The sequence below is a fragment of the Mesocricetus auratus genome, unplaced genomic scaffold (genome assembly GCF_017639785.1).
Source record: "Mesocricetus auratus isolate SY011 unplaced genomic scaffold, BCM_Maur_2.0 Super-Scaffold_100007, whole genome shotgun sequence".
In the NCBI taxonomy this organism is placed as follows: domain Eukaryota; kingdom Metazoa; phylum Chordata; class Mammalia; order Rodentia; family Cricetidae; genus Mesocricetus; species Mesocricetus auratus.
In genome coordinates this window covers 2,723,160-2,795,248 of record NW_024429191.1, presented here as the reverse complement: position 1 = coordinate 2,795,248, position 72,089 = coordinate 2,723,160, and the positions used below count along the sequence as shown (strand labels likewise).

General features: G+C 42.0%; 2 long non-coding RNA genes across 2 annotated transcripts; both read left to right on the top strand.

Moving 5' to 3' along the window:
- Positions 1 to 14,009: 14,009 nt before the first annotated feature.
- On the top strand, positions 14,010 to 25,855 carry LOC121141100. Its single transcript, XR_005878011.1, has 3 exons — positions 14,010 to 14,112; positions 15,555 to 15,641; positions 25,334 to 25,855. It is a non-coding gene; the product is annotated as an uncharacterized LOC121141100 (long non-coding RNA).
- Positions 25,856 to 51,436: 25,581 nt separating this feature from the next.
- On the top strand, positions 51,437 to 58,564 carry LOC110343644. The gene is made up of 4 exons (XR_002385944.2): positions 51,437 to 51,684; positions 54,048 to 54,132; positions 57,721 to 57,856; positions 58,004 to 58,564. It is a non-coding gene; the product is annotated as an uncharacterized LOC110343644 (long non-coding RNA).
- Positions 58,565 to 72,089: the final 13,525 nt, after the last annotated feature.

Below are 72,089 nucleotides of genomic sequence, written 5' to 3'. Positions count from 1 at the left end.
CAGGAAGCGATGGGTACGGGAAGAGTGGCATAGCATGAGCTCCAGTAGAACAAGTGTTTTTTCAGCCAGCCTCTTTGTCTATCTCATCACGGACTCTTTTAACCAATTAGCTTCTTGGAGTTACAAACTTGTGTGAACAACTTGTGGTGCCGACATGTGAGATGTGCCTTACAGCAGGGATCTAATAAATATCAATAAGTCTTGAGGGTCTAGTTAAAATGAAGGATAGTTGATCCATGATCCACAAACTGTATAATCCAAGGATCTCTTAGAATAAGAACTTAATGGAGTATTTGCAAAAGGTGGAAAGTTTACCTTGCTTTCTTGCCCATCCTACCATGAATCTCTAGCCATTCCTCCATCATCTGCCAGGCTGTGTAATGGGACTCAAATGTGGGTAATGGATTTTCTTCAAAGGCAGTGGTGAAGTGACCCTTTCAGGGAAGGAGAATATATTATCCATTTCACTGGGTCCAGCTCATGTATCACTTACTGAAATTATGGCCCATGGATCAGCATCACATGCATTTGAAACAGGCTCAGAATCTCAGCTCCACCCAGACTGCAGTAAAAGCCAGCATAGTAGCAAGGCTCAGGTGGGCACATTCATTCTGAGGTGGAAGAAGTGGCGCTCAGAGTTCCAGGTGGACCCCACTCCTTCCATTATTAGCGCCTTGTACACGTGTTGTTTTTGTAGTTAGCGGTTACAGTTTTCTTGATTTTTTATCTTGCTCATCTCTGTGGCAGGTTGCAGGTAGTTTGGAAATGAGAAAGGAGTCATTGGGTCAGTGTTAAGGAATGGATATGAATGGAAGGATGGGATTGAGTTTCTTGTGGTGATTGATATGTGTGAGCTTAAAGGCTTCTACTTGGCAATCAGGATACAAAGGAGCTTTGCAGACACAAAGGGCAGGAACTCCAGCATCTCTCTATTCTCAGCATAAACACCACAAAGACCCTGGAACATCTGCCTGAACTGCTCCACATTGTAACAAATGTGGAGGATGGGGAGAGACTCCCACCATGCCAAATTTCAAACACAGTTTATTTGTTGAGTTTGCCCAAGGAAAGAACACACAATGAATGATGTTACCACAGACCTGGGGAGGGAATGTTGAGCATGAGAGGTTTGGGGTACACTGCATCTCTGAACACCTATTGAGACTGACGTGGTCATGCATACCTGTAATCTCAGCACTTGGGCAGGGGCTGAGGCAGGTGGATTTCCCTGAGTACTGGGCATTCACAAGACTGGCCCTATCAACAATTAGTTATGGAGGGAGGAGGGCCTATTAAGGCCCCAGTCCTCCATGCTGAACTATTAACTACTGATGAGATTTGGGGGTCTGGGAGTCATCATGTTCAGTTGTGTAGCCTCTGCTGAGCCCAGCAAGCTCCAATGGATAGTTCTAAGGCCATGGTTGCACCCATGGCCCCGACTAAACCCAGTGGGTGACAAAATGGCAAGGTCATGAATGTGAAAGAGGGCTATGCAGGGAAGATGGAAGGTTGGTGTGTGTGAGAATATCAAAGAACATGTAAGTAACAGAAAAATCAAGAAAAATAAAAGCTGTTCAGTTATAAGGTAATGAATTTTTAAAGACCACTATCCCAAGCCCCCAAGGTTGGGATGGGAGGGTAAGAAATGTGAAAGAGTAATCAGAACTGGAAGTTTCCTACATAACTCTTTCCTTCATGCACCAATGTGTCTGTATAGCCAGGACTAGATTACAAGTGTTGGGATTATACATGTAAATTCCTCTTGACTGTAGGGTTTAAGAAAAGAGTAGCTTCTCATTCCAAAAGGAATAAAGCTGTCTTGTGTCTTTGGAGGAAAATGCAATGCAGACGCCTCTCAGGATTCCTTAGCGTCTCTTTGCTTTTACGAGACTTCGATTGGTCGTCCTGTCTTGTTTGCCCTGTCCTTCAAGAGATTCATGTAATCTGTGGACTTTCTGCAACCCTCACATCCTGCAGTCCACGTCAATGGGCCTGATGAATTAAACTGGCCCAGTGGCTTTTCTTTATTCTGTTTTCCCCTTTCCCTCTGCTTCTGTTTTCTCATCAGCCTTTGCCTTTGTCTGAGTAATCATTCTCATCCTTTGTGGCCCACTGCCTGTGAGCTTCTTCCTCCCTTGTGCATAGCTGTGGTTACCTGGGCTCTGCACTCAGGCCCTGTGGATTCCCTTTCAGTTCAGTCCCTTCCTCAACGTGTGACATCAGGTAAGTCTTGTAAAAATTAAATAAATTAATGCTTTTAACCTCTCTACACCTAGGTTTTATCCTCTAAATCAGTGGAGGTAAGGATTTTATGGGATAGTGAATTTGCAAAGAATTTAGCAGGGTTAGGGAGGGAATGCTGGTAAAACAGAGTCTGTTCCACTTCTTCAGTCTGAGTCCCAGTCTCTGGGGCCAGTGTCCACAGGGGTGCTTTCTGGTATAGCTCCCCCTCTTCCCAAGCACCTAAGGGTAGGAGTTTTAGCCTATCCAACTCAGAAGGTATGCAGATGTGTCCACACCAAATAATTAGTTTGTAATGTCTTAGTGTGTAGAAATGCTATTGGGGAACATCCTTTTATCTGTACCTTGATTGTTCCCCAATTCCTTCCTTAATCTGTCTCTCTCTCTCTCTCTCTCTCTCTCTCTCTCTCTCTCTCTCTCTCTCTCTCTCTCTCTCTCTCTCTTCTCAAAGCTCAGCCCGACTCCAAATGCTCTATGTTGCTAAGGGTGACCTTGAACCCCTAATCTGTCTGTCTCTACTTCTTAAAAACTGATACTAGGGACATGTGCCACCATGACCAGCTTTATCCTCTCAAAGATATTTTGCTTTCTCTTTCCTTTTTTGTGTTATTGACTCATGTAGCCCAGGCTAGTCTGAAATTCACTCAGTAGTCGGATGGTTTAGAATTGCTGAGCCTCCTAACTTCACCTCCACTGTTTTGAACACTGGGCTTATGCAGTGCTAGTACTTCTGGTACTTAGCCAGTTGAGCCAATTCCAGACTTATACTTACTGCCCACCACCAGGATACAATGAATAAGCAACTATAGGGTATTATGTACCCATGTGTGTGCATGTGTGTGTGCCTGTGACTCCTAACTCCAGACTTTGGGCTGATTCCTGCCCTCCACCAAAAACATTTATGAATACTAGCAAAGATTGTGTTCAGTGAGGTAGAGATTATACAAATGCTTTACATGTGTGTCCCATTCAAATTCCATACTTCCTGTGGGGGGTAGTTATTAATTCTGTTTTAACTTTTTCCTTTGAAAATTTATGCATGTATACAACATATCTTTGTCCAAATCCATCCCCTCACTTCTTCCAAGTCTCCCATAAATCACCTATCACATCTCCCTCTAACTTTCATACCTTCTTTTTATTATTTAGCTATGTCTGTCCTCTCTTAGTCAAAAGAATGCTGCCCATGAGTGTGGGTATGGGGTAATCCATTGGAGAATAGGAACCTACCAATGGCCCACCCCTAAAGTGAATCTCCCTCCCCCATCAGCCATCAGTTGCCAAAAGCTCCTCAGCTAGGGGTATGGCTACTGGAGATTATCCCACCTCCACGTGGAACTTATACTTGGTTTGATCTTGTGCTGGTCACCACAGCATCTGTGAGTTCATGCGTGCAAACTAATCATGTTCTCTTCAGAGAGGCTTCTGATTGCAGTGGCTAGTAGTTAATGCAGAGAAGTATACTTTTATTTCAAAAACATAAATAGAAGCATAGAGACTTTTCCAAATGTCATGTAGCTAATGAGTGTTTAGTTGGTGTTCAACCAAGCACTCCACCAGATCTCAAGTACATAACTGTCATGCCAGCCTCCCAGCCTCTTCTAACAGGTTCTGTCCTTCTGAGAATGTCATATTTATAACTCATCTTCCAAGTTCACTGGCATTATCCAATTGAAGTGTTTTAGTTTGAACACTATCTTGCTATTTCTATCTATTGTGTTTTTCTCTGTCAGTAATCTGTTAATGGATATCAGGTCATTTCTATATTCTTACTCTTCAGAACAATGCTAGAATGAGTATGATGTGCACCTTTCGCTTCAAGATCTTGATTTCCGTGTTTCCAGATGTGTACCCAGAAGGGGAATGGCTGGATCACAGGGCAGGTTTATTTTAAACTTCTTGAGAAAACTTGACATTGTTTTTTGCAGCAGCTGCATGATTAATATTCCGAGAAGCATCCACTTTCCATTCTCACAGCCCCACCATCACTTGTTCCCCTTTGTTTTGATAATAGCCTCCCTAACAGATGTGAGGATATGATCCAAATACTATACGATTTCATGAACCATCTAATACACTCAAATGCATAGGAGCAGAGAACGGAAGAGTGGGTCCCAGGGGCCAGAGGGAGAAATGGGTGCTTGCTAGTCAATGAGTCTAAAGCTTCAGTTGTGCAGAGAGCACCATGGCTGACAGTCGGCTATGCAATACTCACCTGTAGTTAAAATTACTGCACGTGAAAGAAAGAGCTGTTAAGAGGGCAGAGCTCAGGATGTATCCCTGTCCACAAAGGCAACATGGAAACATTTTAAATATGTGTGTGTGTGTGTGTTCCTGTGTGTATGCATGCATGCCTCTGTGTGTGTATGCATGTGTGCTCGTGCACATGTGCATGTCACAGATTGATGTTTGGTGCTCTCTGCAACCACTCTCCAGTGAATTTTTTGAGACAAAGTCTCTCAACTGGGAGTTCACTGGCTTTGGAACGCTGGCTGGTCATTGAGTTTCAGGGATCCTCCTATCTCTGTTCTCCCAGGGTTGGGGTTATAGATGTATACCAACATGCACAGTAATTAACTTGTATATTGAGGGTCTGAACACAGGCACTTATGCCTGTGAGATAAGTGCTTTGCTTGACTGAGCCATCTCTTCATCTCCCCAAGGAAACTTTTGTAAATAAGAGACATACCAGCACCTTGTTGTGGCAATTGCATCCTAAATGGACACCACCAAGCAAACCTTCAAATTGCACATATTAAACATCACCCATAGTTTTTGGCATGCCAATTACCCTTCAGTGAAGCGCTTTTAACACCTACCTTATCCTAATAATTGCCTTTTGTTCAATTCTCTTTATCCTGAGAAAGACAATAACTTTTCAGAAGGAAACCAGCTGCCTGTGCCAAGGAGAATGAGGCAGAGACCTGGGAGTAGAACACGATGTCTCACAACTGCCCTTTCCTCTTCATAGAGTCATCTACAACCAACTTCCAAATTAAGGAACCTTCTGTTGACTGCTACCATATTCTGGAATATTCCAATAGAGGACACTGAACGTTCTTTTTCTGTGATTCACCCCCTCTATACTCTGATAGGGCAGATCTCAGCTTTATAGACTCATCTTTGTCAGTTTGACTGACTTCTAGAACTTTCTTCATTGTATCACATCTCCACATTTACTGGAGCTCTACACAGATGTGGCCAGACTTCCGAGTCACCATTCAAGTGGTCAGCTACACTTCCTTCAAGCATACCATACTACACAGGGCAGTGCAAGCTCTGCCATAAATGGATCCAACTGTCCATTACAGTCACCTAAGGAGAATTTTATTTTTCCTCATTTGACAGTCTAAAGAAAGCCTAGGTCATGAGAAGACATTCCATGTTCTATTGTCACTGAGGAATCCAAGCCAATGGTAGCTCTGCTACCTTCCACATGGTATTCCAAAGTCCTAACTCAACAGTACAGCTCATCTGGATGAAGGGGAAGATGGAGAACTATGCATGTAGATATTAGGTATTGACCTGGAAAGGATGCACATCGCTCTAAACTGCTTATATTCCTCAGGTAAGAACTCATTCTCATGGCCACACTGTCCTGGTATAATAGAGGTTTGGAGATGGAATCTGTGTTCAGAAAGAAGAGGCAATGGGACTGATGGAAATCTCAGCCATCACACCAGGGGAACTGCCTCCTCCTCTTCCATAGCCTCCTCCATCCCCACTCCAGTATCCCTAGTAAATAGTAAGAACCAGGATCCCCTGTTTCCTAGCAGGACCAGCCATTCTTGATCAACTCTAGGAACCAAAGATAAGATTCTGGTTTGGGCCTACTGATGATGGAGAGACATCTCAAGGAATTCAGGGCTCTGATATACACTTTAGTTGTAATTACTAGGGGAGGTGATTGAGAAATTCAGTTTCCAAGCTTTCATGCTTTGTGTAAAACTTGTGAATTCCATGTTCTTACACCCCTGTATATCCTGGATTTTAAACATCAGAGTGTTTGTCAGCCCAGGTTTCTGTATTGACACCAATTTGTTGGGATTTGTGAGACCCCAGAAAAGGTAGTCATTGTTGTATTTGTTAGGGCATGCTGAGGACCTTAAGGTTGTGCTCAGACTGGAGCTGGGTTGGTAATGGATAATTATTGATGACAACTTATTTTTAGCAACAACATGAGCATCTATCAGACACTGGTGATGATAGAAATGACAGCTCCTGGGTATCTGTCCTATGTGTTACTCATCTCTAAAATCCAGCCCTTGACAGTGTGATATTGTAGGAAATACCATTCCTTCTTATATTTAAAAACTAAGTTTGTCTGAGGCCAGGGAGATGACTCAGTTAGGATTGATCTGAGTTCAATCTACAGAACCCATATAAAAATAAATCTGGGTATGAGGGTGTATGCTTGTAATTCTAATACTGGAAGAACAGGGGAAGGTGACTCATTTGGGGCTCACTGACCAGTCAGCCCAGCCTGCTTACCAACTCCACACCAGTGAGAGATTAGTCTCAAAATAAAAGTGGACAGCATCTGAGGAATGATGCAAAGAATGACACCTGAAATGCCTTTGCACACAAGTACACATGTATGTATATACACCCAAACATTCATGTACCTGCACATACATGAAGAGCACACATACATACAGAAAAAAAATGTTTTTCTTCATTAGCTTTGTGAGAACAGCATACACATTTGCATTTTATGTCCTGGATTCCCTCTCCTACCTCATGCTGGAAGCACAAAAAATCACTTCTACGTTGGGGGTGAGGGTGGGGGCAGGGGAAGCATATGGACCAGCTGAGAAACAGAGCCTACATCACCGGTAGCTATCTTGCAGCACCCTGGGTAGCGCATGTACTAACATTTGTCAGACCTCCAGTTCCTCCTGGACCTGGGCCTCTTTTTTTTAATTATGAGGGGCACACACTGGCATAGAACACCCTCATAGGCTACTTAGATCACTATGGCAGGTGCCTAAGCATAGAAATTCAGATAATGGCATGAAAGAGTACAGATTCTTGCTTAAAGTAGAGTGAAATGTCAATTAAAGAGCAAAGCTTAAAGAGAAGTAGAATTAGGAATGAGCCAAGGGAGAAAACTGAATCTGCTGCAGCCATACTGTTCATCATGACAGTCATCAGTTGTAGATCTCGTCCATCATGAGGAGCTGAACATTTGTGTATCTCTGTGTCAGGATTTCTTTGTTCCTTCTACTGCCCAATGTAATCATTTTAGGATGCCTTGCTGTGACAAGTGTCCTCCCCATAGGGCCAGTCCACTGATTGGAAAATTTAAAATAATCCTCTTCAAAGACCACTCAGATCTTCAAAGCAGACACAGGATGAGCAAAGGTCACTGGAGAATGTGTCATAGAAGCCTGTCTCTTACTTCCTTTGTTCTGTGGTGGAGGGAAAAGTAGAATTGAAAAGCTGCTCTTCAGTGTTGCCACAGATTTTTCTGTCTCATCCCAGGACTAAGGCATCTGATGCCCACAGCGTGGGGCACACCTTAGGGTCTCTAAACCCTGAAAAAATGCTCTCTGTGTTCTTTGAACTTGTCCCAGTTGAGTCATGAGATGTGTTCTGGTTACTGTACCATCCAGAAGCAAGGGTCCCAGTGCTGAGTGCCAGACCTAGAGCCCCATCATTTATGGAAAGCATCACATCAGGGTGCTCAGAATGGAAAGCACCTGCAGGCTCAGAGCTATCTCATGCTGTTGTGAAGCTCTGAGCAGACCCTGAACTAATTGCTTTACTGAGAGTAATTTATCTTAGGAGATCTCATGAGCCCTGCTGTATGGTTGAGCATCTTTGTATGTCTGGGCTCCCAGTAGCAGACGTTTGGGAAAATAGCCCTTTATTTTTGAGCAGAGGCTGTGGAGCCAGACTGCCTGATCTAAACTTTAGTTCTGTCTGTCTGACCTTAGACAAGCTGCCTAACCTCTCTGAGCCTCAGTTTTCATATCTGCCAAGCAGAGATGAAAGCAGTACTGACTACTTTTGGTCTAAGAAGATGAGATGATTATAATTTTGTGTATAGATTTTTTAAAATTTAAATTAGAAACAAGCTTGTTTTATATGTCAGTCCCAGTTCCCTCTCCCTTCCCTCCTCCCCTGTCCCACACCTGTTCCCTGTCACATTTCCCTTCTGCTCCCCAGGGAGGGTGAGGCCTTCCATAGGGGATCTTCAAAGTCTGTGATATCCTAGGCCCTCCCCTGTGTGTATAGGCTGAGAGAGTATCCCTCTATGTGGAATGGGCTCCCAAAGTCCATTTTTATACTAGGGATAAATACTGATCCACTGCCAGAGGCTACATAGATTTCCCGGGCCTCTTAACTGACACCAACATTCAGGGGGCCTGGGTCTGCTATCGGACTGGGGTCCCTTGTTCAGGTCAGCTGTTTCTGTGGGTTTCTCCAGCATGGTCTTGACCTTTTTTCTTATCACTCCTCCCTCTCTGCAATTGGATTCCAGGAGTTCAGTGTTTAACTGTGGTGTCTGTTTGTGCTTCCATCAGCCACTGGATGAAGGCTCTAGGATGGCATATAAAGTAGTCATCAATCTCATTATCAGGGAAGGGCATTTAAGGTAACCTCTCCACTATTGCTTAGATTGTTCGTTTGGGTGAACCTTGTAGATATCTGGGCACTTACCTAATGACAGATTTCTCTTTAAACCTATAATGATTATGGTATCTCTTTTCTTGCTCTCCTCTATTCTTCCATTGATTCAATCTTCCTGATCCCTCATGTCCTCCTCTCCCCCTCTTATTCTCCCCTTCACTTTTTCCTAATTCCATCTCCCCTTCCCCCACGCTTCCAATTTGCTCAGGAGATCTTGTCCATTTCCCCTTCTCTGGGGGACCATGTATGTATCTCTTAGGGTTCTCCTTGTTTCCTAGCTTCTCTGGTGGTGTGGATTATAGGCTGACAATCCTCTGCTCCATGTCAAAAATTCATATATGAGGGAGTGCATGCCATGTTTGTCTTTTTGTGACTGGGTAACCGAACTCAGGATGGTTTCTTCTAATTCCATCCATTGGCCTCCGATTTTCAAGATTCCATTGTTTTTTTTTCTGCTGAGTAGTACTCCATTGTGTAAATGTACTACATTTTATTCATCCATACTTCAGTTGAGAGGCATCTATGATGCTTCCAGGTTCTGGTTATTACATATAATGCTGCTATGTTAAGTTTCTGTCTGGTGGTAAGAATGGTGTGTTGAAGTCTCCCACTGTAAGTGTGTGGGGATTTAAATGTGATTCGAGTTTTAGTGATGTTTCTTTTATGAATGTGGATGCCTTTGTATTTGGGGCATAGATTTTCAGAATTGAAACTTCATCTTGGTGGATTTCTTCTGTGATGAGTATGAAATGTCCTCTTTCATTTCTTTTGATTGATTTTATTTTAAAATCTAATTGGTTAGATATTAGGATTGCTACCCCAGCTTGTTTCTTGGATCCGTTTGATTGGAAAATCTTCCCATCCCTTAACTCTGAGTTAATGTCTGTCTTTGAGGCTGAGGTGTGGTTTTTGTATGCAGCAGAAGGATGGATTCTGTCTTTGAATCCATTCTGTCAATCTGTGTCTTTTTATGGGAGTGTTAAGACCATTAATATTAAGGGATATTAATGACCATTGACTGCTCATTCTTGTTTGTTTTGGAATGGTTGATGGTGGTGGAATTATATGTGATTTCCACCTCTTTTTTCTTTTGGCTGTTGGTAAGGTGGGATTATCTATTGCCTATGTTTTTCTGGTTGTAGTTAACTTGCTTGGGTTGGAGTTTTTCCTCCAGAACTTTCTGTCAGGCTGGATTAGTGAATATGCATTTTTTAAAATCTGGTTTTGTCATAGAATATCTTGTTACCTCCATCTATGGTGATTGAAAGCTTTGCTGGGTATAGTAGTCTGGGCTGGCATCTGTGGTCTCAGTGTTGGTAGAATATCTATCCATGACCTTCTGGCTTTCAGAGTTTCCATGGAGAAGTCAGGTATGATTCTGATAGGTTTATCTTTGTATGTTACTTGTCCTTTTTCCTTAGCTGCTCTTAATATTCTTTCTTTATTCTGTATGTTTGGGGTCTTGATTATTATGTGGTGAGGGGAATTTTTTTGAGGTCCACTCTATTTGGTGTTCTGTAAGCTTCTTGTACCTTCATTGGCATGTCTTTCTTTAGGTTGGGGGAAGTTTTCTTCTATGATTTTGATGAATATGTTTTCTGCATCTTTGAGTTGGGTTTCTTCACCTTTTTCCAATACCTATTATTCTTAGGTTTGGCCTTTTCATGGTGTCCCATATTTCCTGGAAATTTCGTGTTAGATATTTGTTGGATTTAAGATTTTCTTTGGTCACTGAATTTATGACTCGTAGTGTATCTTCAAACCTGAGATTCTCTCTTCCATCTCTTGTGTTCTATTGGTTATGCTTGCATCTGTAGTTCCTGATCATTTATCCAGCTCTTCTAATTTCAGCATTCCCTCAGACTGTGTTTTATAAAATTCTCTCTACTTTAGCTTTCAAACCTTGCACTGTTTCAATTGTTTGTTGTAATTTTTGCTTTGTCTATTCCTCCATTTCTTGAATTTTTTGTTTTTTCTTCCTTTTCTTTAAAGGATTTTCTCAATTCCTCTTTTAGGGCCTCTATCATCTTCATCCTCTATCATCTTCATGAAATTATTTTATTTTGGTTTGGTTTCTTGAGACTGGGTTTCTCTGTGTAGCTTTGGAGCCTATCTTGGTACTTGCTCTGTAGCCCAGGCTGGCCAAAAACTCACAGAGATATGCCTGCCTCTGCCTCCCAAGTGCTGGGATTAAAGGTATGTGCCACTAATGCCTGGCTTCATAAAGTTGTTTTTAAGGTCATTCTCTTCTGCTTCATCTGTGTTGGAATAGTCAAGTCTTGCTGGTGTACAGGCCCTAGACTCTGGTGGCATCATATTGGCTTTTCTGTTATTGAATGTGCTCTTATATTATCACCTTTCCATCCCTCCTTCCAATGAATGCAGGTGGAGTCTCTTTCTCTCCTGGTGGGAACAGGTCCAAGGTTCTCTTCAGGTGGTTGCAAGCGGGTCCAATACTCCGATGGCCTCACGATGGGTGCAGGCGGGTCTAAGGCACCCCCTCTCCAGTGGGTGGAGGCAGGACTAGTACAACAATGTCAGAAGACTCTGGATGAATTGATCTACTTGGGGCTAGTCAAGCTGCCTGCAGTCCGCAGACCAGGAGATCTCAAAGACAGCAAGCAGAAGTCTGGCCTGAGACAGGGGCTCACACTCACCTTTCCCCTCTAGATTTTATTTTTTTGCATGTACACATGCACATGGGGGCCAGGGGTCAATGTTAGGTGTCAGTTTGCAGGAGCTGCCAACCTTGTTGTTTGCTTTTGAGACAAGGTCTGTTACTGGCCTGGGTGGAACTCACTGATTAAGAAATGATGACTGGTGGTGAGTCCTAGAGACCCACCCATCTGCACCTCCCAGTGCTGGGATTACAAGCATGTATCCCCATGCTTGTTTTGTCCCATGGTGCTCAGGACTGTGGTCAGATCCTTATTCTTGTACAGTGGGTGCTTTGCTGATTAGCACCCTGTCCCATTCTCTATATGTTAATCAGTATCTGGCTCACAGTGACATAGTCCTTAAATGTTGGCTATCCCCACCATCATCCCCGTGGAGCAACTACACCTTTGAATCACTGTTTTGAAACAACTTAAAGGAGGAAGATTTAATTTTTGCTCTTTGCTTTGCTTGCCATGGCAGTCTTCACTGCAGAGCTCTTTAGTTCATGATAGACGGGCAGCAGAGAGCAGTGCGAGGAAAGAGCCAGGGCAAGATGCAGGCACATTCTCACGGATTCCTTTCTTCCAACTAGACCCTATTTTCCACAGTGCCACTACCTCTCAATATTCTATTCAAAATCTGATCTTTCAGTAGCTTAAGTCATTGACGAGGCCATGTGTCAGACAAGCACAGGAGACTATTTAGTAGCCCACCCACAGTTTTGGGGGTTATGCACACCTCTCCCTACTCTGGTAAATATGCACTTGGCAGTCTAGCTCCTTGACCTGAATGTACTACACACACACACACACACACACACACACACACACACACACACACACACCCTTTACAAACCACACACCTAGCAACCCCTTTACCCTCAACTGCATTAGGTTACATATATTCCCATCTTGTCTTTGAGTAATAACATGCATTTTATTGCTTCTGTTAATGATTAAACTTTTCTCTATTCATGACAATGTCTATTCATGTATATTCACAACATATCTGGGTATGAAAAGTAGGAGGGTCAATCTAAACTGAATTGGTGTTGGGTGCTTGTGTATAAAGGCACAAATGTGTCCTCTAGTAACCTTTAGAGAGAATGAACACATGCAATCCTCAGAAATGTCCTTATAGAAACACTCACGGGTACATGTTGCTAATAAATGCTCTATGTTTCTCAGTCCAGCAGAGCTGCTGTGATGGGCCACAGCATAACTTATCTGAGTGGTTAGCTTTTCTCTAACCCAATCCAGGAGTCTGGAGATACCGATCAATCATCTTTACTGAGAAGTTCTGGAAAGTGTCTTGTGGTCAAGTTTCTAATTCATTCACATCTTGATATGGAATAGTTGTCTCCAGACATCAATCTCATGACATAATACGACTGGGAGATGTCCAGCAAGCATGCAAGAGAATCACAGAATCCGTCTTTGGGGGGCTCAAGCCCCTCACTCTTGATTCCTGCTCTCAGAATCCACTTGTACCTGGACAGGAACATTAGCAGAGATATTTGTGTTTCCCATGGTGAGGACTCAGATTTCCATAGGAATTTTTTCCACGACAGGTTTTCTATTGTCCAGTTGACTAGATACTTGCTGTGTAACTGTGAGATCTGAATTTGGGTCCCCAGAAGACATAAAAAGCCAGATCCGTTGGGGATGCACCTGTAATCCCAGCACTTCTTGGGTGAGATGGGAGGCAGACACAGGAGAATCCATGTAAGCTCAAGGACCAGATAGCTTTGTGCACAAAGTGGCAAAGGACAAGAGACCCAGTCTGAAAGACAGTGGAAGATGAGGACCAACACCTGCGCTTGCCCTCTGAACCCTCATGTACACTGAAATACACACTCACACATGGACATTCGTACTTACACACCAACTTACTCTACAAATATACCTAATATAAAGTATATTTTGTCTCTGGCTGGAGATATAGGTCAGTGGTAAAACACTTGTTAAAAATTATCTTCATCATTACAAAAAGAGAAATTAACGTTCTTGGTCTCATTGACTATTCCCTAATACTGTGGTTAGCTGGCATGGCTCTTTTCATGTGGCCACCAAGGAAGTAGACGACAGAGAGGTTAGACCATTTGTCAAAGGTCACACAGTTCATAAGCAGCACATAAGAGACCAACCCTGGGGTTTCCTTCCCTTAAAGCCATTGTGTTTTTCACAGGATCCTGCAGGGCCCAGGAAGTAAGAAGAGTTTTACAGAACTGAGTAACAGCCTTTCTTCTTAGAGACAGAGGTGTGGCAGTCAGGGCCTGGCTTTCAGTAGTGTGGCATTTTTGATGTCTCCTCATGACCCCATTTAAAGTCTTTCTCCTACAGCTCTCCACTCTCCCAGAGGCCAGGGGAGCAGTTCACAGGCACCATTATCCGGCGTGACACTTTCTTCAGTGTGCAGTCAGCATTCTTGGTCCCAGGAAATGACCTCATAAAGCACCTTCCCTCTCAAACCCACAGATAATAAACCCACTTTCTTCTTTTCTCACAGCTCTGCCTCCTCAGTGTGAGTTCAGCGCCACCTACCCTACTCAGAGCTTCCTGCTGTTTGCCATAGAAGGTGAGGAGGCCAAGAGAGAGTGAGGCAACGGTGGAGGACTGGAGCCCCAGTTTAGCTGTGTAACCTTGGAGAAGTCTCTTGGATTCTCTGGGCTTTCTTTGTAATTTGAGGATATTTTAAACCATTTGCATAAGTTTATTGAGGTCTATCAGGTTCCAGGCACCCTGCTGAACAGAGAAGCTACGGTGAATAGAGGTCCCAGCTTTGTCTGAAAAGCCTCTTTGCCCTGACAGAGAAGGGAGAAGGGGGAGATAATGACTACTGAGCAGGATAAAATGACACTAGAGCTAAGTTCTGCAGATAGGAGAAACCTTGTGTTATGGAATATGTAATGGGGAGAGTTCACAGGGGCTGGGCAAGTAATTAAGATCCCAGGGATGGATAAAAGTTAGTTGAGAGAGGCAGCTTTTCAGACAGAGAAAATGGCATGCTTAAAGGTCTTTCCTGGCAGAATTATTTGTGGAAGTGATGAAATGATGGAGTGTCTATGATGACTTTTGGAACAGTGCTTCCCAGGGCTGTAGTACTCTCTCTACTGACTCAGCATGAACATGGGTCTGCTTGATGTTAAGTTGTCAAGATGATAAATTCCAAGTCTGGTGGCTGTGTCCTATCTTTGGTATATGTAGGAGATTGTTTCCAAGACACACCCCTGACTCCCAGATCTGAAAATCTATGGATACTTATGTGTCTTATTTGGAGTGGTGTGGTATTTGCATGGAATGAGCACACATACTCCCATGTACTGTGAATTATACCTAGATGACTCACAACCCTGATATAATGCAAATGTTATGGAAGTATTGGGTATACAGCATTGTTTGGGAGTAATGACATGAATATCTGTCCATGTGTGTTGTGATATCCCAGCATAATGTGCATGCTCCCTACATGGTACCCATGATGGTGGTCATGACAGCAAGATGACTGACAAGGACACAGTGATGCTGGAGGTGTGACTGATGGCTTTTAGAGAGTTTCCCATGAGGCTGCATCCTGGGAGGAAGTCACTCTCTTCCCCACTTCATCTCCATCAGTCTTATGCAGCACTACAGAGGCCATTCTCACAGCACAATACCAAGAACCCATTCAGAAGGCTTCCTCTTTATCTTCATGTCACACACCTGTCCCCAGAAACCATTTGCTTATCGTAGTCCTTCTCTTTTTATTCAATGAGGGCTCATCCAACAAAGGCAGCCTCTGAGAAATGCCACCTGAACTTCCTATAGAAACATTGTTCTCTTTCCTCGGCCTGGGCTATCACAGCCTGTTGTGTGGGCTCACACAAATGAAGCCTAAATGGAAGAAGGTATACTTAGCAGAGAGATGTCTGTCTGGGTGCTGACTTTCTGTTGTCTTAACTGGGTCCCAGGAGCACTTGCGAAGCTTCTCATTCACTGACATGAGCAGGCCCTAAGAGACTCTGTCTTGGTTATTTTCAGTCTCCTCAAGAACACCAAAGCCCTATCAGCTTCCAACACTCTTCCCTTCAGCTCCGTGCAGAGAGAGACCTGCTCATCTTGAGAAAGGTGAGTACCACACACAATCCCTGTCCTGAAGTGTGGGACATGAAAAGAAGCAGAGGTAAAAGGTTTGGAGTAGGCATAGCCAGCCCTGGAGTCCATTTGGTGCTACCTTCCCATCCACTTTCTGTGACATAGAACCTTCCCTTCGCCTCTCTGGGACTCAGTTTCCTCATTTGGAAAATGTTGTAGTTCATGTTTCCTATGGAGAATCTCATTCATATCTCATGACAAGTCTGCAATGAGGTGGCACTTTACTCCCAGCTTATACATGAAATTACTAAACTACAGTCACATAGTCAAAGCCCAGAGTCACAGTCACAGTCCATAGTCACAGTCCATTACTTGTGAACCCAAGATCATGAAACTCCAACAATTCCTATCTCCACCCTTAACTCAGAAGTGGTGACTACTGTCAGTTATCAAAGTAGATACTGTAATGGTGGCTCAAGTTCTCATCTAGAATGAACCACACAAATCCTATTCATTTTTTGGCTCTGAGCCTATGCTAAAGTCAATAAAGAAAGAGCTCACAGAAAGATCCTGTTACTAAACAGCATATCTAAATAATTGGCTTTATTCTTCAATAGAGATGAGGGGAAAGCTAATTACTGCATCCAATAAACTCGGGGAAATACAATTTCTAACTCACTAAAGATGTGTCAATATGTCTCTGAGATAGGGAGGGCTACAGGGTCAGCATCCTCTTAAATGCCTCAGCCTCACATCTGATTGCCTATTACTGGTCATATGTCCCACTTCAACTCCACAAGAGGCTGGTGAACTCAGAAGAATGCATGGATTCCAGGCTTGGCCATAACCTGCCTTAGATCTGGGTCCTCACACTATTGGCACTATGTGCTCTCTGGGGGCTGATGGAGAAGTCGGGCTTTGATGTTCTTCAAGGCTTAAATGAAATGTCAGAATGTCAGGGTTGGTTGATCATAAAGGTAAATCAGTCAGAAAAGCATGGATTTCTAGTTGAGATTACCTTTTCTAGTTGAGATTATTGATTTAGCCTTATTTAAAAAAAATTGTCAGAATTTCCTCTCATCCCATCCCTCCACTGATTCCCCTCCCTCTTTCCATTTGTCCCTTTTGTTCCCTTAGACAGTTCCATTTTTACTTTTATGTCATATATACTATTATGATTTTATGTGTTTGTATAAGACCTAGGAGCAACAAATGAAAGAAAGCATGCAATATTTGCTAGAAATTGGCTTAATTATCTCAGTGCAATTCTCTTGAGTTGCTTCCATTTTCTTGCCAATGGTTTACCTTCATTCTTGTTTATGGGTGAAATTCCATTATGCAGGTATACACCAATTCTCCTTATCCAGTCCTCTGCTGTTGGATGCCTAGATTGTTCTATACTTAGAGTTCAGTTCTTCATAGAGTGAGTCACTACAGCATGTCTCCTCACCCTAGGTACACACCTTTCATTTTGTCTCTGAGAACTCTTGAGATGGCCAAAGCCAGAGTAGGAAACTAAGTTTGCAAATGGGCAGAGAGCTAAGAGTGTCTGCCAGAAACTAAGGTCAATGACCTTTGCTCATTTGTTTTATGAACTGGAAAAATTCTGTTTCCTTAACAATCCATCTATAAGACGGGGGTTCCACTCTGCCCAGCCCATGGCCCCCAGTAGTTGACCACACAGCTTAAAAAACCATGTTCCCCAGGGGCTGGTCACACAGCTTGCTAAGCCCATGGCTCTCAGGGGCTGACCACACAGCTTTCTAAGCACCATGGCTCTCAGGGACTGATCACACAGCTTACTAAGTCCATGGCCCCCACTGGATGCCCACACAGCTTGTCTGAGGATGCTGACCTCTTCTGAAAGAAACTACCCAAAGCTGGAAGTGCCCTGAAGGATGTGGAGAAATTATGAGATTAAAATGAGAGTTTAATTCTGTCTTTTCAAGTCTGTCCTTCTCTTTCTACATATTGAAATTCAAGAAATGGCTAAAGAAACTCCCTAGAGACCACTTTGGGAAGCTTGGTCTTCCAAGACCATGAAACATTCCAGCAGGATTCATCACCTGGAGACTGAAAGTGCCTTTTGACTCAATGTTTAGAATTCTTCCTCATTTCTGAGGAAGAATGATTCATATTAAAAGAAGGGGGAGAAAATGTCATTACAGATACTATCAGAACCTCCTTAGGATGATACATTTTTGCAAACTTTCCAGAGAGTTACTTGCAATATATTTCCCTAGATTAAGAAATGTTCTTTTACCTATTGATGCAGCAATTCCACTTCAGGAATTTATCACAAGGAAATAATCACAATGAAAACAAATTAGGCATATGTAGGGATGCTCAAGTAGGTATTATTTGTTATAATGAGATCCTGGCAATAATCTACACGTCCAATAGGAGAATAAAAAGGCAATTATGGTATATACATATGATAATATTATACAGCTATTTAAAATAATGCTTTGCATCCTTCTTATGAGGTAGGCAGTGCTTGCTGAGCTCTGCAACTTATGAGCTCTGTAAACGACACACATGCTGGTGAAGGAAGATAGCAACGACACTCAAGCCATAATGATGCAAGAAGGAATTACACTTGGCATTTATTATATCCTTTATACATTCCTCATCATTAAAGCTTTCTTCAATGTACATATATTGTTTTTATAATTTACAAAAGAGCAGATTGAAGCCATACCTAGTTGGAGGGTTTCTTTGCATCTGTAGATTGGCATAGCTGCCAGGCCTCAGCGGAACTTCTCTGTGGAGTGGACAGTGATTAGCTCAGTAACTCATCACTGATCAGAGTACAGAGAATAAGAATCTGTGTGCAGTGTTGAGCAGCTAAGAGGGCATGTATTACCCCCACCAGGAAGTATTGCAGAGGAGAAGGGTGGAAGGATTGTAAGAGGTTAAAGTCGTGGCAGGATCAATGTACTCATGAACTCACAGCAGCCGTAGCTGCCTGTGTAAGATCAAACCATTTGCTGAAACACCAGCACGTGCAGGGAAGGAACTCATGAGCCCCCACTCGTAACTTAGGAGCTGTTAACAGCTGATGGCTTCTGGGAGAGGGAGCCAGTTTTCTTTATGGGTGTGACTATTACTAGCATTTCAGAGAATACACCATATTCATGATTACACTGGTAGCACAAAACACTTTCAGCTTGAAAAAGACAAATTCTGTTTCTTTTGCTGAAGTGCTGGCCACGGAACATAGTAGGTAACTGCTCTTCTACTGAGCCACCCCTCAGCTCAGTTCTTCTTAATGATCATAAGTGACACAAAGTAGCACACCTTCAACCAAGGTGCCAGTTACATGAAGCAAGAGGACATTTTGTTCTAAAGGTGACACCGAGAGGGTTTAGCTATGGGGTGAGGGAACAGAGAGGGAGTGTGGAACATAGTTCTCCTTTAATTTGGCAAGTGCACCTGGCCTCAGGGACCCACACTGTGGCTCTGGTTCTGCATTCCCATGCAAGCAGGGGCAAATTCAGCAATGTGTTGGAGCTCTGGAGAGATGGCACAGCACCACACAGTGGTTCCCGACCTCCTGCCTCTCCAGTTTGAGGTGCTGCCCACGAAGCTGAATGGCAGTTGTTTTTATTTACTTCCCTCAACCGGGGTTCATCAAGTACGCATGGTTTGGGGCACTAGCCCGGATTCTCAAATGCTGTATCACATAAAACTTAGTGTTCCTTAAAACACTTGGCTTCTGAGGCCAAGATTGGGGAAATTTGACCTAATGGTTGTAGGAAAACAACCTTTTACTGTTTTTGCTTTTTTATATTAGTGTTAATGAATCGCTTCACTAAAACTGGTAATACAAAGTCAACATACAAAAGGTAGTAGAATTGGTAGATGCTGGGAGTAAATTGCCTGGAATAGAAGTTAAGAAAACAGGTGAAAAAGATGGCCAAAGGAAGGTCAGTTCTCAGCCCTTACCCACAGCAGGCAGCTTACAATTGACAGAAACTCTAGCTCCAGGGGATCAGACGCCCTTGTCTGGCCTCAGTGGACATTTGCATACAGACACATAGACATGCCATAAATATAAATAAAAATTAACAAAAATTAAAATAACTCAAGAAGCAATCTTATTTACAATGATTACAAAAATCCCCTGTAATTCAAGACAAATTTAATCAAAAATGTGAATAATCTTATTATTCTCTCTCTGTGAAGAGAGAGAGAATGAGCGAGCGAGCGAGAGAGAGAGAGAGAAAGAGAGAGAGAGAGAGAGAGAGAGAGAGAGAGAGAGAGAGAGAGAGAGAGAGAGAGAGAGAAAATGGCTCCACCTCACAGAGATCCACCTGACTTTGCCTCATGAATACTGGGATTAAAGACAAGTATCATATACATGGCCTAAAGTGAGCAATTTTATAATGAGCACTCTAAAATATAAATTTTAAAACTTAAATTGTAGAGGACATAGTATCCTATGCTCATGGATTGGAACCAACAATATTGTTTAAATGCCAATGTTACCTAAAGCAACCCGCACATTCAAGACAATCCCTGTCAAAAATTCCAAAAACATTTTCAAAGAACTAGGGGGAAAAAGGCCAAAATTTATGTGGAATCTCAGAATCTCTGGGTAGCCTAAATTATCTTGAGCAAAATGGAAAGCAAAACAAAACAAATCAATGCATCCCATGACCTGACTTGAAAGTGTTCTACAAAGCTGTAGTAATCAAAACAGCATGTTATTGACATCAGGACAAACACATGAAAATGGACAAAACAGAAAGCCCAGAAAGGAACTCACATATCTGCAACCAACAAATGTTCAGCAGGTGCTAAGAGTACACCTTGGAAAAGGAAGATCTTTTCAGCACACGATGTTAGGATAACCGGCTATCATATGTAAAGAACGCAGCAAGATTCTACCCCTCAATACTACAGGACTCAGTCAGCAGTATACATAGGCCATTGTCAGCCACTCTTGAGAAACTCCCTGGAGTCAGCTGGAAAACAGCAACAGCAGCAGCCACACAGCAGCAACTTCCTGCCAGGAGCTTCTGGAGGGGCATACAAATAACTTCATTCAGAAAACACTTAATAAAATGATGATGCTCTTTTAGACTTACTACAGACCAGGGATTTTACAAAACACTTTAATTATCCTATGGAGCCTTTGTAGATGTTCTGCAAATTAGGCATTACTGTTCCCATTTAAGACAGGAAGAAAAATTTAGTGTGCTCATGGAATATTGCTGGTGTCTGCTGCACCTGATCTACAAACTCGGGGTTTCTAAAACCAGAGTTTATTCTCTCAATAAACTGCACGGTGGATACTGTATGGTGGCCACAATGAGCTAGTTTTAGCTGTTAACTTGAGCTTCTGATCTTAACCAGTCCAACACCTGCACTGTGGATTCCATATGCTGATCACGATGACTAGTTTTAACTGTTCACTTGGCACAATCTCGAATCACTTAGGAAGTGACAGGTTGTCTAGACCAGGCTGACCTGTTAGCATGCCTGTGGGTTATTGTCTTGGTTATGTTCACTGATATGAGTGATCCAGCCTGCCATGGACAGGTCCATTCCTCAGGGAGTGGATCCTGAACTGTACCAGTGTGAAAAGGAGAAGGGCAGTAACAAGCATAAGTACATTGATTTCTCTCTTCTCTTGACTGTAGATGTGGCTGTCTCGAGTTCCTGTCACAAAAATGACTGTAATCTGTGATTGTGAACCAAATAAACCCTCCTTTCTCAGACTTGCTTTTTGTCAGGTTTTTTTTAAATCACAGCAAGAGAAATGAATTTTGAACAGTGATGGGTTGCTTCCACTGGGCATGTTTGCAGCTGGGCTGAGCTGGGGAACTTGAGAAAGCTGCCTTGAACTGAGTCTTGAAGGTAAAGCAGGCTATAGAGGCAAATGTCAAAATCACATATGATGCAACAAAGCAGACTGTGTTCAGGCAGCGGCCAGATATTGGAGAAGACTACAGCATGTTGAATGCTGTGTGGGTGTAGGAAACCCTCAGGGTGGCTCACAAAGGATCTTGTGTCCTCTCGTGTGGGATTCAGGTCTTGTGCGGTAGACAATGGGGAAAGAGGGTGGAAATCATTAGTTCTATGGTTTTGATGGATCCTAATATTTGAAAAGAAGACAGAAAACTATCATTGTTTATGGGTAATACAATTATCAAACCATGGATGGCTGTGAAAATCTCAGAAATATCAAGGAAGTCAGTAAAATGGTTATAAGAGAAAATAAATACACACAAAATCAATAGTCTCTTAATACATCAGCAATAAACAGAAGGTACAATGGGAAAAAATCCCTGTTTTCTCACAGAAGCAAAAATACTTTTAAAAAATCCTTAAGGAATAAAGTTAACTGAATGAAGAAAATGGCAAATCTTTTACTGAAGAACATTGTGAAATTCCCTGGTTTAATGTAGAAACATATGTTCTAAAATGGCCAGACACTCTATTATAAATACGTTTTCCCTTAATTAATTTACTGGTTTAATGCAATTACAATATAAATCTCAGTAGAGCATTTTGTGGGAAACTTGACAGAGCGATTTTTAAATGCCTTTGGACAAATAAATGAATGGAAAGAGCCAAGGGAAGAAAATGTAAAGAAGTTAACAAAGTGAGATTGTGATGTGTCCAATATTCATGAGTGCTAGAGGTGTAACCAATCTGAAAGTGTGACATGATGAAGCCAGTCAAGACTCCAGCATAAATGCTGGAGGGACTCATGAGGTCCCTCCAGATTCAAAGAGCTACTGGCAGTAGATGGCTGCTGCAGAAGGGAGAGTGTCAGTTTTCTTCAGGAATGTGACCCCTAATAGACTGTCCATGTGACAGTGTATAGCCCTTGCACATCTCGGTAGCACTAAGTGGGTTTAAAAGTAGTATATGAGTCTTTGTTACTTGGCCTGGGGGTAGAATAGGGGGAAGAGGGAATCATAGGATACAAGACAGATCAGGCACCAGAGTGACCTCGAGTGATCTAAAGGGATAACACCAATTGGCAAGCTAAGCAATAGTGGAGAGACCACCTCGAATGCCCATTCCTGATAATGAACTTGATGTCTATAACCATCCGGGAGCCTTCATCCTGTGACTGATGGAAGCAGAGGCAAACACACAATTAATCACTGAACTGAACCCAAGGAACCCAGTGACAGAGAGAGAGGAGTGATGAGCAAATTGGCAAAGAATGGGCTGGCAAAACCAGCAGAGACAGCTGATCTGAACAGGGGAGAGCTCTTGGACCCCAGAGCGACAGTGGGGAGGCCAGCATGGGACTGATCTGGACCCCCCCAAATATGAGTGTCAGCGAGAAGGCCTGGGCAACCTATGGGGCCCTGAGCTGTGGATCAGTGTCTATTCCTGGAATACAAACAGTCATCGTGTGCCTATAGCACAAAGAGGGATGCTCTCTCAGCCTGGACTCTTAGGGGAGTGCCTGGACCCTACCCAGAGTGAAATGACAGACTCTAGATATCCCCTATGTGGAAGGATTTGGCAATAGGGTGGCAGGGTGGGGGGAAGGGGGGGTGCGGGAGGAGGGGAGGGAGAGGGAACTGGGATTGACATGTAAAACAAGCTATTTAAAATTAAAATAAAAAATGATAAAAAGTAGTATATGAAGTTGAGAGGGAAATGTGGTAGGGACATATTAGAGTAGTTGGAGGGGAGAGAATGGCATGTGTGTATGAAAATCTCAAACAATGAGAGAGACCAATAAAGCAGAGTGTAGAAAGACTTGTAACATGTGAACACATGACACACACAGAGTAAGACAAGTGCACCGTGAAAGTGTGGAGCATGCTACATTTCAGATAATTGTGGAGCCTGGGAATTGCTCAATCCATAATGCGTTGGCAGCTGGTTAACTGGGGGGAAAACTGAGGAGCACCTACATTAGGGGATGCACCAAACAAATCCCCAGTGGTTTATAATTGGCTCTCCCCAATCCTGTGGGCTTGAGGCACCCCTGCTCCATCTAGCTTAGAACTCATGGCAGCGACTTATATTTCCCTTTCATCTTGACAAGTAGAACATGAACACTCAGGAGGCAGCCAATTTATATACTCATCCTCTGAATATAGCAATATATATATTCTGTTGTGTGGATTGGCAAACAACCCTTCATTCACTCACAGAGGGTCTGATGACCCTGTAACCACACTGCATGCATTGACTTCAGTAAATACCACTGGAGAGCAAGAAATGTTTTCTCCAACCTATTTAGAGATTATTGGTGATGGTCTCTTCCTAGCCATGAACCATTTGTTTCTCATGCATAACTTAATTGTATCATGAATGTGAGAGATGCTGAGAAGAGAAAACCATTTCAGAATCTGAGAAACTTTGATTGCTCTGTGTTTTTCTTTTTGTTTTTGTATTCCAACATATATTCAGTCCCTATTCTGTGTTACAGTGTTCAAAAAATCAATAGGTAGTAGTTTACTTTTGAGCAGCTTTGCACAAATTATACCAGAATGCTCCCTGTCTCTTTGTCTGTCTCTGTCTCTCTCTTGTTTTTGTTCTCTAGACTTGATACAACCATTAGTATTTTTGAGTCATTTCTATGCTGTTGTTTCTCCCCATTGAGAAAACATCTGCACCCATGCGTGCACATACACACACACACACACACACACACACACACACACACACACACACACAGGGAAGTTCTTTTGCATTGCTAACCTTCACTTGAAATGGCTGTTCTGGAAATTGCTGTGATGGGTATGAAGAATTCTTCCTTCTTCAAGTGGGGTAATGTCATTTATCAAAGTTTATCATATATGTAGGATACATGAGTGCAGAAAAAGGGTGACATATGCCCCCTTTCTTGTCTTACATTTTATTTTACCTATAGTGCTACATGTATACCAAAGGAGCACAGAAAATGATTTAACAAGTAAACACATAACCATATAAAAGTACGTACATAAAAACCACAGAAAAATAAAGTGAACCGGAAGGACTCGGTTGCTAATGGTGCTTCTGGGGTTCAGATGTCCCATCTCTCTTCACTGGATGCAGGACCTTTCAAGGCAATCCCTTGACCTCGTCTTGCTGTAAACCAAGGCAAGGAGCTGGCTCAGTTGATGAAGTTCTTGGCTGTACAGGCATGAGGACTTGAGTTTGATACACACCCACACAAAAACCAGGAATCCTTGTAATCCTAGCACTGGAGAGATGGGAATAGGAGGACCTCTGAGCTTGCTGGTCAACCAGTACACCTGGATAAGTGAGCTCCAGGTTCAGTGAGAGACCCTGTCTCTGATGTCTCTGAAAATTGTGAAGAGAGTGACTGAGAAAAACACCTGAGTCAACCTCTGGTTTCCAGGTACACACACACACACACACACACACACACACACACACACACACACACACACAAACACACACACACTCCTCAAGGTAGCAATATCAATCTTCCAATAATATTTGAGAATTAAATGAAACAAACATATTTATTAATATTCCATATTAACTGATTCATAGAAACCAATTAACATTAATATTCGCTATTTAAAAACCATTATCACTTTTTTGACCAATTATTTCTTTTAACTTATAAAAAATTTTGTATGCCTAAAATTTGTCAAAAATATTTTTCCAATAATTCTTGCCAACAGGAAGGTGCTGTGCACAGTTTTAGATGTTGTCACGTTGACTTTCTGCTAATCATTCCACCAAATCTAATTTTTTTCCTCTGGTTCATTTTTTTCTCTTTGCAGATTTCAGTGTCATCCAAAAGCTGTGATTCCTCAGTCAGTTCTTCTGCTCTAACAGACTTCACTGTGTGTGTAGATTTAACAGCTGTCTGCTTCAGTTTGCATTATGTGTGAGTTAGATGAATGATGACTAGCAAAAAGGCAAACAGTGTTTTACCATCTCTTGCATTAGAAAACTCATCTGCAGACAAGTTACAGAGATGTGAGGTGCACCAAAGTGTTGGAATGGCAAGGTGCAAGAGTTTTTCCTGTGTTTAACTTCTCATCTCAAATGTAGCATAAAGGACCAAAATACCTTGAAGGCTCCTGTTTACTTTGGGAAAACGGGCAAAGGTCTGCCTTCCCCCAATGAGGTCACTGAAAATGAACCAAAAATGGATCCCCTTCAAGACCACCTTAATTAGTGTATTGGGTGATGGTGACTCAAAGGCAGTTGCATTATCAAGAATACCTGTAAAGAGAAGCTTTTTCTTTGCTAGCTGCTTTGGTTTATCCCCCGCCAGCCGCCTGGGCTCTGCCGCATTGTAGTCCCCAAATAAACACACAAGACGCTGTATTAATTATGAAGCTGTTGGCCTTGCTTGTTTCTTACTGGCTAGCTCTGACTTAAGTATTTACCCCATAATTGTTAATCTAAGTATTTCTCTTACCAGAGAATAGTTCCGGGCTTCCTACCCCATGGCGGTTACATGTCAAACTCTCTTGTGTTTCTCCTTCCCAGCATCCTCCTGGATCCTAGTCCCACCTATCTAGATTCCTATTGGCTCAACAGTGCTTTATTGACAAAAGACTTCCCCAACAAATACCACTCCATCATGAGTGATGACTTATAGAAATGGCCTCTATGGAGTCCCCAATGTCACCTGCATGCAGGTCAGCTGCTTGGATAATCTCTTTTCCTTAGCAAGTTTTATTGTGGTATATTCTTGGCAAGGAGTTTTGTGAATCTTGTAATCCTCACAAGACTTCTGAGTTAGATTTTACTTGTTAGATCTTACTTCTTTCATCTTAATTGGACTTCTCTCAAGAGTGGATGCTTCAATTCAGATAGAGAAAAGAGCTACATAAGACCCCATTATACCAAAGGGTTCATATACCAAAAGTGGTTCTACACATACAGAACAATGCTTCAGGAGCATGAAAATGATGGTATGGGAAGGAACTTGGGGCATTGAGTCTAAAAGCCTTGATTTTTAGATTCCAGTTCTTATAGGCCACACCCAAGCATCTCACAACTGGGGAAGCCTTGGTCCTTTCAAAGTTCATGTTAGTGATGATCAACTCTGGGCTAGAGGTGATGCTCACCTTCAGAATTTTTGGGATTGGGGGATTCAAATTTCATTTCTGCTGATGTGATACAATATTCCCACAGAAAGGAGAAAGGACTGTGATCAAGCCACAGCAGCCTGAAGTAGCTATCACATCACACCCATAGTCAAGAGTTGGGAGAGATGAGTGCATGCACACTGAGCTTTCAGCCAGATTTCTTTACTCTTACACAGCCCAGAGCCAAAACCTGGGAATGGAGTCACCCACTTTAAGGCTGGATTTTTTGAACATCATTTAAGGCAATCAGGATAATCTCCTACAGACATGCCCCAAGTCAATCTGATCTAGGTATCCCCTCATTGCTTCTCCAGGTGATTCTAGATTGTGTCAAGTACATGATTAAACCATCACAAGGAAGATGGCCATGTCCTTCTTGCAGATAGATAGTACAGCCAACATTGCGAAGTACTGATGACTAAGAATATCCTATACCACTCTACCCAACAGGTCCTTCCGTGATGTTCAAAATGCGGTCAAATGACATTTTCCAATATTGTTCCTATCAAACATATGAAGCTGTCAAGCCCTTGAAAGGTGGCTAGTGTGAGTAAGTTATCAATCAATTCTTAGATTCACAGTTTTATCTGATCACAGATATAATTCACCCCCTTATGTTTGGTCTCAGGTACCAAGCACTGACTCTTGGTTGATTGATTCATCGGTCGAAAAATGCATTGAAGTACACTCTCCCTTAGGTATACCATCTGAGCATTGCAGATAAACTAGAAAACTATCAAAGGCAGCTCCTATATCACTAACCCCCCGGGCTATTTGGTCTACAAATGCCTGTGATTCCCGAATTAGACACATTACCATGTTCTAATACTTATGATAGGACAGAAAATTTCCGGAAATCTTAGTAGATTGAATTTATTATTCCTATGGTTTTTGTGGCTTGGGATTTTGAAGCAGGTTGGATGTGTGAGATGGGTTGGGCTGTGTCATGAAGCTGTAGTCAGATAGTGGTTGGCATGGGGATTGTTCTAAATACCTCTTCACTTTGTGGTAAATATCTGATGCTGGTTGGTGGAAGCTCTACATAACCAGGGATCCTTGGTTATCACTTTATATCTCTAGAGCAACTCATGAGTAAAGACTCCTTTGGGGTTGCATATCAGATATCCTGCATATCAGACATTTGCATTACAATTCATAACAGTAGCAAAATTACACTTACGAAAGAGTGACAAAATAATTTTATGGTTGGGGTTACTACATCATAAGGAATTGTATTAAATGTTTACATCATTAGGAAGATTGAGAACCAGTGCTTTAGAGAATTTTGCACATTCAGGGAAAATGGGATTCTTAGTTGTCATAGACCTTCAATGACAGAGCAGAGGAGATTGAAAGGAGGGAGGGAATGTGTGTGTGTGTGTGTGTGTGTGTGTGTTCATAAGAAAGAGGGTGTGCATACCAACTTTTAGTTACTTTTAGTCACTCTGGCAATCACTTGAGAAAAGCATATTACATAGAGGAATTGCTTGTTTTTTAGGGAGGAATTATTAATTTTGCCTCACAATTTCAGAGATTTTTATCCCATCATGGTCCCCTCAGTCCAGTGGTTTCCAACCATGAAGTCAAGAATCTTAATCGGTTAAAGTTGACCACTTTGTATTGGGCAAGAGGAGAGAGAGAGGAAAATACTGGGGAACACATGTAACTTCTTCAAAGCCTTTTCCAAGTGATCTATTTCCTCCAACAATGCCCCTCCAGAACTCCTCAGAATAAGGTCAACATCTGGGGAACAAGAGTTCAACACTGGTACATGTGAGGAGATTACATATTTGAGCAATTTCCATCATCAGTTGTGAAACATTTTTGTCTTTGGTGAATTAGCTTTGGAAATTTCACAAAAAGAAATATAGTCTCTATGGCATGAAGGAAATGTGTTCTTCCACCATAAGATCATGTAGCTGGAATGGTGGTATGTGCCTGTTGTCCTAGCACTGGTGAGTCTGACTCAAGAGGATTAGGAGCTAGAAGTCAGCCTGGTTGACATAGTCACTACTTGTCTTAATAAACAAAACACCTAACCAACAAAGAGAAATGTGAGACTGGACATATATGCATTTGTGTGGTCTGCTACAGCTTCTTACTTAGCCATGGCTACCTGAGAAGCTGTGTGCCCTCTGTGCAATTTCACACACTCCTCACACAGCAGGTGTCTTACTTCTAGCATGCCCTGCATGTTTCTCCCAAATCTTTCTACGATGCTATAGGAAACTGGAAGAAAGAGAAACACTTTTCATAGCAATATACACTGATGAAATGGATGGCAGTGGGCAGGTGAGCCACAAATTCTCCTAACAGTCCTCAAAGTTTCCAGGTTTTATGGAATCAAGCTCATCTTTTACTCAGAGACAACCAATGTGCTCTTACTCTTTGAATCAGTTGATGAGGTTGTGATTGACACATGAATAACTGGAAATGCTTAAATGCTCATGGTGTCTAACATAATCAAAACCCTAAACAAATCAATCACTTCTTTTGCACTTTCACTCTTTTATGAGGGGGTTTACTTGTTCATTTTTCTCTGTTTTCTTCTGTAGTAATAACATTTAATGGAGGCTGGAGAGATGGTTCGGCAGTTAAGAGCACATGATGCTGGCCCTGCCCCTTGTCAAGGCAATGCTGGAGACCTGGCTCTGGTGATGTATGTGGGAGAGCTAGCCCCAAAAGCATGAGTGTGAGAAAGCCAGTCCTACCCCTTGCCAGATACCACAGGCATGAGAGCTGGCTCTGCACCACACCTGAGCAAACAGGAGAGCTGCGGATAAACCCCTTCTACTGCTCCTGAGATCCCTACTCTCATCCCCAGCTCTGTATCAGTAATCCTGTTATGTTCTCTCTTTCCTCTCTGACCCCATGCATAACAGATCATAAAGACCTTCTTTTCCAACTTTACTTTTTTCAAGTAATCCCAGCATCCCAGCCTCCAACACCAGCAGATATTCCCTATGGACACATCAGCTGAACAGGCTAGGAAAACAAGCAACACACAGCTGTTATGCTCTCCAAAAATCCAGAGAGGATTTTCCAAGAAACCTCTCTGAAAATTTCAGAGACCAAGGAGCAAAACACTCATCAAACAAATCCAGAAATCAGGATCTAGATCTATAATGATTCCAAACCTAGATGCCTAGACATCAGCATAGAAACACAATCAGTGACAGTCAAGGCAACATGTCTCCACTAGAGCACACCTATCCCATCACAGCAGCCCCTGAATATTCTAACATAGGTGAAGTACAAGAAAAAGACTTTAAACCAGTCTTTATGAATACTATAGGGAGGTCCTTAAAGGGGAGTTTAATAAATACATTAAAGAAATCCAGGAAAACACAAACAGTGGAAGGAAATGAATAATAATGTTCAAGATCTCAAATTGGAAATAAAGAAAATACTAAGGGGATTCTGGAAATGAAAAATTTAGGAATTCGAACAGGAACTACAGTGGCAAGTTTCACCAGCCGAATACAAGAGATGGAAGAGAGATTCTCAGGCATTGAAGATATGATAGAAGAAATGGATACATTGGTCAAAGAAAATGTTAATCTCCTGACTGAGACACCATGAAAAGGCCAAACCTAAGAATAATAGATACAAAGGAGAAGAAATCCAGTACGAACGCCCAGAAAATGTTTTCAACAAAATCATAAAAGACAACTTTCCTAACTTAAGGAAGGACATGCTTGTAAAGGTTAAAACAAACTAACAAACCAAAAAACCTTACAAAACACTAAATACATTGGATCAGAAAAGAAAGTTCCCTTGCCACAAAATAATCAAAATACTAAACATATAGAACAAAGAAAGAGTATTAAAAGTTCCAAGGGAGAAAGACCAAGTAACATAAAGGCAGACCTATCAGAATTATACTCAACTTCTCAATGGAGACTCTAAGAGCCAGAAGGGCCTGTACAGATTTCCTGTGGACTCTAAGAGATCACAGATGCCAGCCCAGACCACGATACCCAGTAAAAATTTGAATCACCATAGATGAAGGAAATAAGATATTTCATGATAAAGTCAAATTTAAACAATATAAATTCAGCCCTACAGAAGGTGTAAGAAGGAAAACTCCAACCCAAAGGAATCATCTACACTCATGAAGACACAGTAAGTGAATACTCTCTAAAGAAAAATCTGGCACTTGGTAAATGTCCAGAGATCTCAAAAAATGACCCCAACTAGCAATCTAAACAATGATAGAGAGGCTAACTTAAATGTCCTTCCCCAATAACGAGATTGATGACTACCTTATATGCCATCCTATATGCCAGTAGCTGATAGAAGCAGAAACAGACACTCATAGCTAAACACTGAGCTGAACTCCTGGAATCCAGTTGCAGAGAGGGAGGAGTGATAAGTAAAGGGGTCAAGACCAGTCTGGTGACACATACAGAAACAGCTGACCTGAACAAGGGGGAGTACATGGACCCTAGACTGATAGCTGGGAAACCAGCATAGGACTGATCCAGACCTCCTGAACGAGGGTGTCAGTGAAGAGGCCTCTGGTAGTCTATCAATATTTATCCCTAGTATACGAATGAACTTTGGGAGCCCATTCCACATAGGGAGGAACTCTCTCAGCCTAGACACATGGGGGAGGGCCTAGGCCCTGCTCCAAAGGATATGACAGACTTTGAAGATCCCTTATGGAAGATCTCACCCTCCCTGGAGAGCAGAAAGGGAATGGGGCAGGGAGCTAGTTAGGGGAAGGGGAGGAGGGGAGGGAGAGAGAACTGGGATTGACATGTAAAACGAGCTTGATTCTGATTTAAATAAAAGAAATAGAGAAAGAAAATAAGCAAAAAATAAAGCCAAGAAAACAAAACAAAAATAATCTCACATCAGCAAAATCAGAAAGACAGAAGTGCACACCACCACCACCACCAAAATAACAGGAATTAACAATCATTGATTATTGATAGCTCTCAATATTAATGTTTTCAATTTCCCCATTTAAAAAACACAGATATTGTTTTACACAAAATCTCAATAACTTGATTTTATCAGTAAAGACTTGAAAGCCAGATGCTGGGGTGAAAGCCTGATAGCTCAGAGAGGCAGAAAAAGTACCCTGCTGGTCTCCCTTCTCATCCAACATCCCATAAGCCTCTTTTCTCCTAGTCTCAAACAAGACCCTCAAACTGAATGTTCGCCCCTTCTACTTCCTCTTCATCCATTTATCCATCCTCTTGACTCCCTCATACTTCCTATCTTTTCCTAATAATCCTGTGTTCACTTCTTCCCAACTGGTTGCTTGCTCTGCCTCTTGACCAATGGTTTACTTTATTAATACTGTTTATAATATCCAAGCAGAAAGCTCTTGGATTAATGTGTGCTAGAGCTGAGCCACATTACAACTAGAAATAGGTTTTTCCAGTAAATAATTCAAACTTGAGGTACTTAGTGTGATATATCCTGCAACACACAGACTAACAGAATGGATGCAAATACAGGATGTATACTTCTGCTGCACCCAAGAAACACATCTCAACATCAAGGACAGACATTACCTCAGAGAAAAGGTATGGGAAGAGATTTTCCAAGCAAATGAACAATAAGCAAGCTGGTGTAGCCATTCTAATATCGAACAACATAGACTTCAAACCAAAAACTAATCAAAATAGTTAAGGAAGGACACAATATACTCATCAAAGGAAAAATCCACCAAGATGACATTTCAATTCTTAACATTTATGCCTCAAGCACAAGGGCACCCAACTTTGCAAAAGAAACACTACTACAGCTTAAACCATATTCTGACCCTTACATCCAGATAGTAGGAGAGTTCATTACCCCATTCTCACTAATGGACAGGTCATACAAACAAAAACTAAGCAGAAAAATACTGGAGTTAACAGATGTTATAAACTAAATGGATCTAACATATTTATAAAATATTTCACCTAAACATAAAAAGAATATAATGAATTCTCTGAACCTTGTGGGACTTTCTTCAATCTTTCCTACATATTTAAACATAAAGCAAGCCTCAATAGATACAAGAAAATTGATATAAACCCCTTAGTGCCTATGTTAAAAATAAATTGGAGAAATCTCATACTAGCAACTTAACAGTACATCTGAAATGTCTACAACAAAAAGAAGTATGCACACCCACGAGGAATAGATGGCAAGAAATAAGTAAACTAAGGGGTGAAATCAATAAAATAGAAAGAAAGAAATGTAAAGGATCAATGAAACTAAGAATTGGTTCATTGAGAAAATTGTCCAGATAGACAAACTGTGTTAGGGTTTTATTGCCATGAAGATATATCATGATCATGGCAAATCATAAATAAAATATTTAATTGGGGATGGTTTACAGTTTCAGAGGTTTAGTCCATTATCCTTATGGTGAGAAACATAGCAGCATGCAGGCAGACATAGTGCTAGAGAAGGAGCTAAGAGTCCTAGATTTTGATCCACAGGTAACAGGAAATGGACTGTGTTCCACATTGGGTGTAGTTTGAGCATATGTGACTTCAAAACCCACTCCCACAGTGACAGGCCACCTCATTGATGGTGGAAGTACATCTTCAAAAAGGTGGGAATTGATCTACCTCAAGACTCAGTTGTACCACTCTTGGACACATACCCAAAGGATGCTCCACCCTACCACAAGAACAGTTGCTCAACCATGTTCATTGTGGCTTTATTCATAATAGCCAGAAACTGGAAACAACCTCAATACCCCTCAACTGAAGAATGCATAAAGAAAATGTACATTTATACAATGGGGTAATACTCATCTGTTAAAAACAACAGCATGAAATTTGCAGGCAAATGGGAAGAACTAGACAAAAATCATCTTGAGTGAAGTAACAGAGGTCCAAAAAGATAAATATGGTATGTATTCACTTGAAAGTGGATATTAGCCATTACATAAATGATAACCAAGCTACAATCCATAGACCCAGAGAAGCTAGGCAAAGAAGAGGGGTCTAGTGGGAGATGCACGTATCTCCTTTGGAGGAGAAAATAGAATAAATTTTGCAGGCATACTGGGGGTGGGTGAGGCTGGGAGTAGGGGGATCAGATGGGGTGGAGGGAAAGAGTGTGGGGAGAGGACCCTGAAATTGGGGCATTTAGGAGGTGGTATGGAAGCTTGGTGCACTGGAAACTTTCTGGCATCTATGAAGGTGACCCTAATGAGGACTCCTAGTAATGAGTGATACAGAGTTTCCACTGGACATCTCTTATAGCCAAGTGAGGCTTCCTGTCGTGGGACTGGGTCATATTTATTTGAGTTGTTGTCTAGAGGGATCCCATGGAAATCCCCAAACAACCCAGGCTGTTGCTAAGAAAAAGAGCTGCTCTCTGAAAACTGACAGTGGGGCCCTACTGCTGAGGACAGCATTCACATAACTCATTAGACATGGAAAAGTTGAGCTGTTGCCTACACGGAACCCCCATCATTATGTGTTTTTAGCATGGGAAGGTACTCTGCATGCTACTGAAAGAGAAACATGGACACAAGCCCAATCACGAAACCTTTGACCAACAATCTGTCCTACCTATAAAATATACTTGGGCAATGGTGGTACAGAGCTTGTGGGAGTAGCCAACCAACATCTGATTTGACTTAAGGCCCACTCCATGAGAAGGGACTCATATTCAACACTGTTTGAGTAACCAAGAACCAGAGACTACATAGCCCAGAGATCTGGGGTGAAACCAAACATTACGTGGTCAAAAAAGCTCAAGAAATGATTCCTAATGATAGTCTGCTATACTCATAAATAGTGTTTTATCCAGTTATCATCAGCAAGTGGGAACAGATACAGAAACCTGAAGCTAGACATTGTACTTAGAGAGATTCTAAATTGGAGGTCTCCATCAAGTATCTCTCCTCAGAACTCGGAGAACCCTGCAGAAGGGGAGGCAGAAAGACTGTAAGAGTCAGAAAAGATGGAAATGGAGGAAACCAGGAAAATGAGGTCCTCTGAGTCAACTGAGAAAGGCACATATGAGCTCACAGAGACTGAAGTACTAAGCATGGGGTCTGTACCAGGTCCTCTGCATATATATTACAGCTATTAGCAAATTTTATGGGACTTCTGACTATGAAAATGAGTAGGTCTCTGACTCTTGTGCCTATTCTTGGGACTCCTTTCTTCCTGATGGGTTGCAGTGTCCAAATTTGGTATGATAGTTTTTAATCCATCTTATATTTTATTTTATCATGTTTGGTTATTATCTCTTAGAAGCCTGTTCTTTTCTAATGAGAGGCAGAAATGGAGTGAATTCAGTGGGGAAGGGAGTTGGGAGGAATAGAGGGAGGAGATACTATTATCAGGATATATTGTATGAGAAAAGAGTTTATTTTCAATAAAAGAAAAATATATGAAGACAAAAGAAGAGAAAAAATAAAGAAGAGAAAAACAAAACAAAAGACCCAAAGCCACAATAAAACAAACCCCAAAGGTTTTTGCCTTGGAATCATAGAATCAGATTTTAGACAAACTTCTACTCAATTATTGACAGTAAACATGTATTATTCAAGTGAACCTTAATAAATTAGATAGACATAAATGATACTTTGAAAATACAAGGCAAGGAACCTAAGATTCTGGGATGTTTGAACCATGGAGGATGAGGAGACAGGCAAGTGTCTCAGAATGAAGGTGGCATGTGCAAAGGCCCTCTTCCTAGGACAGGTTCTAGAACCATGGGGGAAGCTCAGTGTGATGTGAGGAGACTAGCTGGGTAAGGCTGGAGGGGATGGCGATATGATTTCTCTTGAAGGAAGAAATGGATTTAATCTTGGATAACCATCTGGGTTGCTCCCTGAATGAGACAGCTTTTAGCTAATAGGACCTAATTTGATAAGGGTAATAAAAGTCACTCACTTACAAGATTAGTGTGACTATTAATTAGTCTGTATAAGTGTTGGGTGTGTAACAAATGTTTGGTAGAAATGGTTGTCACTATTGTAGAGTTCATGACACCTATAATATAGAGGTCTGTGCAGAATGCCAAAAGTTTATTGGATGGATGATCAGAATCAGCACATTTCAGTATCACATAGCATCAAAGTGGACTAAGAAACCTTCCCACATTCTTCTTTTTGAATCCATAGTAGGTATAAGTTAAACGGCATTTGATATGAGGATGAAGAGGAGGGCAGACATGAACTCAACCTCATTCTCCACCAAGATGAGAGTAGCAAGCAGACCCAGCCAGCTTGGGAATTATCATTCCCTTTAGTATCCTAAAGCGTAGCCCAAGCATGAAGGGGAGAGGTAGCCTTGGACTCACTTAGTTCAGGGATTTGGAAGCTTTGCAAATCATTAAGTCACCCAGAAGTGCTCAGAAGCTGTTCTTCTCACTGTTACTTCAGAGTGGCAGGAACTTATCAAATTAGGCAACCTCAGATTTAAGAAGTAGCTTAGCCAAGACCACACAGTCAATAGTGCAGAATCAGAGATTGAAAAGGGAGCTTGGCTCAGAAAGGGGGGGTCAGAAAGACCTGGGCTCAGACTCTAGCTATGTTATTGTCCAGCTGTGTGACTGTCATGCCACTAATTTTTAACCCTCATTTTCATTTCTAAGACAGTGATTAAAATCAGAAAAGCTACCTCATTGTGTTGCTGGAAAATCAAACAGGACAAGTCATTGAAAGCCCCATGGAAAAGTGCTTTGCACATGGTCTGCTGTTGGTATGATGGGCCCTGCTGGAAGCTCTCTCAGTTTTGAAAGTTGGCAGTATTTATAAATATGTAAGTGAAGGTGGTAAGCATAGCTCCCAAAGCAAAGGAAACTTCTACCCCCTGGTTTCCAGATGAAATATCTGGAGTTCAGAGAGACAAGAAGGGATGGCTGGCTTATAAGAATGACTTCCAAATCAGATTTAAAAACTCAGGGTATGCTGTGTTATCCCTTCCTTCTGTCCTGGTGTTCATTTGTTTGTAGAGAAGTGAAAACATTTCTATAAAGATAAGGACAAGGAGATTTTGTGTCTCAGTGCCTGCTCTGACTGGCTCTCACAGCTTTATAAGGACGATCTAGTACTTTAAGCAGCGGTTTATCACAATGACTAGGTATGACCAGCCACAAGTCACTGCCTTATCAGATACTGCCTTTTGCATGAATGACGTTTAATATTTTGCTGTGGGAATTAGATGCAGCATTTCAAGCATTTGTATAACATGAGCAGATTATCCAACTACATATCTAAAAGGGCCCTCTCATAGACTGAACTGAAATCAGCAGGAGTTGGAGTCTGAGATACTCTTTGTGAGCTCTAAGGCCATGTAAGCCATGTCACATGACTTAGTGAAATGATGCAAACTTGTTCTGGAACTGTGAATGTCTAATCCAATCTTGGATTGGCCAAGATTCCTGTTGCGCATGTTATACAGCTGACTTTGAAACTCCTGTTTGTTGTGGAGGGATGAGGAAGAAGAGCACAAGCCCAGTGAGCTGCCTTGAGGGTCTGCTGAGAAATCATGGAAAAAAACAACTCTCCCCCTTCTCAGTCATTTCTCCCAAGTTTGTTATCTGAAAAATGTGGCAGTTGAATTCCTGGTTCCCCTGTGACCTCTCACTGAAATCATTCCAGTGAATGCTCGGGGTACAACACAGGGACCTAGAAGAACCATATAAACATGAAACCAAGGCATGCGGCATGTGTCAAGCTGACAGCCACTGGCAGAACCAGAGGAATGCTTTATGTATATGAAGAGTTGTAAGGCCACTGAAATAGAGACAACTGCTTATGGACATAGTGAGTTCCTCCACCCAGGAAGTTCAGGGTAGAAAAACAGGCAGCAGGGACTCCAGAGGACTTGAAATTACAGTTTCAATGTAAGTTTGCACTTAGATCCCAGGCAGACACTAAATACAGGCAGCACCTGGAGGAATCCACGCTCTTCATCTGTAACGTGATAACAATGGAGACTTGGTGCTGCAGGTAGGATGAAGGCAAGTCTATGATCTTTATTGACACAGTACTGAGAAAGATTGTGAGAGTGGAAATGCACAGAACAGTGGGGTTTCCCGTGTGTGTCCAAGACCCCACTCTAGTCATGTTATACGTTAACTCATTCCTGAAATCATCCTTTAACATCAAAACTCGTTTTTATCTGAGGTTAACTCATTCCTGAAACCATCCTTTAACGTCAAAACTCGTTTCACAGAAAATGAAGCAGCTCAAGGTTTCAGAGCTGACAAAGGGTGGTGAGGATGCTGATCTCAACTCTTGCTTTCCAGAGGCACACAGAAAGCTTTATTCACTATTAGAGGCATGATCGAAATAGCTTTTCCTGGTTACCCACAAATACTCAGTATCACTCAGAAAGAGTGCAGAACACTATGTGAAGACTCACCTCTTGTGGGCATTTAGGTTGTATAAGTTACCAGATAATGGCAATTCCACCCAAGCAGGCATATTTCACCAACAGAATTAACCAAACCTGTTCAGGAGACCCTGTCAATGGTAGTTATTGGGCAGGGTCATGGCTAAGGAAACCTAAGCTAAGGACTTGTTCCCAGTGTAGATCCAGTTTTTAAAGAGGGAATCTCACAATATCTGAACCCTAATCTTTCGCCCATTTGCCCCAAATCTCTATCAGTGCTCAGAAGTCTAAGTGATCATCTTTCTTCAAGTTTTATGCTGTTTCTGAGACAGACTTGACAGAAATGCAGGGGAAAATAACATTCTCCATTATCAATTGATTCATTTAGTTTTGCAGTGTAGGGATGGAACCCAGGGCCCATGTATATTACGAAGGTGCTTGACTACTGTCTACATCCTGAGCCAAGAAAATTAAAATTTAAAAAGCCAAAAATAAATGGAGTCCTTAGGAAGTAGGCTTGAGTTGCAGCTCCATTTATTTTGGCACCATGAGGCTTCCTGTCCCACAAGGAATGAATCATGAATCTCACGGTAATTTATGTGATTCATGTGTAGAAGCAGGAAGGCTGTTTGGGGATGAGGTCTGAACGGAGAAGCAAGAGGGGCATTCTGAAGCCCTCTCTTCATGCCCAGACTCCAGCAGAGCCTGGTGACTCCCCTCAGTGCAGCCGAAGACTTCATTTGAGGAATGTGGTCTTGTTCCCTAAAACAGATTGAAATGCAGTGATAGATGTTGCATGCACGGTGAATGCTCAAGCAGTGCGTCTTAAATTTTAATGTGCCTTCGCGTCACCTGGGGAGCTGTTAAAATGTACATCCTCTCTCAGCAATCAGATTAGCTTCCCGTGGCTGCCACTACACATTACTGAGACTTGGCAGCCTAAAACAACACAAACTTATTATCCCACAGTTCTGATGGCCAGAAGTCTAAGGTGTCAGGGGACTTGGTTGAGCTAATTAAGCCAATTTCATCTGCAGAGACCTTTATTCCAAATAAGGTCACCTTCTAGGCACTGTATCTTATGCATATATTTTATGCATATACTTTATACATATATCTTTGGGGGTAGCAATTCTACCCCATATGCTAATGCTGGGGGGATGGGTAGGTCCAAGATCCGGTGCTAACAATAGGCACTGAGCGTTCCTGCACACAGATCACAGTTTTAGAGGGAGGACTGCAAAAGTGCATGAACTGATGGTTTGCAGCAGCTCACAGTTCATTGAGATAGTCAGTGCTGATAATTGGTGTGACTGAATTAAAAGTGTATATGGAATAAATAGCCACTTTCTGACTGAATGTAAGGCCTGCTCCACAGACAGAATTTTCTACCAATTACTAAAATCTTAGTCAAAAGCTCATGGCTGGAGAGATCACAGGTCCTGGGGTAGAACCTGCTGTTGCTATTTTACTAAATGATCACACTGTCAAATTGGTTGCTAAAGATTGATGTTTATACTCACATACCTGGTGGCCCTCTGGCTTGGTCAGCAAAGCTTCTGGAGGTATGTGTAGCCAGTTAAAGTGCTGAGAATGAGAGTGAGTGCCCAGACATAAACAGGACATCAGTATTAACCTCCCTTCCTCACCAAGGTTCAGAGGACTTTACAGAAGAGGGGAGGAAAAGGATGTGGGAAGCAGAGGAAGGGGGTGGGGTGTGTGGTGGGATGCTGTCTTCTGGAAATGACATGACCAGTGCACGTGTGAATGCACAGCTTCTGTGCCCAAGGTCAAGCCAGCCCAAATCCCAGCAGAGATGGGGTAGGTAAGTTCCAGGCCGATCTTGAAGAACCTATTGCAATAGATAGTTGATGCAGGCAGAGAACCACTCGTTTTTGAGGATGTGGCCACTGGTAAGCAGACTTCCCACTCTCCGGTGGATGGCCCCACAAGGACATGCTTATATACTGCGGTGGATGGCCTCATATCCATTCACACATGGACATGCACACACGTACCAGTGGATGCCCCCACATACATGTACACATGGGTAGCACCAGGAGGACTTAGTGGGCTATTGTCACAGTTTTGTTAACTTGACATAAACTTGGACATTCTGGAAAGAGGAAACCTCATTGAAAAACTACATCTATTGCAGGGCCTGTGGACAAGTCTGTAGAGCCTTTTCTTACTTGTTAAATGACATTGGAGGGCTCAGCTCACTGAGGGTGGTGCCATGCATGAACAGGTTGGGCCAGGCTGTGCAGGAATGTAGCGAAGAGATCCAGGAGAAGTGGGCCAGTAAGTGACTTTCCTCCATAGTGTACATTTTAGTTTTTGCCTCTGGGTTCCTTCCCCTGGGTTCCTACCTTGAACTCACTGCCTTCCCTTCACAATGGACTATACACTGTAAGAGGAAACAAACTATTTTCTGCCAAGGTTGTTTTGGGTCAATGTTTTATCACAGTAGCAGAAAGCAAACCTTAATAGTTATTTAAAAAAGGACAGAGTTGGGAAGGGGCCATCATAGAGTAATATGGCCAGTCTTAGAGAGAGAGAGAGAAAGGGATGGAGGGAGGGACAAAGGGAGGGAGAGAGAAAGGGAGGGAGCGAGAAAGGGAGGGAAAGACAGAGAGGGAGAGAGGGGGAAAGGGAGATAGGAAAAGAGAGAGAGAAAGAGAAGGAGCAAGCTGGGGAATGAAATATCTGCTATGCAAAGATGAGGAATGAGTTAGTGTCTCCAGTATCCACCTAAAATATGCTGTTCTGTTAGCACATACCTAAGATTGCTGTGCTGGGACAGACACAAATGGTGGTGGGTAGGGGCAGGCAGGTTCTCAGAGCTCATGGGTAGGTCAGCCTAGATGGACTGATGAGCTCCATGTTCGCTAAGAGAGCATTTCCAAAACCAAAGTAGGGAATGATAGAAGAAGACACTCTACAACAGCTGCTGGCATCACAGGCATGCACACACACACCAAGAATGTTAGTGAAGCATACTGTTGGGCATCTATAGTGGCATTTCCATAAACGATTAGACTATGAGGCCTTAATTTATCCTTTGAGGGCTTCATAAATCATGGCACTATTGAGAAGCAGTGAAAGGTGTGATGTAGGACTTGGTTGAAGGAAGTAGGTAATGGGAGCCATATCTTTCTCTGTCCCCTTAGCTCCTCTCTCTTTGCTTCCTGTGTGTGGTGTGAACTGCTCAGCTCCATCCCCCATTTCCACTAAGATGATATGGTACCTCTGAAACTATCATCTAAAATAGTCCTCCTTTTAAGTTGTCATGCCAGGCATTGCCTCCCATTGATGCAAAAGTAGTGAATGCAGTTATACACAGAGCAGATGCCTGCCCAAACCTCCTGCTTCTAAGCCAGAATTGTCCAACTTAAAACAAAGTATGTGTGTGGGGGGGAGGCAAGAGACCTTGGCCAGAAGCCCACTTCCCTATCAGCCTGGGAGCAGGCAGCTGTGACCGGTAGAAAACATGTTTACTAAAAACAATACAGTGCCCGTAAGAATGATTTACCGGATCAATAAGTTCCTGATAAGGGCTTGCCCATGGGAACACCCTGACCTTGACCTTTTCCAATGACTAACCACCTCTTTCTGATCCCCGACCCCGACATATAACCAGCTGGGTTAAGAATAAAGTGGAGCTCTTCTTGAAGCTTTCTTTGCACCACCGACTGGTCTCTGTGTCATCAATTCAGACACCCTCCGCACATTCTCTTGGACACAGGCTTCTCAGCAGGGCATGACGTGTGTGTGTGTGTGTGTGTGTGTGTGTGTGTGTGTGTGTGTGTGTCTGTGTGTACACAAGTGCATGTAACCCGTGTGTACATATGCATACGCTTATTTGTGTTGAGGTCAGAGAAAGGTAGTTCTTTTTCACCATCCACTGCCAGTTCCTCCGGCATAAGATCTTTTCCTAACCCTGGAGCTTGTGTCTCAGCTCCGCAGGAAACCAGTGATCCCAGCGGGCCTCCTTTCTCCACCCTGCTTAGTTGGTGCTACAGTGGCTACAGGGATTCCAGGCCGCTTGTGCGGGGTTTCTGGGACCAAACAGCCATCCTCACGACTGTGGGGCAAGGGCTCTTAACTGCAGAATCATCCTTCTAGCTCCATCCAAAACTTCCTGAGAGTGCAGTGTGACAGTGTGAGGGAACAGTCACCACACACACTGGACAAGCATATTCAGGTCGCTGACTTCCTAACAAGACATGTGACTGCTAGCTTTGGAGGCCAAAACCAGAACATCCAAAGAGTATAATTATGCTATTATCGTTTGCTATTGAGACTTCCTGAAGTCTCACCACCTCCCAGAATAATGTACAAGAATATTACATGTGCTTCTACTGAAAGGGATGATTACAGGTATTGGTACATCCTTGTCATTTGACTTAGGTCACTACAGTGGAGAGAGGGGGAGGGAAAGAGAGAGAGAGAGAGACAGAGAGACAGAGAGACAGAGAGACAGAGAGACAGAGACAGAGAGACAGAGACAGAGACAGAGAGAGGAAAGAGAGAGAGAGAGAGAGAGAGAGAGAGAGAGAGAGAGAGAGAGAGAGATCAGAGTGAGTTCCCAGATGTGTCTATGTCTAGACTCAAGTTGGCTCCTTGGGTTCAGCCCCCAACCCACCATGTGCTAGTTGTGCAACCCTAGGCAAGACCATTCCTTTCTTACTCAGTTTTCTCACCTGGAAATACCTGGAAATTAAGAGGACTTCTTTACCAGAGTTGTTTTGAATATTTAAGAGCTAATGTTTAGAAAGCACCTGGAATGTTGCCCAGTGTATAACAAACCCTCAAAACTATAGCTGATGGTAATATTATACTTACTATTATGTCCCTGTAGCCCATTCATGATTCTGATTTATTTCTGCCTTCTTATCTGGATGTTTTTTAATAGAGAGTTTTGTCCAGGGACAGTGATAACAGAATCCATTTCCCTGTACCTTTTCATTTCGTTCCATTTTTTATTTGTTGATTTAATTTATGGCCTGGCTCATCCTCAGAAGGATATGAGACAGAAAGGAGATCTGTATCCTGGATGCTGGCTGTTCAGAGGCTTCTCTAGATTGTTTTCTGGCCTGACGCCTTTGCATTCGTGAAATGCCCAGATGCCTCCTCTAGAGAAGTGCTATAGGATGAGATTATAATGACTCCCTGTTCTCAGGTAGACAGTGATAAACGGAGGAAATATGGCTGCTGGTCCCTGAGAGCCAGTGTGGACGAGGATGCTGTGACAGGTCTTCCTGGGAAAGCTCTGTCTTCAAAGGTACATGTTCTAAGTGTCAACCAAGGAGAGGCCACACTACCATCAGAATTTCCCAGGAGGCGTCCCTGTGTCCCAATCCATCTTCTTCCCTTCCCAGTGAAGTTTACATCCAAATTGAAGTCTTCTTTTTACTCATGTATGTTGGGGGAAGTCTTGTGCATTTGTCAATAAAGTACTGTTGAGCCTATAGGGAACCAAGATAGGAGGGACTAGGAGTCCAGGAGAACTCTGGGAAGGAGAAACACAGAGAGTTCGAGATGTAACGCCATTGGGGTAGGAAGCCCGGAAACCTCTCCGGTAAGAGACATACTTAGATTAACAATTATGGGGTAATTACTTAAGTCAGAGCTAGCCAGTAAGAAACAAGCAAGGCCAACAGCTTCATAATTAATACAGCGTCTTGTGTGTTTATTTGGGGACTACAAAGCTGCAGAGCCCAGGTGACTGGCGGGGGATAAACCAAAGCGGCTAGCAAAGAAAAAGCCTCTCGTAACAGAATGGTTGTCAGAAGTGGGATTGAATTTCCACGCAAAACAACAAAAGCTTTAAAGGAATTTTAGAAACAGAAGAATAGAGAGAAGCACAGATTTTTGGTAGCAGCATTTTTCTCAGATGTGCTCTGTTTTGCTAGCCACAAGCCGAGATTCACGCGGCTCGCTTACTGGAGTCTTCCTGACTCGGCATAAAAAGAAAAAAAGAAAAAAAAACCCCAACAAGGTTCTTTTAAGAGACTCTGCTAACGATTGATAGGTGTGTACGTACAGCTGGAAGTGGCAGCTTTTGCTGGATGTCAGCATGGACTGAGGCGGTAAGCTGAAATCAAGCTTACGCCCGCCATCTTGAAACGGCAGTTTAAAACAGCCGCGGTTTTACAGATAAGACACGTGGCCAGAAAAACATAAAGATTTACAGTAAAGTCAGTCTTGGATGAAGAAAATCTCTAAAGGTTTACAGTGTGTTTAAAAATATACGTGAGATTGAGAGAGAAAATGAAACGGCAAAGCGGTAAATACAAAAGCCTGTGTTGTGGTGGTGCACGCCGGTAATAATTGCTCCAGAGGCAGAGGCAGAGGCAGGCGGATTTCCAAAGAGAAACCCTGTCTCAAAGAAAAATAAATAAAAGTAAAAGAAATAAAGTAATAATAGATAAATAAATAAGCCACGTAAAGATGGAAAATACACAGAGAGTCTGGATACTGTATGCTATTATGTTTTTCAGTTTTTTGATTACTCAGGAAGGAACTGCTAAAGTACACTTATAAATGCTGCTGAATTAATCCAACTTCTATCTTTTAAAAATGCCTTGACTTCAAAATTTAAGTATAAGGATATGTTACTCGGAAAAGGAATTTTAGTTTATGTTTCCACAGAAAATGAAAAGCTGAGGATTCCTTCCAGGCTTCTGTGGTTTCATGAACCAAGACCCCCGGAAGCAGTGGGCAAGGCGTTTCAACAATTGAGACAGCTAAGATGATCGAGTTTTACAGACCACGAAAATAAGGACTTATACAAGATTCTGAGTTTTGTCATGATCCCCATGGTGTGAACAGCGCCCCCTTCCAGCAGGAAGCAGTTTGGAATGAGCGACGTCCCAATTCCCATCTTGTTTATAAATCTTTGTTTTCATTTAAATGGGATTGTTTATAATTGGTTAATGATCACAACCAATCTCTTTTTAATGGTAAAAAGGGGAATTATGGTATGGGTATTGTTTTTCATTTATTGATACAAATTCAAGGTCAATTTTGTGATATGTATATTTCTCCTCTTGATTAAGTATTGTGCTTATACTGATCTTTTAAAACGTAATGCATAATTGAATACAGACTACAGATAGTTACTTTTAATAGTCAGAATTTATAGTTAGGTAAGTTAGGTTTTCTAGATATACAGAGATAATATTTGAGACAGATAGATAGTCTTCAAACCTTTCAAAGACCTTCAGAAAATGGCATTTAAAAATGGTTTATGGTTTTTCTTGACAATGAGAAATGTCTACTCCTGGCAGCACCAATTATGTCTGAGAGGAAAATGGGCATTGAAGAAACTCGTTATGGAGTTTGCTTTCAACACGGCAAGATTAGCCATTTGGGCAAGAAACTGCTCTTGCCTAGACTGTTTGACTGTTGTTGTATAATCTGGACATGCAGGACCCACAGAAAAGTGACTGCTGAACTCAGTCTTACAGGGTTCCTGCTTCATGGAAGAGTCTACGAGACTTTCTGCAGGACACAGAAAAATGACTGACAGACTGCCAATGCAGATGGACAGTTTGAAATTTCCTGCTTTGCTGAGAAGTGTTCCAGACACATTGTGGCCTATGGGCTGAAGATGGATGCCCCATCGTTACAGAGGAACTTCGGGTGACTGTCCAGGCAGTAAGACACCTCTGTCAATCCTAGTGTATATATATTATCCTTCTGTAGTCTTTGATGGAGTTGAAGACAGATAATTATAGTTTTCCTTAGTTATGATAAAAGGTAAGCTACATATAGAACTTTGGACTCACAAGGATGGAATGGATGATATTTTCTTTAAATCTTGCTAAAATATTGTAACTATGTTCTTACTTGATAACTGTTCTGTTATATATAATTTGACGGTGTTAAAGTTAAGACCTTTCTTTTTGTTTAAACAGAAAAGAGGAGATGTTGGGGGAAGTCCTGTGCATTTGTCAATAAAGTACTGTTGAGCCTATAGGGAACCAAGATAGGAGGGACTAGGAGTCCAGGAGAACTCTGGGAAGGAGAAACACAGAGAGTTCGAGATGTAACGCCATTGGGGTAGGAAGCCCGGAAACCTCTCCGGTAAGAGACATACTTAGATTAACAATTATGGGGTAATTACTTAAGTCAGAGCTAGCCAGTAAGAAACAAGCAAGGCCAACAGCTTCATAATTAATATAGCCTCCTGTGTATTTATTTGGGACTGATGCCGATCTAGAACCAGGCGGGCGGACGGCTTCTCTCAAGGAAAAAGCTTCTCCTTAACACATGTATCTGAGAAAATATAGCAATAGTCTTCCTCCCGACACATTATTTTCTTACTTTCATGCTTTTTATTTCCGCTTTTAAAAAACATTTTTTAAATTGTAATATTATAATATAGTTACATTTCTCCCTTCCCTATCCAAACCCTCACATAAACCCCTCCCCACTCTCATTCAAATTCATGAATTTTTACTTTTATACTTATTTTTATTTGTACTTATTTTTATTACCCACTGAGTATAATTAGAAGTGTTTGCATGAGCACCAGTATGGAGTTACTTACCAGTAGGTATACCATTGAAGCAAAGTGACCCTCCCCGCAGCTAACTGTCAATATCTCATCATGGACATGAAGGTGAGACTCTATTGCTGAAGAATCCACACCCTTCCATCATAAACTTTTGGAAATCAAGCTGATACTGACCTGGTTGCCTCCTTCTGTGGTGTGAGTATGTACGTGAGCACACCCACAACAGGGCTAGCTCTCACAGTGCTGGATGTCTCATCCTGGAGGGCTGGCTCCCATAATGCTGGATGCTTCCTCTTGGTGGTGGTGGTGGGGAAGTCCTAGCTCTGGACTGGCAAGGCATTCCCAATGATGCAATGGAGGCATTTATGTCTTGAGGTAATCAATAGCTTTGTAATTGAACCATGGGTTACTCAATAGTAGAAAACTCATTCCTAGATACTATAAATCTAACTAAGAACCTGTGGCTGGAGAGCTCAGACCCTAGAGGAAGTGTTACAACTACCATTCTGTAAATAGTTTCCAACAGCCCTCTAAGTCTGAATCCTTTTACTTGTAAATAAGTAAAGTTTTAACTCCTCAGCAAGAAGTTTTTATTTTATAGCTGTTTATTTAGATGGAGGCTGTGACAAAAATTCACAACTGGTCAAAATGCCTAAAATTAGTGACTGTGGGTTGCCCAGGTGCCCAGCTACAAATGGGACATCTATAAGAAAATCCCTACATATAAAACTCAGAGAACATTGTTGAAGAGGGGGTAGAAAGACTGAAAGAGAGTGTTTCTTCTGGGCATGACGGGGATGTTACTCCAATTAACTCTCAACAATATGGTTGCCTGCACAAGACCGGCAAAGATCACAGCAATCAACATGTAACAGTTGGAGGAAAATTTCACAAGGCTCTGCCAGTGAATGAAGACCTAGAGACAGTCAGTGGCTGCTGAGGGAGGCAGTCAGTTTTCTCCAAGGATGAACCCTCAGTCCTAAGTAGTCAGCCCTAAATACATACAATATAGGCAATATTGTTTGGACTCAGAAGGTCCAATTATTATATATAAATCCTATGTTTATTAATATTTGTTTTATCATAGCAATAAAACCCTAAGACAACAATTAATTAAAAAATTGATTATAGAAGAAGTCATCAATTCAAGGCAGAGTGGGTAAATAGGGTTGGAGAAAGAGGGAACAGGAATGCAAATGATAAAAACACGAGCAAATTCTCAAATAAATGTAAAAAATGTTTACATAATAATTTTAATATAATACATTATTTTAAATATGTTATAGTTAACATAATATATAAACACCCTATGTATTCAGTTTGCTCTCCATATATATGTATTCTGCATCCATTAATTCAATGAACCACTGATAAAATATTTTAAAAATATTCCATGTACAAGATTAATTCAGTCAACATGCCAACATGGGTAGGAGAGTTACTCATGGTGCCCCACCATGACTATTGACAACTGAGGTATATTTTAGAAGGGGAAATTGTGTTTTGGCAGGGTGGCCACTGGTAGCTTTCCCATATCATACTGAGGTATGGCCCCTCACCCATGCACATAATGTGCATACATGTATTATGAATTGTATTCTGTGGGTTACAAAATCAAACCTAAACAACAAACCTAAACAAAACAACAAAACCAGAGACAGGCATGAAGGAGAAAAGGAGGTGTGATGACAGAGGCCCAGGGTGAGTGACAAGGATGTGATGGATGGATATGATCAAGACACATTGTATCGATTTATTAAATTTATCAAAGAATAAGTGAAAGTATTCTTTAGACTATTGCATGCATACAGAGCATTGGTAAGCTTTCATTTTGTCATTATTTCATAAACAATGTAGAACAACAGCTATTTATATACCATTTACATTGTATTGCATATTAATGGTGACTTCAAATATACAAGATGATGTATAGAGGCTATGCACAAATATTATGCTACTCTTAGAAGGACTTGAACATCTAAGGATTTTAGCACCTACAAGGGGTCTGCCCTAGTTAGCATTAACTGTCAACTTGATACAACATAGAATCACCTGGTAAAAAAAAATCTCAATTGACTACTTATCTTTCTCAGATTTGTCTGTGCGTGTTTCTGAGGGATTGCCTTTACTGTTAATAAAGACACTATTGGTGACACTATTAGGTGTTTCTAGGCTGTGTAAGGAAGCTGGCTGAACATGGGTCTAAGAACAAACAAGCAAGGTGCCTTCATTCATGGTTGCTGCTTCCAGCTGCTTTCCTTGACTTTTCTCAATGATGGACTGTGACCTGGAAGTGTAATCCAAATCAACCCCTCCCCTCCCTAAGTTGCTTTGGAAAAGTGTCTTATCAAAGTAACATAAAGCAAACTAGAACAGTGCCCTAGAATAAATTCCCTATAGACACCAGTAGAGAACTACTTACTGTTTTTGGTTAGAGAAATTATGATAACTTTATGCACTTGATTATGATTATTTATAATCATGCATTTATTTTTCTGATATTTAAAATATATTTGTATATAACTAAATATTTTCTAACATAATGCCAATAATGCGTCAGCTTTCCACAAAGTTCAAGGTGCAGACATCTGAACTTACTTATGGACTCTAGAGATAATCAGAGCAGGCCATTGAGTTTCCTGGTCTGCTCACAGTCAAGTCTCACAATGTGTGATGGATGCTTCTATATATTTGTTGTGTATGAGAAATCAGCGGCTAACTGGTGAGAAAATTACCTGTCAGTTCCCAGAAAGCCCAGACGTGATAGGCAAGCTGCTCCATTGTACCATTGTAACAAATGGGATCTATCAGAAAGGCTTTGGCAACTGACGTCTCGGCCCTAGGAGCTTTGATTCAAAGGAGGTTTTTGATTGGTTCAATAAAGTAGACAAGCAAAAAAATTCTTTATTAAGTTTTTATGTTACATGCTGCTTTGATTTCTTAAAAAGCTACAGACCCATTAAGGTTGACCCATTCTATCCCATTTTGTGTTAAGAGAAGATTGAAGCATAGGAATAACACTGGCTGTTAGATTTGCTTTTCTATGGTACTTGACACTGAACCAAGAACCTCATGTATGACAAGCAAGTGCTCTAACTCTGAGCTACAATGGCAGGTGGGGTGTTATGCTATGTCCTTCTAGCTTTGTTTTCTTCCTTCTCCACTTTGCTCTGTGACCTAGAGATGACACTCTGGTTACAACTCAGACAATTGTTAGACTTAGACAATGAAAAGGGCCAGCAGGAGACCAGACAGTGACTGATCCCCAACTGTGATCACAGCCCAACAATTCAGGCCTGTGAATTGGCAGAGACAGGCCTCTTCCACTAAAGACTTACAATAGCTTGTATCAAGTGCTGTATTTTGGTTCTCAAATAACTCCTAAAGACCCAGTGGTCTTCAGTCCAGGGAATGATGGGAGGCTCTTCAGGAGGTCATCAAAAGGTGGGCATGTAATCAAAAGAAGTCAGGTATGACAAGGGGATATTGACGCCTGCATTCACTCACTATACCCTCTACTATCCAGTTACTGTCAAGTGAACAGGCCTCATCTACTCCTGCCATGCTGCATAGACACCACAGACCCAAAGCAATAAGGCAAAGGGATCAGAACTGAGCTTCTGAAACTGTGACCTGAAAGAAGCCTTTATTCCTGTAAAGTCAGTGACCTCAAGCATTTTGTCACAGTGATGCAAAGCAATCTAGCATAGTAAGATGATACAGGTAATTAAGTAAAATAGAGAATACTGGAGAAGATGCAGGGAAGGGACAGTAGGTTAGAGTTCAGACATGTGAATTTAAGACACTTCCTAAACAGCCCAGTAAAAGGCTCACTAGACATGACAATAAAGGATCCAGTGGATAGCAGAGACAACTGGAGATAGAGGGGAAGCCAAAGGGTTGATGTAGAGCTACAAGACAATGCATTGAGGGCAAGAAAGAAAGGGCTAGAACTGACTCCTAGGGGAAGACAGGCCTAGATAGGAACCAGGGATCTGAACTGGAAAGGCAGGGGGCTCTGGAAATGGTAATAAAATCATGAACACACTTGGGAATCATAAAATCTCAAGTGCACACAATGCATACTGTGGTGCAAAGCACACTCAACATTTCAGTTATCATGTTCACCAGTTTACAGTGTGTAGTTCTCCAGCATCAAGCACATTAGCAGGGGAAATAAGATAGCCTGTCTGGGGAAAGCATCCTGGAAAGATATAAATGGAAGGGCATCAGAGAAGTAGAGGGCCAGAAGCAAGGTTAGTATGAGAAGGTACCTGAACAGACATGGGCAATTAGAGACTCTGAGATTGCTGTAGGCTACTATTGGGCCATTACAGCAGAATGCTGCGACAGGGAGATTGAGAAACCTTGTTTGGTTTGCTTTCTTATCTGTTTTATTGACTTGTTTGATAATTATCTTTAAAGAAGTGACTTAAACATATTTTATAAATGATACAAGGCACTGAGAAGAGGGAGGGGAAGAGAGCAAGGAGAGAGAAGGCAAAGGGTGCAGATGGGTGGTAATCAGAGTAGGAATATAACGATGGGAGCCAGCTAAGACAGAAGGAGGCATGAGTGTACCTGTCAAGAAAAAGGCAAATGATGGAGCTTGCCATGGTGGAAGGAGTTTGGAAGCAATATGGAGGTGATAGAGATACCACTGCAACCTAAAGGCACAGATGCGGGCCCAGAGGGGCAGGGCATACTGAGACTTGTATCTGGCTTGTTGGTGACATTAATAGAGTGAAGGTCTGTAAAAGCTAGTTAGCGGTCCTTAGTTAGTCGCACATATGCCTCACCCAAAACTGAGGAATATTCAGGAGAAAGAGAAGGTGTGAGGCCATTCTCTGTTTCCCATCAGGTGAGTGAGTAAATAAGCAGGGATGCTAGGGAGCTACTTCATGTCTGATGTTTGCTTCTGTTTCCAGCTATCTGGTGAAGCTCGCCCTTATGGAAATAGACAAGGAAGAGATGTGTAGGAGATGCCTAGACAAGGTGGGAAGCCATTGCAGTGCAGACAACAGTCAGCTTTGGGAAGAAGTAAGGATCTTCATCACCTCTTCTGAGGCTGATGTTGTGTGCCAGGAGCAAGGAGAGGACACCGGCGGATGTGCAGATTAGGAGGGAAGGATGATACTCATGATGATGATGATGCCATTGATGACCTAAAGAGAGCAGAAAAGCTTGAGGTAAGCAACAGCTAATGAAGGTGTGGCCTGCTCTACACACTTTGTCATCCCTTGCTCCAGTGTCCTGACAGGAGCAATAAGACTACTAAAATAAGAAACACTGTTTTCAAATTGCCTGTGATTTATGAGAAAACCCAAGGCATCAATAAATCAGCCAGTGGAATCAATAAATAAACTTAGCAAGATCACTCACTGAAGTGTTAATGCACACAAATATTTTATTTTTTGTATATGGTGAAATAGAACAGAATAAATGAAATAATCTAGAAAAGCCAGTAATAGAGTCAAGCTTATATTATCCATGTTTATAGACTAAGGTACCAAAACAGTTTATCACAAAAAATGAATTAATCTCTCTTTATATTACACTCCAATTTGAATTTGAGATGAATTAAATGCCAAAGCATAAAATTAAAAATATAAAAATTTAGAAGAAATTATAGGTGACTTTCCACACAGTTTAGCTAGAAAGATTTTCTAGGTGGGACAGGAGAAAGAAAAAATGAAAGACATACTAGTTTTCATGAAAACTCAGTATTCTCTCTGTGTGCTCACATGCATGTTTGTATGTGTGTGCTATGTGTGCTTGCCTGGTGTGTATATGTGTTATGTGTGTTGTATATGTGTGTGTGTGGTATGTGTGTGTGTGTGAGTGCATGTGTGTGTGTGCCTGTGCATATATGTGTAGACCCGAGCTCAACTAACCCTGAGCATTTCGCCTCAGGAGCTGTGTACCTTGTTTTTAGGAGAGGGACCTCTGTGGGTACCTCAGGGTTGCAGAGAAAGCTGTGCTAGATGGCTAAGGAATTACAGGGAACTGCTTTTCTTAGTCTCCCCAGAATTGGGATCACAAGTGTACATCACCACACTCGGATTTTGTGTTTGTCTGTTTGTTTGCTTGCTTTAACTTGGTGCCATGGTTCAAACTCAAGTCCTCATGTTTACACTGCAAGCACTCTGCCGCCTAAGCTTTCTCCCAAGGCCCTAAAACTTAAACAGTGTAATTTTAAAAGATTTTTAAAAATCGTTTGTGTGTGTGTGTGTGTGTGTGTGTGTGTGTGTGTATGTGTGTGTGTGTGTGTGTGTGTACAAGTGCACATGTGAGCACTTGCCCACCTGAGGTCAGAGGGCAGCAGATCCTCTGGAGCTGGCATTATGGAAAGTCATAAGCTGTACTGAAAGCTATCTCTGCAGTTCAATTTAAACATTCTTGCACATCAAAAATCACCATTATGTAAACTAGCCAAGAAGCCCGTATATACACACAAAAAATTCAAAACACACATATGACCTGGAACTTTATCAGAATGCATATGGAACTTAAAGAAAACAGTAATAATAATAAAAAATAAAAAGCAATCCTGTTGGGCAAGATGGTACACTCCTGTAATCCCAGCATTGAGAGGTAGAGTCAGGAGGATCAGGACTTTAAAATAGCCATTGGTTACATAGCAAGTTTGAGGCCAGCTTGCATAATATAGACCGCATTACAAAGGTGAAAAACCCTAGCCATAGCCCAATTGAAAATGATCAGTGTCTCAAGTGCACTTTTACAAGAGAAGAAACACAAGTTCTAAATAAACATATGAATGTATGTTCAATGTCATCAATCAGGATGGGACTGAAACATTAAATTCATGGTAACGTGTAACATGTAGCTGTTCTCATCTGAGTGGCTAAAACTAACAAAGATTGCCACATCAAATGTTGGCAAGGACACAGAGAAACTGACCCTTAGATATTACTCCTAGTATTTGGTATAAACACAGCAGACAGATAATTTGCAGTTGCTTTGTGATAACCTTGTGTATCCACTCACAGATAAACAACAAAGGGAAATCAGGAAGACTTGTAGGAGATGCTGACACAATACTTTGTAATTGCTTCAAACCGGAAACTGAAACAGTTATCAGTGGAAAAGTGAACAAACAGTAGCATATTTATACAGAGACATAGCTACTCAGCAATAATTAGGGAAAGGGTTACATGTAACAATGAAGATAAACCATTTAGACATTGTACTTGGGGAAAGAAACCAGACACAGAGAAGAAAGGCATGATGCTGTTACTTTGGTGCATTGAAGTAGGTAAAAGTCATTTACAGTAAGAGGCAAGAGGGTGCCGGGAAATGGACAGGAAGATGTGACAAAAGGGAATTTATATCATGATAGAAATTCTGCTGTCTATTGATAGGTTATGGGTTATAACAGTGTATGAATTTGTCAGACTCTTGAAATATACATGCCTTCTTAATTTTATCTGAAAACAGAATTAAAAACATTGTTTTGCACTCAAGTTAAGTGGTTGCCTTTTATAATGCAACATCCTATCATCATGAAACTGCCTGCTTTGGTGTATCCTAGCCTCCGGCAAAGGAGCAAATATTTTGAAGACAGTGAGATCCAGGTTTCATCACTGTTCGAAAATGAAGCAGTAACTGCATAGAAGGTAGGATGTGTGCTGTGCTACAGGACTGGGATTAGAGGTATTTCTGTTGTATACATTGATGACTTTTTTCCTTGTTTAAAAAGCTTGTGTATGTGTGTGTGTGTGTGTGTGTGTGTGTGTATGTATGTATATATGTATGTATGTATGTATGTATGTATGTATGCATTTGCTTGTGTGTGTGTATGTGCATCAAGTACATGACTAATGCCTTCAGAGTCCAGAAGAATGTGTTGGATCCCCTAGAACCCTGGTTCTCTTAAAAAACAGCAAGTGCTCTTTTCCTTAAATTGAAAATAGACTCATTTTTAAATCTTCATAAAATATATTCCGTCAACAGTTTCCACTTTCACAACTTCTCTCAGATCCTCCCCATTTCCTCACTCATCTAAATATACATCTTTTTTCCTTTCTTTCATGAGAAAATAAACAGGCATTTAAAAAATAATATAGTATAAGGTAAAATAAAGACAAATAATCAAGAATAGCAAAAAAATAAACAGAAAAAATAGCCAAAGAAAAACACATAGAAACAGGTTGCACACACAGAAATTCCACAAAAACATAAAATCAGAAGCCATAATAAATAAATATAAGCAAAAACTTGTAAGATTAAAAAAAGCCAAGACAGAATGCTATGAGAGAAGTTGTCAACGTAGATAGTTTCTGGTCTAGGGAAGGGGCTTTTGTCAACTTTCCCTTTGCAGTGTTGGGGCCCCATCAGGTTTTGACCTGCACAGGACCTGTCATCTCTGTTAATTCATATGTGTTCTGTTGTGTCTAGAAAGCCATGATTCCTTAGTATCTTCTATCCCCTTAACATCTTTCTGCCTCCTCTTTGCAGATTTTCCTGAACCCTTAGGTGAGGGATTTAAGGGAGATATTCCACTTAGGACCAAGTGTTCCAGGGTCTCTCCCTCTCCGCACATTATTCAGTTGTGGGTCTCTGCATTTGTTCCCATCTCCTGCAGGAGGAAGCTTCTCTGATGACAACTGAGCAAGGCACCAATCTATGAGTATAGTAGAATGTCATCAGGAGTCATTCTGTTGTTGTTTCTTTAGCAGTATGGTAGTGTTGGGTTTTCCCCTGTGTCCATGGCCTATCTAGTCTTAAGTTGTTGGCCACCCAAGTAGTGACAGGGATGGGTTCCATCTCCTAGAGTAGGCCTTAAATCCAATCAGATAGTGGTTTGCTACTTCCATTACTTTTATGCCACTATTGCACAAAAGTATCTTGCTGGTAGGGTATGCAGTTGTGTAGCATTCAGAGAACCTTCTGATACCGTGAGCACTAGTCAGTAGAGGTTAGGCTGAGCTGTTGCTATCAAATTTGACTGAAGGTTCGGGATGGTACAGGTCCATAAGGACTATGTACAAATTGTTTATTGGTTGCAAAGTGAAAGTAGTGGAGATCGATGGCAGGTGTTGCATTAACTAGGTACGTTGGGAGAACATGCTGTAGCATAACTGGCTCTTCAGAAATGCCATGGTCAGTAAAGGTAAGAGAAGGCTGAAGAACATTCTAGAATGAAAACAGACTGAAGAGATACCACAGTTCGATGCAGTGTATGCTATAGATTGGAAAGTGGACTGGGATGGGGTGAAGGTCCATGGAAGATGTTGGAAAAATGAACATTTAGATACAGACTACATTCACAATGACATATTATCAGTGTTAAATTTCTTGAATCTGATAATTATAATGTTTATGGAGGAGAGATGTCTTTCTCTCTTATGATGTGTACACTGAGACTGAAGAACAAGTTAAGTTATATGATTATCTCCAACTTCTCAAATGTTGCAAAAATATGAATATATAACATTGAATCATATTAGGCAATATACTAACAATTAAATAGTCTTGAGATTTTTCTTGCATTTATTTTTCATAGTTTATATGAGTTTATGTGAATTGTATAAAAATCAGTGAGAGGATGTTCATTGGTTAAGAATATGTGCTATTCCTCTTGAAGACCTGAGTTCAGTTCCCAGCACATATGGGGTAGCTCACAGCTGCCAGTAACTCCAGCTTCTGGCCTCTGCAGCCACCCACAAACATGTTGAATTCACTAATACAGTTCCACACAGATGCAATAAATGATGGGGAGGGAAAGGAGGTGTGTTTGATCAAAACACAATATGTGCATGCATGAAATCACTAAATAACAAAAAGAAAATAGAAATAACAATAAAAATTAAAATCAGTGAGAGAGATAGGGAGGGTAAGGAAGAGAAGAAGGAGGAGGAGGTGAGGAGTGAGACAGACAGAGGCAGGAAGAGGAGGGGGGACTCCAGGGCGGGGAAAGAGCAATACTGAGAACATGGTTATTTCTTTGCACCATGCTCCTTAGGTTTGTATGGCTTTGGCTAAAAAAGCCGGTGTCCCTGGGTTAGCAGACAATGCTGACAGGCAGAAAGTAGTGATTACAAGTGTGTAAATCAAAGAGCTGGTTTAGACCATAAAATTGGAAGCTAAAAAAACCCTCATGTCTAGCTGTGGGAAATGGGATTTCTTTGAATATATTATTCCGCAGGTTCTCTTATAATTACAGCATAGCTAATGCAAAGTTACACACTTTGTTATTAGGGATGTGGGTTAAGGAAGTCACACCAGGAACCAGAGCAGGCATTTACATGTGTGTGTGCGTGCATGCGTGTGTGTGTGTGTGTGTGTGTGTGTGTGTGTGTGTGTACAGAGTGACCCGAGATCATCCTAACACCTTCCCAGTTAAGGTGAGAAATGATACAAAAGAAACAGGAAATGCCAAAGAAAGGTGGAGTGTACAATGGGAGCAGAGAGCAACTGCTGAGAGGCACCAAATATAATTTACAGCAAGTGTGTGTCTTGCAGCTGAGCTTAACAATGAAACTTGACAGCAATGATAGCTCATGTCCAGGGGTTACTCAACATTCTTACGTTAGAAAACAGCGTGAATATTTTTCCCTTGCAAATCAAAATATGTCCTTGATATAATTTTCTTAGAAGAAAATGCACACAACACATCTCATTTCTCTTAGGAGAAATACTCATTTCTCTTAGAAGCTCCTGCAAACATCAACCTAAGAGGAGGTTCCCTTCTGAATACATGTCTTCATTCCATATACCAGAGCCATGTTTTCTACGCAGTGCCTAATTGAAACCTTTCTGTGGGGGCTGGGGATAGGCCTTGACTGATGGAGTGTTTGTCTGAGCTTTCTTATCATGCATGAAGCCCCTAGCTCCATTTTCAAAACCGCACAAAACAGTGTAGTGGTTCACATTGCAGAGATAGAACAGGAGGGTCATGAGTTTTAAGTCCTCCTTGGCCACGTGATGAGTTCTAGGCCAGCCTAGATTACCTCAGACCCTGTACCAAAAAAGCAGAGAGGGGAAAAGGGAGAGGTGGTAGAAGACAGAGAAGAGGGGGAAGATGGAAAGGGAGAGAGCAGATAACATCAGGAGGTAAGTTATAAAACTTCCTTTCTGAGGGCCAGGCTCCTTATATGTTACTAGGCACTAAGAGTAACTTGCAGGAACACAAAGTGCAGTCCATATGAATTTAGTGATGCTTTAACGTAACTCCTCAGTGTTTTCCTCTGGTAATCTTTCAGCAATCTTTGCTGGGTTTCCCGTGCCCAGGGAGTCCAGCCTGGATCCCCACATCCAGAATGAAGCTTCAGACACGCCCTGACAGCTTGCTTCTCCAGCAGGAATCTCAGAGAGCTTGCCTGCCTTTCCCTTGTCAAGGTACTGAGACCAACCAAGGGTGCTCCACATCAGGGCAGCAAGAGCATTTACAGTGCTTGTGCCTCTGATGACTGGATCGCTTACAATTTCCATAGAGAACTGCACAAATGCACACTCCCTCAACTAAAATATTCCATTTCTCAACAGAAGAAAAGACAAACAGGTTGTATTTTCCTTCATAAAACAACAACTACATGCAAGAACATGGGCAGCACTCAAGGCCACTTTGTTAAGCCAAGGAGGGAGACCACAGTATCATGAAGCATGTGCCTATCTACTGAAGTTCAAGGGAAGGCGATCTTGGACCATCAAGGGACAGAGGTCACAAGAGTGTTCTATACTCACAGGAAGGCAACAGGAACCAGTCCGATGGTGTGATAAAACCATTCTCGTCTTGATCTCGGTGGTAGTTTTGCCTTACTCAGGAGCACAGGGGGAAACTGGATGTATACAGATATGCTGGCTTACTCTGTTGCTGTGTGGCTACTGTTCCATTACATGTATATCTTGTGGCATCATGCCGTATACTGTAAACTTACATGATAAAATCTATAAAATAAGTAGTGTACTTAATAATGATATGTTTATGGGTAATGCTCTTAGTTTGAAATATGTCTTTTTAAATTAGCCCAGCCATTGTGGACATCAGTATGGATCTTCCTCAAAATGTATGAAATATTCAAGAATAAAGAAATTATTTTTAATTTATTTGTTTTATATCCTGACTGCAGTTTCCTCCCTCTCCCCCCATTCCTCTCACCTCTCCTCTGCCCTCCCTCCCAATCTCCTCCTTCTCTCCTGTTCAGGAAAGGGCAGGTCTTTCATGGATATCAACAAAACATAGCTATCAAGTTGCAGCAAGACTAAGAACCTCCACTTTTACTAAACTTGGGCAAGGCAACCCAGTATGAGGAGTACGTTCCCCAAAGCCAGCTAAAGTCTTAGGGACACCCACTGCTCCCACTGCTGAGTCCCACAACTGTCACATATAGGTAGAGGGCCTCGCTCAGTCCCATGCAGGCTTCCAGGTTGTTGGTTTAACCTCTATGAGCCTCTGTGAGCCTCTGTTAGTTGTTTCTGTGGGATTTTGATATGATGTTCTTGACTGTCCCCCCACCTTCTTCCCTGTCTTCAGCAGGATTCCCTGATCTTGGGCTAATGTTTGATTGTGGATTTCCATCTGTTTCCCTCAGTTACTGGATGCAAGCTCTCTATGACAACTGGGGTAGGAATTGATCTATGAATATAACAGAATATTAAAAAGTATCATTATGTTGACGTTTTTCCTCCAATCATGTTTGGTTCAATATATAGATCTCTGGGCCATCCAGCCTCTGGGTCCTGGCACTCCAGGCAGTGTCAGGGGTGGACTCATTCTCATGAGTGGTGTGGGTCTCAGGCTGGACCACTCATTGGTTGGTCACTCTTCCAATCTCTGTGTCAACTTTACCCCAGAATATCCCATAGGCAAGGCAGGCTTTAGGTCAAAGGTTATGTGCCTGGGTGGGTGCCCTAATCCCTTCACTGGAAGTCTTGCTTGGTCACAGGAGATGGCCATTTCAGTCTACACATCCTCTATTGCTACAAGTTTTAGCTGGGGTCATCATTGTATAGTCCTGGGACTTTCCCTTGTACCCTTGTTTCTACATGACCCCGAAACCCCCCTTTCCTGTTGTCTCTCTTAATATCTCCCCATCCACCTATCTCCTGTCCTGCTCTCTCATGTCCCCATCCCCACTCAACCCCTAGTCCACCCATGAGATCTCTTCTTTATCCCCTTCCCAGGGAGATCTGAGGGTCTCCCCTCCACTTCATCCCTCCTTGTTACCTAGCTCCCCACCTTGGTCTGCAGATGGTAGCATAGTTATCCTTTAATTTACCAGCTAATATGTACTTATGAGTGAGTATACAGCATGTTTGTCTTTCTGGGTCTGGGTTACCTCAGTTAGGATGATTTTTTTTCTGGTTCCATCCATTTGCCTTCAGATTTCATGATGTCATTGTTTTTAACAGCTGAGTAATACTCCACTGTGGAAATGTACCAAATTTTCTTTATCCATTCTTAGGTTGAGGAACATCTAGGTTGTTTCTAGGTTGTAGCTATTTTGAACAAAACTGCTATGAACATAGTTGAGCAAGTGTCTTTGTGGTATGATTGAGCAATCTTTGGGTATATGCTCAAGAATGTTATATCTGGGTCTTGAGGCAAATTGATTCCCCCTGTCCTCCAGTAAAGTTGAAGTCTTCTGAAGTTGTAGTCTGGAATATGGATCCCAGGGGAGGGAGTTCAGTCTCTAAAATGAAGTTTTAAAAACCTAAAAATAGAAGTGACCTATAATGCTCCTGATCATATACCCAAAGGGATCTAAGTCAGTATACCACAGAGATGTGTGGATTTTCATGTTACTGTGACACTATTCACAGCAGCTGCGTTGTCAGACTAGATGTCCCATTAATAAATGGATTGGTAGAGAAAACACAGTCAATGCACACACACAGAGAGAGATAGAGTCAGAGACAGAGAGATGCATAAAAATAATCAATAAGCAAATACATATTAAAAAATAATAGCCAAATACTGGGTTTTCCAAATAACACCATCTAAAATGTCATTTGACTTATACAGTAGTTAAATTTTTAACAAATTCTCAGTGATAGTTTCCTAGGAGAATAGATCCTCAAAATCTTCAATGCAGATAAAATCCTACTTACAGAGATATTTACACATATACTAGCACACATGGAGTTACTGGGGTTAAGGGACAATGCCTGTGTCAGACACCACAGGCTAACACGTAACCTGAGTCAAGTATGGGTGACTTTTTATTGAGTTATTGATCAGTGGGGTTCTCAAGATCACCCAAATAAACATTGCCATTGCTCTTGATTGCTACATAAAACTTGATGGTAAGACCCTATTGTTGAGGACACCACATACGTGAGTCCAGTCCATGATGACATGGAGAAATAAAGCATATTTTGCCCTTGAAGCTTCATATTAGTGGCTAGCTGTTGTAGCCAGAGGGATCCTTTTATGTTGCCAAGGGAGAAAAGTATTCAACAGTCTTAACTAGCCGTGAATGTAGTGAGCTACAATAATGACAGGCCTGACAAGATTTATGCGTTGGTGCAAAAGAGGTATAAGAGTTATGGGAGTAATCGAGCACTTTCTGATTGGATTTAAAGTCTGTCCCATGATGTAGAACTCATGCCTTGGACTGTTAATGGGGTCAAGCTCCATGGCTTCCTAGGTTATTGGCCCTTGAGGGGGGACCTAATATTTTTATTATTCTACTAGATAACACGGTAACGAATTGCTCCCGGAATTCTTATCCTTATGCCCGTAGATTAGTGCATCTTTCAGCTGTCATCAGAGAAGCTTCTTTTTGTGGTAGATGGTGTAGAGATCCACAACTGGCCAGCATGTAGAGACGAAGAGACTGTGGTGTTCTAAGCCCTTAATGGGACCTCTGCATTGTGGTGACATACTGTTTGTGATCTATTAAGCCACTGAAGATTGGACTGCAAAGGTAGCCATAGCCATACAGGTTGGTAGTGGTGGCATATACCGTTAATCCCGGGACTCAGGATACAGAGGCAAATGGATCTCTGTGAGTTCAAGGCCACCTAGGGCTACTTGAGAGTTCTCACCTCTACCAATGCTCAGACAGAAGCGATGATCCACCAAACCTCAGATTGCATCTCCAGACTACACTGTTGTTCACCAAATCTCAGAATTCTAGACTGTTCTCTGAGACTGCACTGAGCTCCTTAGGTACTCTAGTGCTGGAATTAAAGGTGTGAGCTCTGTTTCTCTTTTAGACTGGTTCACTCTCAAGAGGCCCAAGTGAAAGGACAAAGGGAACACCAGTTCTGGGTCCTTGTCCAGAAGTATACTAGGCAAGGCTGGGGCTAGAGGCAGGGCCTTGAAGGAGTTAAGGTTTCAGTTTCTGGGAATCTGACCTTTCCTGCTGCAAAGAAGATTTTAGTTACAGTCCCAAGGCCACTGTGTGCTTGGTCTGTGACACATTTGTGATACCCTTTGTTTCTGTTGTAGTGCATTGCTTGATTAAGCTATTAAGCTTCCTGTTAACTCTGTACCTTTGTATGATGGTTTTCTGCTGATTTTGCCTCATTTTTCTCCTGTACCTGCTTGTATAAGACCTCCAAGCCCCAAACGTTCTTATCTTTTATTTCCTCTCTCTTAGGAACTTGTCACTAAAGAATGACACACTGGTCCAGGTCTCTCTCTCTCTCTCTCTCTCTCTCTCTCTCTCTCTCTCTCTCTCTCTCTCTCTCTCTCTCTCTCTCTCTCTCCCTCCTCCTCCTCCCCCCTCCTCTTCTTCCTACTCCTCCTTTTGAGATAGCATCTCTTACTATCTGGAATTCAACAATAAAACTAGACTAGCTGTCCAGTGAGCCCCAAGAAAATTCCTGTCTATGCTTCCCAGAAATGATTTTTTTTGTTTAGCACATGCCACCCATGATAGTATTGTCAACCTGATAGAATCTAGAATCACATAAAGGTTAGGTCTCTGGGAAGTAGGAAGACATGCCTACTGTGGGCAGCACCATTCCTTGCCTGGAACCCTGGACTATATAAGTGGAGAAAGGGAGCTGGATGGCATCCTGTGTCCATTAAGCTCTGCTCCCTGGTGGTGGATGTCATATGATGAGAACTGTTCCAAGTGCTGACATTTCTCTCTGATCATGATGGACAGGACCTATAAACTGTGAGATAAAACAAACCCTCCCTTCTTTAAAAAGAAAGAAAGAATGAAAGAAAGGAAGGGAGAAAGAGAGAGAGAGAGAGAGAGAGAGAGAGAGAGAGAGAGAGAGAGAGAGAGAGAGATTGAGAGATTGAGAGAGAAATTCCCCTAGCAAAATCAATACGGTCTGGAGAGTTCTTTGCTGTAGGATCTGTCTTGTGTATTGAAGAATGCTCAGTGGCATCTCTGTTCCCTACATACTAAATACTATTTAACATACCTGCTGTTATGACAACCAAAATGCGCAAAATATTATTAAATGTACCCTAGGGGACAGCCTCCACCAGCAGGGAAGTGGTGCTCTATGGAGTTAAGGCTTATGTTAGGGGCTGGAGTGGGAGAGAATATAAATGAGACACATTGAGTAGTTTCAGGCTATGGAATTTTATAATTTTTAATTTAATTTTATAAATTTTAAAAATATTTTATAATATTTAAAATTATAGCCTGATTAATGTACCTTTAAAAAACTCCATAGGTTTATCAGATATCAAATGAGTACACAACTTCATGTTTAATATAAGAATGAATAAAATTAAAATGCCTTATAAAGGTAAGAAAAATTAAAGATAAATTAAAGTATCCATTCACCTAGCATATGCTACATGGAAGAGGGTGAGTGCTTCCTTTGGTGATGGTGTGCATGAGGAGACAAGTTGTAGTATCTTCAATGTGGACCGATAAGCAGGATCTCTGCAGGACATCCAACTGGGAGCCTGGTTCCAGGTAATGGGATGCAGGACTACCCAGAACTAAGCTTGTCACTGAGTAGGCTGCTGTTTAACTCAGAGCCTGGCTTGGGGAGAATCCTTGGTCCTGTGCCCCTCTTAGTTGCTGAGGGAGAGGTGGCATGGAACTGCAGTGACATGATAACCTGTAAGGATCACAGACGTAGCCGGCCATTGGTGGCACATGCCTTGAATCCCAGCACTCGGGAGGCAGAGGCAGGCAGATCTCTGTGAGTTCGAGGCTAGGCTGGATCGACAGCCTCCAAAATAATTACAGAGAAACCGTGTCTCATAAAACCAAAAAAAAAAAAAAAAAAAAAAAAAAGGATCACAGATGCGTTTGTGAGGAATGGGTTGCTCCTAGGGAAGCCATGGAACTTGCCCTAAACAGAAAACTGTGTTACCAAATGCAAGCACCTAGCACACATGCCTACTTTCATGCTGTATCCATCTTCTGTTGCAGGCTGCTGAGGATAAAGTTTCTGTTCGTGGATACAGTTCTCAGCTGCTCAAGGAGTCCATAATTCAAGGAGTCTGCATTTTATGCAGCATTTCCAACAGAATCGTTGGCTATGCCAAGAGCAGTGTGAGGAAGAGGAAGTGAGAAGATATGTACATATTTCTCTCTATATATATTCCCGTTGCATATATAAAAGTATGAAATGTGTGTGCGTGAGAAAGAAAGGAAGAGAGAGAGAGAGGGAGAGGGAGGGAGGGAGGGAGGGAGGAAGGGAGGGAGGGAGAGGGAGAGAGAAGAGAAGGAGCTTAGAGAAAAGGAGAGACAGACACAGGGGTAAGCTTTCTGTTTCACCCAAATTCTTGCCCCATTTCTAACTCTAAACTGGACACGCCCCTGCTCCAAGTAAAGAATACTGTTTTTAGCTTGAGAGGAAGAGGGTCAAAGAGAGAAGACTATGTCCCCGGGAGTTCTGGAGGAAATCCTGAGGAAGGAAGCCGAGTGGTGCATGCTGGCGGCAAGAGCTTAGAGCCAGTCAGGAACACGAGCACAGCAGTTTTAGCCAGTCTCACCGACAGATATTACTTCTGGTAGACACAGACACTTAGAGAAAGTGTTTTGCAGGGTCAAATACCATGAGAACTTGCTAAAAATGAGTGATTGGAAAGGCAGTGAAATGTGCTGATGGCATCCCATCTACTACTTCAGTTTCTAATTCTCACCTCCCCTAGAATACCAACACACACAATATAATATAGACAAGTGCTAATTGCAATTATTTCTGGTATTAATTTATCAATATGCAGCTTCAAAATTGAAATAACAGGACATTGTGCAGCAGCAGCAGCATCTTAATGTTAGCTCTTTGATAATGCATGCATTTTTACTGAGCACATGTCTCATGTTGGACACTGACAAAGGGCTTGCATATTCATTTCTTCAATAGCCCAATGACATCATTATACCCATTTACCAAAGGGAGGACCTGATGGGTGACAGGGAGGTGAGACAGTTTACTTATAATCATATGCTCCTGCCAAAGCAAAGATTCCCACCTAATCCTGATAACCTGATTAACTTTCAATTAATCTGCTTGTGTATGCTTGTACCTACATATGGATATATGAAACTTATGGATTGATTGAAGTGTCAGGGGTTGAGCTTAGGATTGTACACATGCCAGATGAGTAAGGTATATCGTGAGCTGACCTGCCTTTGTGTAAATATTAATGTTTTCTATTTGATTATAACTGCGAGATTGTGAGTTAGACAGAGGGAAACTGAGGCACAGAGAAGTATACTAACCTTCCCTACTTAGCAAGTTTCCCTTGAGACCTTAGATTCAATTAATAGCCTATCGTACATATAGCACAAATTAATTTATCTAATGAAAGATGCTTCTCAAGTGCCTGTAACCTCTTCAAGAGGGAAGAGCACGCTCATCGCAAATTCATTTACACCGTTAATTTGGTAAACTTCCTCCAGCCTCCATCCCACATGTCACAGATTCCAGTCTTAATAAAACTTAATGAGGTCTAGCTATAAATATGTGAAGGTAACTGCTTGTGTAACACTTTAATGTTCTTGAATTTTCTACCACATTTATCAATGTTTCGAGAGAGGAAACTTCTTCAACTTCTAAGAAAAGGAAGAAAAAGATGCCAACTTCATGTTCCATCAGGATTACATGCTGGAAACCAAGGCTTGGCCTGATTTTCCCTTAAGATTTTTTCTCCCCATTTGATGTCAAATACTCCCCCCATGCCCAGAAACGTTGATACAGTACCCACCTTGCATAAAGCTCTGTTGTGCCTACTATGCACACAGTTCTATTGTGTTTTTTGCTATGAGATAGCAAGAGGAAATCTAGAGCGTAACTATACAAAATATCCCACTTCTCACAATGAGTATAAATGAGATATTTCTTTATTGTAAAGTTAATTTTTTTAAAGAAGTGCTTGTTTCCAACATTTGTATCAATTGCTTTTCTGTTGATGTGATAAATACCATGCTCAAAAGCAGCTTAGAGGGAAAAAGAGAGAATATGTTTATTTTGATGTGTAGTGTCAGAGGTATTTGTCATGATGGAGGAGGCCTGATGGCAGGGAAAGCATGAAGACAAGATCAGGAAGCGGGCTAGTCACACTTCCCATGGCACACAGGTAACAGAGAGCCAGAGAGCAAGGAGCTGGGCCAGGCTATCCAACCTCAAAGCCCACCCCTACTTCCTGTAATAAGGCTCCAAACAGCACCCCTTTCTGGAGACCAATGGTTCAAACACTCTCCTGTGGGGCGTTTCTCACCAGCACAGAGTGCCTGAAAACACCATGGAGCTCAATGATGTTTTCAGATGTCTTAACACAAAGGTTGTAAAAAATCAACCAACACAAAAAAACAGAACCCAGGAGATAACACAAGGAAAGGATATTCTAATAGACAGGAATGGGTCTGGCCATATATAGTCCTAGACAAAGCAGAAATGATAACCATTCCATGACTTGGACTTTGGCCTTAGACTTAAGTTTTTATTAGAACTTTGATCATAAACTATCTGTTAGGTTTCAAATCTGAAACAAATGGCTGTGGTGCCTATTTAAAGTACAAAGTAGACTTGGCCTCCAGGTTTTCTCAGGATTCCTGACTCCCTGCCTGTAACAGGGTCCTCCTGACTGGCATGTCCCACCCCCTATCCTGAACTCTGAATCCCAGGGGTCTGGAATATTGTTCTCTTTATAATGTAACCATTTTGTTTACCACTCTTTTGGTACCTTTGGGCCACCCGCTAATGACCCTGGTTTCTCTCTCTCCCCCTTTACCATCCTCTTCCCCTCCCTCTCCTGGAACACAGCCCAGGGACATGTACACTCTGGACTCTGATGTCCCCGTCCCTCTTTGCCTCTGGCTACAGTCTCCCAAATATCTACAATAAATCCATACCTAGAAGCAGTCATGTTCTTTTCTTTTCTTTTTTATTTCCTTTTTATTTACTATTTTATTAAAACATTTTGGGGTTAAATAATTTACATGCCACAAGGTGTTTAAGTAAATCAAATTACAGTCTCATCCCAGTTAGTATCCCGGCTCATGGTGTATGACCTACTATCATATGTTTATTGTTTTTGCTCTCACTGTGTCATGATAGACATGTGCTATAAATAAATAATATAGAAGGCACTCATTCCATATTATTTATGGAATTCAGAGCACCAGGCACATGACTTTCTGACTGTCATCCCCTCATGTCATTCACAAAGGGACGAAGGCCTATGTTTACAGCACCTTACCTGACACTGGGCTACTGAAATAGAACATCTAGGCCAGGAGCTCAAAATCAAACACACACTGAGGGCTGGCTACCCTAACTGGCTTGCTTTCACACTGATTGTGCTGTATTTGTGTATTAAAAGACAGAGTAGCATTCAAAGGTATTTTTCAACATTATAATCTGAAATTTCCTTGAAATATGTGGTCCTCCCACTTTGCATGTAATGTCCTTATGTATTTGACAGAGATAGGTATTGTTATGCCCAGTTCTCAGGACCACAAAAAGTCCACCACCAAGGAGACAACTCACTGAATGCAAGAACAAACGTTTCTTTACTGGCAAGCTGTAGCAGGGATTTTGCCCACTCAGGAGCAAGCAGAATGCCACTTACAGCTAAGTCTAGGAGACTACAAAGCTTCCATGGTTACATAGGACAAAACAATAACTGTATGTCTGGACAGGATACAATTAAGCAGGATATTGTAGGGAAAATAAGTTTGTTAATTATCTCCTGGGCCAGGGGTTTTTACAACCGCGAGTTGATGACTATCTGGTCTTCTTTAGGACAGAGAAATGCTGACACAGCTGGGGTGTGTTATCTGGTCTCAAGACTCCAGTCATGCACCCAGTTCTTTGTTTAGCATTATCTTTCAAGATGCCTTTTGGGAGCTCAGAAAAGCTTGAAAGTTTCCTTTTTCCTATATGGACTTTGGAGTGTAAGTTTTTACACTGCCATCAATTTTTCTCGTTTCATTCCCCCTTTGGCTTTTGCATCAAAAACCAATCCCTTGGTTTCTGGCGGGTAATTCAAAACTTCTGGGGATGCCTGGGGCACAGGTTGGTAGACCTGGGATCTCTGAACCATTAACTGAATAGTAGTACCTAGATGATCGATCATGAACTGGAGTAGATTACTAACAATGTAGGGCCCGAATGTTAGCGGTAAGAGAAGTATCAGAAGGGGACCTGTGAGGGTAGACATCCAGGGGGAGCTGTTAAACCAGGACTCATACCATCCCTAGCTGGCCTCTCTTTTTCATATTCTGTTTTTCGAGTCCCTCTCAAATTTTCACCATATTGTCCTTAATGGCTTCTGAGTGGTCCCTGTTAAAACAGCATTCTTCCCCTAGAGCTGCACATAGCCCTGCCTTCCATAACAAGAGATCTAGCCTCCTATGATTCTGCAAGGCTACCTGTACTAGAGAGCTAAGGGAGTCCTCTAACTGAGTGATGGAATCTTCTACTTTGCGCAGATCTGTGTCTAGGTTAATTCTCAGAGTGGAGTAATGATGATTTTGGTGGATGAGCATGCCAGTACCCATGAATTTCCTAGAGGCTATCCTGGCTCCTAGCAAAAAGCTGAGAGTTATTGCAGTAATGGGCTCCCGCTTTTTCCGTGCAGGTGTCCAGGGGGTTTGAGCAGTTTTCTGGAGGAAGTCATCCTCTGTATGGTAGATCATTCTAGGTAGAAGGCACACTTGAACACAAAATCCCTGTGTTTTCTCAAGTTCCCCCTCATGTGCACAGTCTATAAGGCCAGTTGAACAGGCCCATCAAGTGTCATTAAGGGGAACCAGGGAACCAGTTAGGGTGGAGCTACAGAGATGTCTTTGGTTGCAAGGTACTTATACTATACAAGCTCTTTGGCCAGTAACCTGTTAGAAAGTTATGGATACCTTGGATTGCCAGGGACAGTCTTTGGGGCTGTTGGCTCTTGAGTATAAACCAGACACCTTTGCCCCCTTGTAATAGGGTTGAAGACAAAGCACAGCCAAAAGGCCATGACTAGTTCTGGTCTAGTGGCATTGAGGAACAGATATGCATTTTGTAGGAGCTGCATGAGTGACATCTGAGAAGCTCCCATTGCAAACCTGGGAGCCTGGGAGCCTCAGTAGTGGGTTTTGTGGTGGTGTAAAGTGTTGGAGCAGGTGATAACACACTGAGCTTCCCTCGCAGTGAAGCATGAAGCAGAAGCTCATGGGTGACCTGATTAGCAAACCTGACACCTGTGGGGACAGCAGATTTGAAGCCTAGCCAAGTTCCTGTGTTTAACTTGAGCTCCCAGAGTCTTGGGTTTACCCAGTCCCTATCCTGTTTCCTTTCTTGGAGATGACAATTGGGTTACAATAGAGGGGATTTGGTGTCTTTTTTAGCTCCCATGCAATCATGTCTCCATATCCTCTGGTGCAACTATTTTCTGGCTTAGCTCTGGTGACTATAATAGGTCCTCTATGCCATACTTTATTTGTTGTGCCTGTTCTTTCACAACCCCAAATTTTACAACAGAAATCCTCCTCTCCTCTGCAAACCTGAAATTGGTAGTTTCTTAACTGGTTTAGTTCATCCTTGGTGGTGCATCCTCCACCGAAAGTTCTGGCAGCCATATTACACAGGTCTATTTCGAAGTGGGGGTACCATACACATTAGGGGTGCATGTTGGGGTCAGTAACTGTCCAGGTCACCTGATGCAGTTCATGCAGGGAGGCATGCTGAGTAGCTTCAAGTCCGACTGGAGCAGTGAGGAAGACGACCAGCATCAGCAGGGCTGTCGCCATCTCTTGAGCTGCACCTTCAAGGGCTTGGTGGGATATTGGGAGGCTTCCCATGCATCTTCTTTGTAGTCCTCTGGGATGGCAAATGGGTCGGCCAGCCTGGGGTGACAGTAGTGTACCCAGGCAGCCACGCCATCTACCTTCAGGGCAGTTGGTGTTGTCATCAGGACAACATATGATATCTGTTCTGGGTGACCGGCGTGGGGTCACAAGACTATTTCTTCCACCCTGGAAACGAGGTTCAGTTGGAAAGACCCCTTAGGTGGCCAGCTCGCATTAAAAGCGGGTGATTCAGATGCACAAAGAGAGCCCATTTGTTCCTATGGACGTTTACACTGTTATTGCGGGCTGCCATCTTCACAGCCTTCTGGTGTGCCAGGCAAAGGTCTAGGGGAGAGGAGGGGCTCTGTCCCATTGTTATTCATCAGGGAACATGCCTGTAGGATTGAGACAAGACAAGCAAAACAACACAAACATACAGCATTGTAAGACTGGGGCTTACAACACAGTACAACACAATAAGACTGGGGCCTTACCCAAAATCAGATGGCTAGTCAAATACAGGGCAACTCGATCCTCAATCATGTCCCCTCCTAGAGTGCATGTTAGTTTGGCCATTGGCAGAAATCCTGCCCTGGATGAAGAGTCGGGTTATCCCCATGCTCCCCACAGGTCTGTCCATATAATGCGTTCACCAAGGGAACCGTCAACTTGGATTTACCTAGAAAAGCACGTGTTTAACAAGCACAGGGCATTCACACACATAACAAACACAAACCCCTCACCAATGCTTGGAAATGAAACCTTCAGGGGTCAGGGTCCTGTGGGGGGTTCGGGTTCCCGGTGGGGAGTTTGGGGTTCCTGGATGATGCACCAAATGTTATGCCCAGTTAGCAGGACCCCAAGAAGCCAACCACCAAGGGGACGACTCACTGAATGCAAGAACAAATTCTGCCCACTCAGGAGCAAGCAGAACACCACTTACAGCTGAGGGGGCTTTTTTAAAGGGAAAGTCCACAAGACTGAAAGTCTGGAGATTACAAAGCTTCCATGGTTACATAGGACAAAACAATAACTGTTAGGTTTGGGGATGATACAATTAAGCAGGTTATTGTAGGGGAAATGCGTTTGTTAATTATCTCCTGGGCCAGGGGTTTTTACAACCGTGAGTTGATGACTATGTGGTATTCTTTAGGACAGAGAAATGCTGACACAGCTGGGATGTGTAGTCCGCTCTTAGACCTTTAGTCATTTAGTTCCTTTAGAACCTTTAGTTCATTGTTTACCCTTCCCTGTTGGGCTACCATTGGGAGCCCAGAGGAGCCTGAAAATTTTCTTTTTCCTATATGGGCTTTGGAATCTAAGTTTTTAGACTTTTATTATTTTTTCCTATTCAAAATATAATATATAGTTTGCTTACTTTTCTTTTTTATTTGGAAAGATAATTTATTACTTATGACAGGAGAATTAAGAGTCTGATTTAGAGAGACAATAGAGAGAGCTGGGGAGTATGACAAGTCAATGCAGACATTATCAACTCCATCATACTATGAGATGGCATCCTATAGGCCAAACAAAATACATTAGTGGATGTCTGACTAATGAAGGTCCCTGTCCTAGTTAAGTGTCTAGTTTCTATGACAAAGCCCCCAACAGAAGCACTTGAAGGAAGGAAGGGTTTAAGAAAGGATAGTGTCCATTATTGTGGGGAAGAGGAAGTCCTGGTGGCAGGGTCATGAACAGCTGGTCGAGGAAACAGAACGAGATGGGTGCTGATGCCACTGTGACAGAGTCCTGGCATTTTGTTCCCTTTAAACTGTCAATTTCTTGCAAGTTCTGGTTGGTGTTGCATTCTTATTCATATCTTCTCATATGATTGCCATGAAAATTAGCACGGTTCACATGGATACAGATGTCTCTTTCCTGACACCCCAGCTGTCATGTTGAATTATGCAGCTTCAACAGTGTTGGACCACTGTTTCTTGTAACACAGTGTTATGTCTGATACTGTGAATCACGCAGGCCTGTTAGACCTGATTTATGTCCAGCTGCAGAGCTGTGTTTCCTTGTGTCATGTCTTGTTATATGTGGCCTTACTGACTGACTAGGGCAGGGTGCAGAGTCCAGGATTCTGCCGCTATCTCAAACAGCCTTGTGTGCTGCCTGACATTTCCTTCCTACCTCTGTGTATCTGTTTTTATCCTCCCTATGAGGTTCCTACCACCTCCCTATGCCATTCCTACCTGGAAGAGCCTTCCTAATGACCCTTGATTGAAGCCATTTGCCCTTTCTATGTTACTATTTTCCCAGAAGCTCATGGAATCTGCTTGTCTGTCATTGGTGGGGATGGCTGTTTCCTTGGGTCTTGTTTGTATAACTCACTGTATCTCCTTAAATCCATGTTTATTTGTTTATTTGATTTTTGTCATGCATCTCTCCTCTATTCTTATTTTATTTTCAGT